Raw genomic sequence first — 72,089 nt, forward strand, 5'->3', positions numbered from 1 at the left:
GTTAATTGTGTTCCATTCAAAATACGTGACAATAATTTTGAAGATACTAAAAGTCTTGTGGAAAAATAAACTGGAATAACTAAAAATATTTGGAAAATTACTCATGATGCCTTATATTAAAATATAGAATTAAAAGAATGTGATGATGATGCAAAATAAACACTGTACACAAATCTGTTGCTTATTCTCTGTTGTGGCCGTCAGTTCATAGCCTATTTCGAGAAGCACCACATGCTGGGTGCTCACATGGTGATGGGTGCTGGGGAGGCTGCAGACAGCAACAACCCCAGGGATGGGCAGCTGTCATGCCAGACACCACCAAGTAAGAGCCCGCCCCAGCCTAGGAGGATGGAGGTCCGAGGGAGGGGGGCTTCCTGTGAGTGAGGGCACCTGTGCTGAGACTGTGGACTAGGACTGAGAATGAGGAAGAGAATCAAAGCAAGCATTTCAGAATGAGGGCTAGAAAAGAGGCTGGGAGGGCACAGTCTGGCAGGGATCTGCAGGATTCCCTTGTGGAGGGTCTCAGTGTGGGAAGTGCAGGCTGGAGGGGGCAGTGCCTCATGCCCAGCAGGGCCTTTGAGACACACTAGTGAGATTGAGGGTGGTTGCCCTATAGCAGAGAGGGCTCTCTTAAGCAGAGAGCAAAATATTGAAAGGAGTGTGTGAGAGACAGCACTGTCAATTGTGACAACATAGATAAACCTGGAGGACATTATGTTAAGCCAGACAGAGGAAGACAAACATTACATCATCTCATTTATATGTGGGATCTAAAATGCCAAACTTAAAGAAGCCGCGAGTAGAATGGTGATGACCGGGGGATGGAGCAGGGGGAAGGTTGAGGAGATGTTGGCCAGCACATCTGTATCTCTTGATATAGAAGAACATTATACTATATTAGATAGAAAAAAGATAAGGAATAATCTATGTGGCATTATCCTGATATATATATATAGAGAGAGAGACTAGAAAATGTTAACAATGGTTATTTCTGGATATAACGGGGGAAAAAAATAACTGACAGCCTCAAAGGCAAGGCTGTGGAGCAAGTGGAACTATTATACTTTGGCAGGAATGTAAGATGGTACAATCACTTTAGAAATGTTTGTTATAAACTGAAGTATACACTAACCCCATTGATTTTTGTGTGAATGCAAGAGCATTTGTTATACCTTTTCTGATTATAAAAAATTGAAACCAACAGTCTTAAAGGGAGCCAAGACTCAGGGTGCATTAGGACAGAGAAGTGGGAACTGTAGAAACACAGGGCTATTGAGCACAGTGGCTGGGAAAGGGCATGGGGTCTGGGAGCCACTAGAGACTTTTGGAATCTGAATTTGCCAACTGCGTATGAGAACTACGTGACAGAGCTTCCATCCTGGGTGCCTGGCTGCTGGTGAGCTTAGCACATGAGATAGAGAGTTCATTTGTGGAGGTTTTGAAGTTGATTTAAGCTTCCCAAAGAGCTGGAAATACAGATGTGAAATTAGAAGAAGTTGTGTCATATTTATGTATAATATATATTATATATAATTATATATTATGTATGTTTATATAATATATAAAATATTTTATACATACACATAAAGATATCTTTAAAAGACAGGAAAGCAAAATGCAAAAGACTCTGAGTTGTGGGGAAGGAAGAATAAAATTTTGGTGCACAAACAAGAAAATGTAGAAGAAATGGGCTGGGTGCAGTGGCTCACACCTATAATCCCAGCACTTCAGCAGGCTGAGGCAGGCAGATCATTTGAGGTCAGGAGTTTCAGACCAGCTGGCCAACATGGTGAAACCCCGTCTCTACTAAAAATACAAAAATTAGCTAGGCATGGTAGTGCATGCCTGTAATCCCAGCTACTTGGGAGGCTGAGTCAGGAGAATCATTTGGACCTGGGAGATGGAGGTTGCAGTGAGCTGAGATCATGCCAGTACACTCCACCCTGGGTGACAGAGTGAGACTTTGTCCCAAAAGAAAAAAAAAAAAAAAAGAAAATGGAGAAGAAATGGATAAATTCCTGGAAATATACATCCTCCCAGAATTGAACCAAAAAGAAATAGAAATCCTGAGCAGACCAATAATGAGTAGTAAAGTTGAATAAGTAATAAAAATTCCGAAGAAAATAAAGCCCGGAACCAAACAGGTTCACTGGCAAATTCTATGAGACGTACAAGAAGGAAGTGAAAGTGATTTTACTGAAATCATTCCAAAAAATCAAAAAGAAGGGAATCATCCCTAACATCCCACAAAGCCAGCATCACCCTGACACCAGAGCCAGGCAAGGACACAACAAAAATAGAAAACTACAGACCAATATCCCTGATGAACATAGATGCAAAATTCCTCAACTAAATAATAGCACAATAGTCCAGCAGCACATCAAAAAGATAATACACTTCAATCAAGTGGATTTGATTCAAGGGATGCAAGATTGTTTTAACATATGTAAGTCACTAAATATGATTCACCACATAAACAGACTTTAAAACTAAAATCATATGATCATATCAAAAGATACATAAAAAGTATTTGACAAAATACAGCATCTCTTCATGATAATTCTTACCAAACTAGGCATACAAGGTACATAGCTAAAAATAATAAAGGCCATATGTGAGAAACCCACAGCCAACATCATACTGATTGGGTTAAAGTTGAAAGTATTTCACCTAGGAACTGGAAGAGGACAAGGATGCCCACTGTCCACTCCTATTTAACAGAGTACCGGAAGTCCTAGCAAAGGCAATCATGTAGAAAAAAGAAATGAAGAGCAACCAAACTGTAAAAGAGAAAGTCTAACTTTCTCTGTTTGCCAATAATATGGTCTTATACCTAGAAACCCTTAAAGACTACTCCAAAAGACTCCTAGATTTCATAAATGACTTTACTAAAGTTTCAGGACTCAAAATCAAGGTATATAAATCAGTACTTCTATACACCAACGATAATGAAGCTTAGAGCCAAATTAAGAACTCAAGGCCATACATAATAGCTACAAAAAATAAAATACCAAAAAACATTTAATCAAGGAGGTAAAAGATTTCTCCAAGGAGAACTACAAAACACTGATGAAAAACATAGATGACCCAAACAAATGAAAAAACATCCCATGCTCACAGATTTGAATAATCAATATTGTTAAAATGGCCATACTGACAAAAGCTTTCTACAGATTCAGTGCACTTTCTATCAAATTATCAATATCATTCTTCATAGAATTAGAAAAAAAAATCCTAAAATTCAATCCTAAAATCCTAAAACCAAAGCAATCTTAAGCAAAAAGAATACAATTGGAAGTATCACATTATGCTACAAGGCTATAGTAAGCAAGACAGCAAGGGCCTGATATAAAAAACGACACACAGATCAATGGAACAAAATAGACACCTAGAAATAAAGAAACACACCTCAATCAACTTGTCTTTGACAAAGTTAAGAAAGCATACACTGGGGAAAGGATACCCTATTCAATAAATGGTGCTGAGACAACTGGAGAGCCACATGCAGAAACATGAAACTGGACCCTTGTCTCTCACCGTATACAAAAATTAACGCAAGATGATTAAAGACTGAAATGCAAGAACTGAAACAATAATATCACAGAAGAAAGCCTAGGAGAAACTCCTGGATATTGATCTAGGCAAAGAATTTATGACTAAGTCCTCAAAATGAAGTCCAACATCAACTACCTTTAGAAAAATGGGACTTAAACTGAAAAGCTTCTGCACAGAAAAGGAATAATCAACAGAGTCAACAGATAACCTATAGAATGAAAGAAAATATTTGCAGTGTATCTGATAAAAGACTAATATTGAGAATCCATAAGGAACTCAAATAACTCAATTAAAAATAATCCCATTAAAAAGTGGGCATGGTGCCAGGCATGGTGGCTCATGCCCATAATCCCAACACTTCGGGAGGCTGAGACAGGCGGATCACGAGGTCGAGAGTTTGACACCAGCCTGACCAACATGGTGAAACTCCATCTCTACTAAAAAAAAAAATACAAAAATTAGCTGGGCCTCGTATCCTGTGCCTGTAATCCCAGCTACTCGGGAGACTGAGGCAGGAGAATCACTTGAACCCAGGAGGTGGAGGTTGCAGTGAGCCAAGATCGTGCCATTGCACTCCAGCTTGGGCAACAGAGCTAGACTCTATCTCAAAAAAAGTGGACATAGAATAGTGCCAAGGAATATAACTTACAAGGGATGCGAAGGACCTCTTCAAGAAGAACTACAAACCACAAAACACTGCTCAAGGAAATACGGCAGGACAAACAAAGGAAAAAAATTCATACTCATGAATAGGAAGAATAAATATCATGAAAATGGCCATATTGCCCAAAGTAATTTATCGATTCAATGCTATTCCCATCAAGCTATCATTGATTTTCTTTGCAGAATTAGAACAAAAAAAACTACTTTAAATTTCATATGAAACCAAAAAAAGATCCCATATAGCCAAGCCAATACTAAGCAAAAAGAACAAAGCTGCAGACATCAGGCTACCTGTCTTCAAACTATACTACAAGGCTACAGTAACCGAAACAGCATGGTACTGGTACCGAAACAGAGATATAGACCAAGGGAACAGAACAGAGGCCTCAGAAATAATATCACACATCTGCAACCATCTGATCTTTGACAAATCTGACAAAAACAGGCAATGGGAAGGATTCCCTATTTAATAAATGGTGCTGGGAAAACTGGCGAGCCATATGCAGAAAACTGAAACTGGGCCCCTTCCTTATATCTTATACAAAAATTAACTCAAAATGGATTAAAGACTTAAATGTTAAACCTAAAACCATAAAAACCCTAGAAGAAAACCTAGGCAATACCATTCAGGACATAGGCATGGGCAAAAACTTCATGACTAAAACACCAAAAGCAACTGCAACAAACGTCAAAATTGACAAATGGGATCTAATTAAACTAAAGAGCTTCTGCACACCAGAAGAAACTATCATTGGAGTGAACAGGCAACCTAGAGAAAGGGAGAAAATTTTTGGAAGCTACCCATCTGACAAAGAGCTAATATCCAGAATCTACAAGGAACTACAAGGAACTGCAAGATAAAAGCAATTCCAGCAAAAAGTGGGCAAAGGATATGAAGAGACATGTCTCAAGACATTTATGCAACCAATAAACACACGAAAAAAAGCTCATCATCATTGATCATTAGAGAAATGCATATCAAAACCACAATGCAATACCATCTCATGCCAATTAGAATGTCAATCATTAATAAGTCAGGAAACAACAGATGCTGGCGAGGCTGTGGAGAAATAGGAAGGCTTTCACACTGTTGGTGGGAGTGTACATTAATTCAACCATTGTGGAAGATAGTATGGTGATTCCTCAAGGATCTAAAACCAGAAATACCATTTGACCCAGCAATCCCATTACTGGATATATCCAAGTGGTTATAAACTATTCTACTATAAAGACACATGCACAGGTATGTTTATTGCACCACTATTTACAATAGCAAAGACTTGGAACCCAAATGCCCATCAGTGATAGACTGGATAAAGAAAATGTGGCACACACACTATGCAGCCATAAAAGAGAATGTGTTCATGTCCTTTGCAGGGACATAGATGAAGCTGGAAACCATCATTCTCAGCAAACTAACACAGGAACAGAAAAACAAACACCATATGTTCTCACTTATTAAGTGGGAGTTGAACAATGAGAACACATGGACACAGGGAGGGGAACATCACACATCAGGGCCTGCTAGAGGGTGGGGGACAAGGGGAGGGAGAGCATTAAGACAAATACCGAATGCATGTGGGGCTTAAAACCTAGATGACAGGTTGATAGGCGCAGCAAACCACCATGGCACATGTACACCTACGTAACAAACCTGCACGTTCTACACATATATTCCAGAACTTAAAGTAAAATTTTTAAAAAAGTGGGCATAGAACATGAACAGATATTTTTCAAAAGAAGACATACAAGTGGCAAACAAATGTGAAAAAAATGCTCAACATCACTAAATATCTGAGAAATGCAAATTGAAACCACAATGAAATATCATTATACACCAGGGAGAAAGGGTGTTATTAAATGTCAAAAGACAGCAGAGTGCAGTGGTTCATGTCTATAATCACAGCACTTTGACAGGCCAAAATGGGAGGATTGCTTGGGGCCAGGAGTTCAAGACCAGCCTGGACAAAATAGTGAATAGAGACAAAATAGTCTCTACAAAAAATAAAAATGTCTTGCCATGGGCCTGTAGTCCTAGCTACTCAGGAGGCTGAGGCAGGTGGATCATTTGAGCCCAGGAGTTTGAGGCTGTAGTTAGGTATGATCGTGTCACTGCCTTTCAGCCTGGGTAAGAGTGTGAGACCCTGTCTCAAAAGAAAGTCAAAAAACAACAAACATTGGAGAAGATGTGGCGAAAAGAAAAAAATTATGCACTGTTGGTGGAAGTGTACGTTAGTACAACCTCTATAGAAAAAAACAGTATGATGATTTCTCAGACAACTGAAAGTAGAACTGCCCTGTGATCCAGCAATTCCACTAGTGGATAGGTACCCCCTAAAAAGGAATCATTATGCAAAAATGACACCTGCGCTTGTATGTTTCTTGAAGCACTTTTCACAATAGCAAAGTCATGGTATCAATGGACAGATGGACAGTTGGATAAAACAAGGTGGTGTGTGTGTGTGTGTCTGTGTATGAATACTACTCCATGTATATATATATATATACACACACACACATATGTATATGTCCAATACTACTCCATATATATATACAATATGTGTGTGTATATATATACATATGTGTATGTATATATCTCCAATACTATTTCATATATATAAATATATATATACACACATACATATATATATACACACACCCACACAGACACACACACACATATATATACACACACGCACACACCATGGAATACCACTCAGCCACAAAAATGAATGAAATTATGTGTTTTTTTTGCAGCAACATACATGGAACTGGGCCATTACCCTTATTGAAGTGATTCAAACTCAAAATCAAAAACTGCATGCTCTCACTTGTAAGTGGGAGCTAAACAATGGGTACTCACGGACATGCAGAGTGGAATGATAGACAATGGAGGCTCAAAGGGTGGCAGAGTGGGATGGTGGTGAATGTGAAATAGCACCTAGTGGGTATAATGTACATTATCTGGTAATGGGTACCCTAAAAGCTCAGATTTCACCTCTATGCAATATATCCACATAACGCAACTACATCTGTACCCCCAAATCCATAAAAATAAATAAATCCCCCAGGTTACACATATACAATTAGGCATTTTATTATATGTAAATTCTGCCTCATTCAAAGTAATTTTTAACAATCAGGTGAGATTTTCAAGTAGTGCACAGAGGACCAGCGCCGGCAGCATGGCTCCCTGATGAGAGGAGCAAGAGAAACCCGTGGGCTCCCACAGTCATCCCGCGGCTGCTGCTCCCTCTCCTGACACCCCCACCGCCTGCCAGAGGTCTCCCTGCACCTTCCACCCGGCCCTACCCACAGTTACCCTGAGACTCCAGGTCATTCCCTTCCCTGCTCTCACCCCCTCCAGGAGCTTCCTCTTCTTGGAGCAGGCATGCCCAACCCCGCCTCAGGGCGTTTGCACTGGCTGTTTCTGCTGCCTGGAGCTCTGTTTCCTGTCTAGGCAGGGCTTCTCACCTTTCCAGTCTCCCTGACCAGGGTCCAGAGGCTCCATCTGTCTCTACCTCATACTCTTTCACTCCCAACAGAGAGATATTAATTATTGATTATCGCTTTCTCATCCTCCATACCCTAAGAAGCAGAACCACTGCCACCAGCCACATGTGGCCATGGGTCACTTAAAATGAGGCCAGTCCAGAATGACATTTGGTCTAAGTGTAAAAAAAACACAGGGAATTTCAAAGACTTACACACATTCAAAAGAATGTAAACTATCTCATTAACAACTGTTCCCATGGGTTGAAATAATATTTTGGATACATTAGGTTAAACAAGAAATACTATTAAAATCACTCCCTCTGTTTCTTTTTCCTTTTTTAACGTGTCTTATAAAACTGAAAAGTGCTCATGGGTTTGTGTCACATCTCTGTCCATGGCTCGGTCACCCATGCTCCATCTCCAGGTCCTAGACCACCTGGTACCAGGAGGAGCTGGTGAAGGGTTTGTGTATTGAATATTGAGGACTTATGGAAAGAGAACCTAATGACCTTTCCAAAAACATTAATTCTCTTATATCTGGCAAAGAAATTCCCCAGAGCAGGATGTGGAATAAGTCTTCCAGGAGCTCCTGAAATCACCTCTCTGTTTCATGGATTCCCAGACTGTGACCAAGCTCTCACTGATGCCTCTCAACACTGAAGATCCCAGGAGGGCCCTGCACTTTTCCCTTTTCTGAGGAAACAGGAGGTCATATTACTTTCACAGGCCAGGGAGCAGTGTGCCCTCCCTGGGGACAAGTGTGAGCCAAGCTTGGGAGCAATGGAGAGGAGGGGCAGGGCTGGAAAAGGGGTGGGAGTGAGGACAGTAGTGAGGAGGAGGGGGAGATGGAGGAGCAGACGGGGATGCGAGGGGGAGGGGAGCTGGACCTGAGGGGCAGGGGGAATTTAGGCAGACTGGGAGGTTATGGGCGGTGCAGAGTTAGACCTCAGCCAGATAAGGACAGCAGTCATCCAGCAGAGTGGAGGAGGGGGTCAGATCCGGAGGGAGCTTCAGCAGGGCTACCAGGCCCAGCTTAACGTGCATCCCGTGGCAGAGCAGCGAACAGTGATACAGACCTTAGAGCTCCTCCAACTTCTCTTGGAAATTCAAAGGAGTCCAGACCAGCCTCGTTTCTCCTCCTGCAGCCATCAGCTGGTGCTCTCTGCCTGCACATGAGGTGCATTCTCTGGTGCCACAGTTCCTCCTGGCCTGCACGTCTCTCTGAAGTGTGACAGTAACTCAGAGTGAAGCAGTGGATGATGTGAATTATTGGGCCCAGGATCCTAATTTACAGATGGGTAGATTGATGCCCTACAGAACACACAACTTCCTCTTGGTTCTGCAGTCTGGTTCCCAGGGCTCCTTCTCCTGTGCTTCTCCCCAGTTCTGACAAGTTGCGTCTCCAGGATGCCCTGTGCAGGGAAAGCATTCAATTCTCTTCTGCAATAGCACGTTTAAGACATGTGGGTGTGTGATCCTAGAAATACTGGAGCCAAAAATCCACTCAGAATGGAGGCATTAGAGAGGAAGTCTCCTATTGGCCTAAAACATCCACTCAGAATGGAGGCATTAGAGAGGAAGTCTCCTATTGGCCTAAAACAACCACTCAGAATGGAGGTATTAGAGAGGAAGTCTCTTACTGGCCTAAAGCATCCATTTGTATGAAGACTCTCATCTCCTTCTGATAAATGAGGGAATAAACAAATCTGAGTTAAATGGAGGATACTCAATGGGCTGAATGCTAGAAACTGGAAGTTAGCTGAAATTTCATCATCAGATGATAGCCTTCCTAGAATAAATACAGTGTCCCTGCCCCTTGGGTCAGCAGAAGTCAGTTAATCCTTTGCACTGGCACAGAGAAAACAAGTTACCAGGGAGGCCTGGGGCATATCACCCCTGCCAGCTGGCAGGAGGTGACGGTGTGCCTTGCAGGTGGCAGTGTGGGCAGCTCATGAAGGCAGGAATGAAGCCCCAGGCAACTCCAGTGACTCAGTCACAGTGAAGTACCTGTGTGTGCATGAAACTGATGGAGAGCACTGTCCCTGCATCCTGCTCTTTCACGTGAGTAGGTCATGGCTGCGATGAACTAAATCTTTGATGTGGAGATGGGGCAAATCACATGTGCCAAGTCCCAGCCCAACTTGGACAACTGTTCCTTCCATGACCAGCGAAAACTTCAGGAGGTATGTGCCTGATGTGGGTCAGGGGACAGTTGCGCACTGCAGAGGGGTATGTGTGTGTGTGTGTGCGTGCTCCTTCACATGTTTTGAAGGGTATGTGTGTAAGCACATCGGTATGCCTAGAGCAGGGCATGCAGGCATGGGTACATGTATATGGAGAGATGCATGTGTGTTTGTGCACACACGGGCGGATGTGTATTGGGAGGGACATGGATATGTGTGCATATGAAGTTATATGTTTGTGCATGTACATGTGAGTAGGTGTGCAGGTGTGGTTTTGCACATGGAAAGGTGCATGTGTACACACACGTGCAAGTGTGCGGGGGAGGTGCATGGGAGTGTGTGTGTGCATGTGGCTGTGTGCGGGAAGTAGGGAGGTTTTTGCATAGATCCATGTAGGTGAGGGTTAGGGTGAGTTCATGTAGATGCCTATGTGTGTGCATGTGGGTGGGGTGGTGTGGAGAGGGGTGATGAATTTGATTTGCTAAGAGGGCTTTAGCTTGGGAATGGGGGTACTGGGAGCTCCGCCATGTGTGCTTTGGGTTGTTGCCTGCTGAACCATAGGAAACAGCTGCAGGGCTGGGTGCTGGACAGGGAGATGGGGCTCTGCTGTGCAAAAAAGCCTCCTGATGCCTTCTTTGCCTGTCCCCTGGTGCAGGCCTGCAGAGGAGACCTCCCCCAGGGCAGGAACCACCAATTCAAGGGTGGTCCCCTCCTCCTAGCCTCAGGCACGTGCCCACAGCTATAGCCACGCTGAGCAGATTAGGGGGACCTAGATGACTGTTAGCTGCAAAGCCCTGGACCTGCCCCACTCACCCAACACAAGCCTCTCCAAGGACCTGCTGGTTCTTATGAGGTCTCCACTCACAGAAGAGCCACACTTCCCTTGTCGCCCCCTCCCTATGACCCAGCTCTTGGAGGGGGGATTGCCCTGCCCTGGGTTCTTCCCTCTGACCCTTCTTAGTGAGCTGGGGGCAGTGAGCTGCCTCCGCCTGTCCTGCACGCTTGGGGCTCCCGAGACCTTGCACAGGCTTCTCGTCATAGGGCTGTGCTGGGGCAGGAACCCTGCAGGCTGGAAATGGGGGCAATGCCACCTAGTGACCTGGAGCCTTCCATCCCCACCTGGGAGGGGGAATGGAGTCATCACTGCACAGTTTAGTTCAGTGCTCTGGGACTCAGCAGGAGCAGGTGGGGGCACAGTGTCTCACCTCCATCCATACTTGCCCCCACTCTGATGTCTCATGCCTGGGCATACACCGCTTTAAGTGCAACCCACACTGATTGTCCCTCTCTCTTTCCTTTCACAGAAACAGTTCTGCTCTTTCCAGATCTGTGAAGTTCCTTGGGATCACAGAATGTCTTTGGTGAAATCCACGTGTCAGAATGTCCAGGAGTTTATACCAGGCCAAATGCACCAACCACCTCCTACTCCCATGCCACTGTACTGCTCTCACCCTTGAATTGGTGGCTCCTGGCCTGGGGGAGATCTCCTCTGTGGGCCTGCACCAGGAGACAGGCAGAGTGGAGAGCATCTACATCCATTTCATCTGCACTTGGACTTGATTTTACAGAGGTCTTTGGGATCTGGGAAGTGAAGCACCACCCAGGAGGCCATGACCTGGGGGGACTTGAGTCTGGGCCTCATCCTCTTGGGGGTGGGCAGATGTAGTCACTCAGGCTTCTACTGGGAGAGAGGGGTTGCATGCAGAGTAGGAGGTGCTCAGAGTGGTGACTGGGGTGAAGACATCCCTGCAGGGAGTTGCTCATGATTTTCTACCTGAATGGAAGCTCTTTGACACAAGCAACCACCATCAAGACACACAATGAAGAGAGGATTTTGTGTAAACTAAGCCACTCCTCAGACACAATTCTCTCTCCCTTGAGAAAGTTGGGAGTAAAGAGGGGGCTGTATACTGGGCTCCCCCCACCTTCTCCCTGTGTGTCTGCTCTTTTGGAGAGAAGAAGTGGATAGGGATGCTGAGGGTGAGCAGGTATATCTTCTGAGCCAAATGAATTGTCTGAACTGTGTCCTGAAGACACTAGGTCTTTGTAGGAGAGTAAGACAGGGTTTCGTTATACCGATCTGTGCCTACAAATATCAAAAATTACAAAACTGAAAATCACTCAATTCCCATTTTGGAAATTTCATGCCCTTTCTAAGACTTTCTTTCCCAAAAATGATGTCACAAATCAGTGGTAAAATATTGAAAATGAAGAGGTTAGAAACCCCTCATCCAGCATAGAGAAATCACTCTGGACAGAGGGGTGAGTGCATTTGGAGGCCCAGGAAATACAAGGCAGCACAGTCTTTCCTTGGGCAGGTGGACACTTGCCATAACAAGGACAGGAGGACCAAGGTGTGCAGGGCCTGAGGATCATACATAAGGGCTCTCTGTGAAAACAAAAAAAAAGCACAATGTCAGCAATACAAAACTAAGCACAAAAATTAATGTTTATTTAGGAAGAGAAAATAAATCACGGAAATTATATGCATGAAAATGCCGAAAAATACTGCGAACATCACAAAATTGGGAAAAATAACACATATCCTCTTGCAATCAGTCACCAACACCGATTCTGTAGTCAACAGATTCAGGTCTATTGGCTTGTTGAAATAAGGGAATAAATTCACACCAAGAAACTGGGATGATTCAAAAAAGAAAAGAGGTTATTAAAGAGCAGGGGAAAGGATTTTGAGGTGATATTGATGCACTCAGCACATGGGAGGCCTCTGTGTAAAGCAGTCAGTGTCAAGCCTGGTCTGCAAAGTGGACCTAGGTCCTGTGTCCTTAGAACCCACGAAGTCCAGCCAGAGGTGGAATGACCTTTCCATAAACCCCTTCTCTGAAGCTCTGTGCCTCTGTGTGAAGGTGGATATAGATCCTCCAGGCAGTGGGATGTTCTTCTTACTGATAAGCAAAGTTTCAGACAGCCCTGACTCTAGAGAATGAGGTCTTCCATTGAATCAGAAAGCAGCCTTGTGTTGACCTCCTATCTCATCCTGTGACTTAGAATGCCATAACCATCTGGGAATGCAGCACAGTAGTTCTCAGCCTCATTTTACCCAGCCCCTACTCAAGATGGTTGCTCTGGTTCAAACAACTCTGACATGAGCATGTAGATGGGCGGTGGGGGACAAATGTGATGAATTTGATTTGTTAAGAGGGATTTAACTTGGCAATGGGGGTACTGGGAGCTCCACCCTACATCCTTTGGGGTGTTGCCTGCTGGACTGGAGGAAGCAGCTGCAGGGCTGTGTGCTGGGCAGGGAGAAGGGGCTCTGTCTAATCTCAGCCTTAGGCACCTGCCCAGAGTCAGAAAGCAGTCTTCAGCCAACAAGAGGCTGTTTGACATTTCAAAGCTGCAGCTTGAGAGAAACATTCTGTCCTGCTCATGATGCCACTGGCCTTGTTAACATCAGTCCATCTATCCACTCTGCAGATGAAAGGGCAGATTTGCCCTTCTTAATCCACATGATTTTTACTTCCTCGCATGATATTTTTATTAATTAGGTACTGACACAACTCATAATTTCATTCGATGTTTTTATACTCAACTAATGAATCACTATTTGCCTCATTATAAGACATTTAATTTATCATAAGGTTTTGTCTAAGTTTAGCAGAAGAATAAACCAGTCTTTCCACTAAAAGGTTTGATCACTTGTAAAATTGATGGTCCATAACATCTTGATTCAAAACTCATAATTGGCCATATCATGCACATTTTTCTGATTGTTGTCCAATTTGGAAAGGCCTCTTTCATTTTCCTTTCATCTGCAAGCTCTAAGATTTTAATAACTCTAAATTTTCTTATTTTAAAATTGAGGACCTTATCAAATCTTTCTATTGAGAACACACGCAAACACAGCATTTTTAAACTGTCACTGTTGTAACTGAGCTTCAGAATTGTCTAAAAATGTCCTTATGTGCTATATCTATTAGCTCATTGAATGTGCAGGAGGAGTTTGTCCTGAAGCAAGTATTTATTTGAGCTGTCTTACTGCTGGTCACAATTTTATATCTGTGTTGTGTGGAGCTTCCAGACTTGGTTAGGACAAGAAGAGGTGGGAGGTCAGCCCCATCCCTCCATTCTGTGCCGCTTCACACACATATGTCCTTACTATGGGTAATTTCACCACACAGATCTGTGCCCTACAAATGTCAAAAATTGAGAAATTCTATCTCATTCAACTCCCATCAAAAATTAAAATAACTGCATGATGCACTAATTATGTTATATGGTATATTACCAAATACATTTCCAATAGAATATAACTTCTTTTTTTGACTAGGGTCAAAAAGAACCAAAACACTCACTTGAAATTTTCCATGTTTCTGCTGGGAATCATTATCCACACACGGGCTTCTGGCTCCACACATTGCAAACTTTCTTTCCTCTCTGCTAATCACAGGCTTCCAATGTGAGGTGCTGGGGACATTTTCTGATCAAGCTTCTACCTCTCCTCGCTGCTTTAGGTAAAAACCGAGAGGGTGGTAGGGACTTGTCTGGGGCCACTCCTATACCAGGATGGTTTGAGGCAACATAACTATACACAGGAGTAACTGAGAACCATGGGAATGTGTTCCCTTTACCCCAGGTTAAATGCATCCCAAATCAACTTCCTCTTAGCCAGATACCAAAATGCCTGTGTCCAACCTACACCATCCAGAGGGTGGTGAATGGGAAGAAGAAAGCCAGAGTAGAAAAAGCCAATGTTCTTAGCTGACTATGGTGAAAATACCACACACTTTTTATTGCACAAAACATCCAGCCAAGTAAAGCTGTTGCTCAGACCAGCTTGGAGCCTTTTGTGGGGTTTTTGAAAAGCTCTGTACTGAAGTCATTAGCATCATTGAAGATCTGGATTTTTATTAGAAGACTTTAATATTTTTGTAAGAGTGGATGGGCCCAGAGGAAATGGGAAGGAGGAAAACCCACCAGCCACAAAAGTAGGAAGAGACATGGAGAAGAAGTGAGGGAAGGAGAAACTCATGCAAAAGAAACCTGCATGGGCATTGGGAACTGGCAAAAGGCTTTCTGCTGCATGTAAAGAAAGGCCCCAGTTAAACATGGCTTGAATGCAAAGGGAATGCTCTACCTTTCATAATAAGAAGGCCCTAGGTGAGACAGTCTTTAGAAACAGAATTCCCAGCATCTAGCTCTGCTTCCCTGGGAGTCTCTCATCCTTACCTTTCTGTTCATGATGCTTCAGCCTCGAGCTGGTAGCAAGGTGGTTGATACAGCTCCAGACATCACATCATCAACACCAACATCCAGAGGCAGAAAGAAACTAGGGAGAAGCTTCTGTTCCACCCGTCCTTCCTGAATGTGAGTAAGCTTCTCCTATGCACTCCTTAGCTCACTTCTTCTGATGCCTCATAGGCCAGGTCTGGATCACAGGCCCATCCCCTACACCAATCATACACTTAATAGATGTTAATAAACCTACACTTAAAAGATGTTAAGAATCTATTAATACATCATTGACAGTGTCACCAACACCCAGTGAAACCTGTGGATGACCATGGCAATGTCCTGGTAATAGCGCAAACTTTAACATGATCAAAATGATGTCATCACTAGAGACTGCTCAAATAAATTATAGAGCACACACATGAGGGAAGAGTGGTTAAGAATTAGCAACATATGTGTTAAACTGGAAATAATTTTAATATATCGAATATATTATTTTATTGAAAGCAAGGTATATGTGGTGTGTTAATATAAATCTTATAAAAACAAAAGTAAACATGTATGTGTATGAGTGGCTATATAGACATTCAGACACATATTTACACATATGGATATACACATAAATGTCTAAAATATAGGAAAGGAGACAGGCAGTCAGTTATTTGTATTTATTAACAGCAGATATCACGGAAGAAAGGTGGTAGTGTGGGTAGGGAGATGGATAATTTGGCTTTTGCTTTTTTTATATTTAGAATCTTTCTTTTCCATTTGAGCACTACAAAAATGTGTGTGTGTTCTTTCTACATATTTTTTAGTGTCAGCTAGGAGTGTTTGGGTGATGAGATTATAGGTTATTTCCCCTTGGATCCTCCCTATGTCTCTATTTTTAAAACTAAAACTAACAAATGCTATGCCGATTAACTCATAGTTGATAAGCTGTGAGGCACATATGGGCATGTCAACCACACCAATAGGTCATTCAGCCATGATCACGCCATCGCACTGTAGCCTGGGCAAAAGAGTGAAACTCCTTCCGAAGGGGTAAAAAAATTGTTCTCACATGCTGCCAATTTATGAAAGCCACTTAGTATTTAATAAGTGTTTCCTTGTTTTTCATGGCACTGAATGTTTTCAGATATAACCTCTGCCAGCTATACTCTGAGCTCTTGGGGAAGAGAGGATATCTTAGGTCACATTCCCTACAAAGCCTTCACCACCAGAGAAATCATCACTGCTGTGGACTCAGTGACTGTGATTAGCAGATGGGCTCTGGCTTGGCTTTAGAGTGCTCCATTTCATCCTCTTTCATTCTCCTGTATTCTACTTTCATTGAATGTAAAGAGGAGATAGCCTGCTGCCCAGTTCAGTTGAAAGTAATGGACGTCTGAAGCTCAAGAGGTGAGTCTGCATTTAATTTCAGTGCAAGCTCACAGCATTGCATTTACAACTCAGCATCCATACTTCAACATTAGAATAGTGTAATAGTCACTGATCCCATTAGGAATCAGATGAGTATTGTAGAAATGGTGTGTATGTATGTGTATGCACTCTCCTGCACAAACACGCTTGTAACCTTCGGAGTACAATGGAGTTCCTACAGACTCTTTGTGGACTCCCACATTAAGAAACTTTGTTCTGAAACCTCACCAGCCATTCCCTACTCCCTTTCCATTACCCTGAGTGGAAAGTCTGAAAGCCCCAGGAAATAAACTTCCTGGCCTTTCTCACCCCAGAGGACATAGGACCCAAGTCCAGGCAATAACATGTAAGAAGACAGCCAGGTCATTACAAAACAAGAAAAAAGAAAAAGAAAAGAAAAGCCTGTACTGAATAGAAAAGACAGAGTCCTCAGTAAGAATCCTCTCTCTCTCTCTCTCTCTCACACACACACACACACCACACACTCTCACACTCACTCTCCACACCCTCTTCTCACCCCCTGTGACCTCATTCCGCTCCCGGTCCTCACCTTTCAGGCTGTAGTGTGGGACAGAATGTCTCCAACTATGGTGTCCGTCTTTCACTTATGAGCCATGTGCCCAAGAACAAGAGCCCAATGAATGATGGAGAAGACGGAAGGAAACCACCTGGGCCCCTGCTGAAGACGCTGCACCAACTCCGTGAACACCACTCCCATGGCCTTTGGTAAATGACCAGTGTCATCATGGGAGAGGTAGCCAGTGTTTCTCAGGACTCCTGCTCTCTGCAGCCAGGATACTTCTAGGAATGATGGAGCTGACACACCACTAAGTGCCAGTCCCAGAGCCAGGGTGGCAAATGAAGCTTAATGTGCAATGTGACAAAAATGTATCTGAAAATTACATGACCTGGCTTATTGTCCCCAAATTCCCTTCTACTTATTTCCACAAAATTACAAGGGGTTTATGTTACCTGCCTAGCCTTCCCCATCAGATGGATCCAAAGAAATTTGGTAAGTGAAATATTTCACCAAGTCCAATACAAATGGAAGCTTTGGTTTTCATTTTACTAAGGAGTAAAGAGAGAAAAATCGTCCTAGCTGAGTAAGAGATTTTCAAGAACAAGTAACTTTCCAGATAAAACATCATTTTTCCAAATAGGTCTCAGGTCTGAAAACATTTGGAGCATCCTATCCCTCGAATCCTGAGAAGAGAGACATCCAGTCTCATAGACAAGAATTGCCCCATCCTCCAAACATTTAGATCTAACACCCACTGTAGTTTAAAAGGCAGGATATTTGTGGTGTGTGTCCTGACTCCACCATCTCTTGGTTAGGGTTCCTGGAAATAGACTCAGATGGAGATTCATGGGCGAGAGGCTCACTGAGGCACGTGCTGCAGAGGCAGAGGCATGGGGTGGGGCAGAGGAAGAAGTCAGGCAGGGGTGCAGCTCAGCAGAGGGGCATGGGGTGGGGCAGAGGGAAAAGTCAGGAAGGGGTGCAGCTCAGCAGAGGCCACAGTCAGGCCCATGGAGAACTCTGCAATGGGGATGGCCTCAGAGTGGTAGCATATTAGGGCAAAAGAGTCAACATTTTGTACCCCCTTATAGACCTATTATTTAAAATAGGCAATTCCAGGAGAGACATGAACTTGGACAAAGCAGCTTCCTTTGTCTCAGATCAATGCCCACAGAAGGACTCAGCTGTGAGCCATCAGTGGCCACGCTCCCAATAGCCGAGAGAATGAAGTCTCACTGGTAAAGGGGAAACTGGTGAATGGAGCCCCTACTGAGAGAGCGAGGGATGTCATCTCTAGGAGACTCAGTTAACTCATCTGTACAATGGGAAGAATTATAACTACTACTACGTATGGTCATTTAAGAAATAAGTGAAATTTTGATCCTTTCATGAAGTTATAAGCTGGTTGCTTTGTAGTTTCTATTGCATAGTTGCTTTACAAGGTCTGTGGACTATGTACTTAAAAAAAAGTTTGTTTTTATGGTATAGCAGGGATCTTTTGCTTCCATGTGTAGTACTTCCTTAAGAATCTCATGTAAGCCTGGTCTAGTGGTAACAAATTTCCTTAGTGATTGTTTGCCTGAGAAAGATTTTATTTCTCTTTGCTTATAAAGCTTAGTTTAACAGGATATGAAATTCTTGGTTGAATTTTCTTGTCTTTAAAAATGCTGAAAATAGGTTCCCATCACTTCTGACTTGTACAGTTTCCACTGAGAACTTTGCAGTTAGCCTGATGAGGTTTCCTTTGTACATTATCTAACATTTTTCTCTAGATGCTTTTAGGATTTTTTATTTAATTGACCTTGAAAAGCCTGGTGACTATAGGCATTGATGTTCATTTTGCATAGTATCTTGCAGGTGTTCTCTGTATTTTTTGTGTCTGGATGTCTATGACACTAGCAAGATTAGGGAAATTTTCTTGGATTACCTCACATATGCTTTCCATGTTGTTTATGTTTTCTCCTTCTCTCTCAGGAATGCTAACAATTCAGAGGTTTGGTCATTTTATATAACATCATATTTCTCAAAGACTGTTCAATTTTTTTGTCTGACTGGATTAGTTCAAAGTACCACTCTTCAAGCTCTGAAGCGATTTGTTTTGTTTGGTCTAGTCTAATAATAAAGCTTTCAATTGTATTTTCAAATTTCTTCAGTGGAGTTTATTGATTCCACAAGCTCTGACTGATTTCTCTTAAAATGTGTATCTCTTTCTTCATCTCCTGGATTGCTTAAGAAATTTGTTTTTGTTAATTTTCAACCTTGTCTTGGATCTCATTGAGCTTTCTTGCAATGTATGCTTTGAATTCTTTATCTGTCACTTTTGAGTTTTCTTTTTGGTTAGCAACCGTTGCTGGAGAGATAGTGCGATCTTTTGATGGTGTCACAACATTCAGATGTTTCATGGTACCAGGATTCTTGTGCTGTTTTCTTCTCATCTGGACACATTGGCACTCCTAATTTTTGTAATTATTTTCATACAGACAGAATTTTTTTTCTTTCTTTCTCTACGTCATTATTTTTCTTTCCATTTCTACCCCTCTCTAGGGGGTGTGACTGTAGGGTTTTTGGCTTTGCTTCTATAACCCTATGCACTTCTGTCAGCATGTTTTATATTGGGCTATGCGGTTTGTCTACAGGCCAATAGATGGTGCTTGTCTGTAACAGTCGGCTGTGGCTAATGCAGATGGGTATATACTTGATTCTTGCTTACTGGGAGAAGATTTCTGTTGCCTCTGGCATTGGGCTGAGCCTGAAGTGCACCATGGTGTGAGCTCCCTGCTTATTCCTGGACGAGGGGACCAAGAAGGGCAGGCATAACTACAGGTGCTTCAATAGCAGGTATGAGCACCAGCATTGAGTGGGAGTCCAGTGGGCATCAATTGAGCACTCAGACATGTGCCTAGGCCTGGATGTGAGAAGCCTCCTTGGACTCAGCTTCTCTGCAGGAGGTAGAATGCCTAAATTCCTAATCCAGGGGAGTGGGTGCTCCAGATGCCCGGATATCCGCCTGGGCATGGAGTGCAGCAGGTGCTGCTACACCACAATCTCTGCACAGGAATGTTGGGGCAGCTCAGGGTATTGTTCCAAGTGAGCAGGTGCTCTAAATATCTGGAAGTCTGCCTGGGCATGGAGCAGAGAGGGCCCTGCTTCACCACTGTCACTGCACAGGAAGGGTAAGGCAGCAAAGGCTGCTGATTTAGGCACACAGGTGCTCTGAATGCCTGGGTATGGAGTACAGAGGGCCCTGCTGCACTACAGTCTATACATAGGAAGGGTGGGGCTATTTAGGCTGCTGATCCAAGCAAGCAGTTGCTCTGAATGCCAAGAGACCAGCCCAAGTGTGGGGCAGAGAGGATCCAGCCACTCCACGATCTCAGGGAAGAAGTCTGGTGCATCTAGCACTCATACACAGAGACCAGTTCCAGGCACCAAGATGACCTTGACTACAAGTTTCATCATCCAGAAGAAACCATGGCTGCAGCAGCCCTCCTCTGGCTCTAGACTTGCAACACAGGTGAGCACAATTCCAACACTTACTCCTAGGGCATTTTTCGCAGTCATTGCTCAGTTCTAACATGGAGGCCCCTACCCCATTCTAGCACAAGCACTCTGATATGGCCCAAGACTAAAATGACTTTGTGGGCAAGCTGCTGGGTCACCTAAGAATGACTGACTTATGAGCCCAGATTAAAAATAGCATACTGCTCTTAGTCCTAGGTCTAAGAAAATGGCAGCAGCTTTTTCCAGTGTCTTTCCCTCTCAGAGTGTCCAAGCATCTCCCCAAGTTTGCTCCAGGGCTTGGAAGAAACAAAGTGCTATCCCTTGGCCTGGTTCCATGGAATCCCCAGTGGAAAGGTACATCACAGAGGGAGACTCTCTGCCCCCTCACATTCTGGGACATCACTCACTTAGAAGGAACACACTGTCATAGGGGCTATTTGCCTACATTCTCCTCCCCAGAATCTGAGGTGTCCTTCAGGATTCCAGTGGATTCCCACTCTCATTTTTTAGTTAAAACTCACAGAGCTGATCACTAGGTACTATTTTGCTATTTCCAAGTGCTTGAGGCACACTGAAAGCTTCTAGTCTACCACTGGGGGAAAAAAATGCACAATGTTTATCAGAATCCCTGACCTCTGTCCACTAAATGCCAGTAGCACATCCTCCCAAGTAGCAACAACCAAAAATGTCCTAGACAGTACAAATGTGCCCTGAGAAGCAAAATTGCCCCAGGTGAATAACTGCTGACAGAGGCACCATGGCCTCCCTGTAGCAATGAATGAGCACAGGCACCACTCGGGATTGCTTTCTGAACTCACCAAAGATTTCAGCCAGTACTTCTAGAGTTGGATGAAGGAAAGTATAAAATAGATCTAGAACTTCTTGTTATTAATACATGAGAAGGTAAGGATAGGTTCCAATAATAATGGAAACTTGTCAAGAGAACAGAGGAAGCTGCTTAAAGGAGCTCTCGGTAGCCAACTGTGAGATAATCTACACATTGGGATAATAGCGGTAACAGATTATAACTTATTGAATAAAATAAGAAACCATGAGTTAGATCTATCGAGAGAGAGAAGCTAGGTAGGTGGATATATAGATAAATAGACAGATGAGAAAAGAAAGTTTTCCTTACAGTGGAATGAATGCCTTTAATAAATATAGAAGAAATGACGAAGTTAGAAAAAAATAGTCACAATAATCATAATAACAATTGATTCACGAAAGAATTATCATTATATGCTAATGGTAGAAAGTAAAAGTTTAATAGGAAGTAGAACATAAACCTGTTTTCCAAGTATTGCTCTTTGAAATACTTATTAATTATACAAACAAAAAAAAGTAACTTTAGAGTGGGGAAACCTGGAAGATACTATCTATATCTAGAGATTAAAGTTAACATGTATCAGCAATTGGACAATGGTATCATAGCCACCTGGAATGATGTACTGAGGGACACAATATCACTTCTATAATTTTCATCTGAAAAAAATGCATAACCTGAATCTAATTGATTGATGACCCCAATAGAAAACATTCTAAAAAATAGCCAGTTATCTTCAAAAATGACAGGATAACAAAGACAAGAAAGAAGGAAGAGCTTTTCCAGATTAAAGGAGACTCAGGAAGCTTGGCAAACAAACACCATTGATAAACTGTCTGAACAACAGACTAGAGAAAAAGGATGTATCCACGCAAGCATCGTGATTTTGCTCAATGCACTGAAGTTGTGTTAGAGAATGTCCTTGTCCGTAGGACACACATATGAAAGTATCTGAGGACAAAAGAGGTCATGTCTGCAATTTGCACTCAAGTGACTCAGAAAAACCTATAATAGCTTGTGCATATGGAAAGAGAAGGAAAAAGCACGAGACAAAATGTTAAGAGTGGGAGAATTTGAGTGTATACAGGAGGAGCTCTTTATATTACTCTTCCCACTTTTTGTAAGTTTGAAATCACTACAAAATAAAAGGTGCAAAAAATAAAAATTCAAAATACAGCAAAGTTCTGCATCTGGATCACCCGAGATACACAGGCCTGTGTTGTCAGCTAGTTGGGAAGTCATGGAAACACCTCCTAACTTCTCAGCCTAGCACAAATGTTTCAGGGAAATGTCTAAGCCATCACGTGATGAAGCTGCAGGCTGGCTGGGTACTAAGAACACGTTTCACCAGCATCCACACTCTGTACTATTCTTTAGAGCAGAGAGAGAGTGTGAGACGGAAGGGACTGGGGCACTGGAGAGGATGCAGGGACAGAGGCTGAGGAGGAAGTTCCCTCCATTTCCCCGAGATGTTGTCACCTCACAAGTGATGGCCACGTTCCCCACCTCATCCTACCTGCACCTCCCTTTGCAGTGCAGGGGGTCACTGTTGTTTCCCAGCCCCCTTATTCTATTTCCTCTTGAGTTTTCATCATAAAACCCCATCCTGCACATGCACACCTTCACAATTATTTGGCTATGATTCTGATACCACGTGAACCACACTGGGTGGGAGTAGAAGTGAATTCTCTATTAGGAAGAATTCAACAATTAATATATAACAAAATGTAGGCCAAAAAAGCCTCTACCAGGCCATACCCTTTGACCAGCCTGTTTTTATAGAGAATAAACACAGGCCTTTGGAAAGGAGCTTTCCTCATATGGAGGATCCCTTCTAGGGAGCCAGCACTTCCCAGATACCCCAGGTGGAACTCAGGAGACTGAAAAAATCACCCTTGTTAGCAAAAGTTTAGACAGCCACTGCCAGCATGAAAGCCACAGGCTCCCTGGAAGAGTGCGCCATGTCACAGCACAGAGAAGAGGGATTTTCCTAGATTCAAGGGGATGTGCCAGGATTGATGGACAGCTGTCTCCCTTGCTGGAAAAAAACTATACATGCATGCCCCCTCTGCCATGTGGCTAGCAGCAAATCTCTCCAGAAAATGTAGCAAAAACCCCCATTGCCTTTGTGCATGGTCATGGGTCTTGCTTGGGCCTTAACATATATAACAAGGACAGAAACCTTAACCCTGCAGATGTGAGAGGTGGGTCCTCCTGCTCCCCTCCTCACCATCATGAAGAAAACCTGATCCAAGCAGACACTGCCCCTTCAGCATGGGCCCCAGGATGAAGACACAAGGCAAGCCAGACCAGATCTGCTAAGCCCCAGCCCATCTACAGGCTCCAGAACGTGACAGGAAGTTTCTTGCTTTTAGTCCCTAAGATGTTAAGGGTTTTTCCTATGGAACAGCAACTGACTCATACATGGTTTATTCCATTTTCTGCTGTACTCCTTCTCCACTCTTTTCCCAAATGAACTCTTTACTGCCCCCATGACAACCTACATCCCATAAGTAATTAAGCTGCTGGTTGTAATGAAACAGAAGCTTTAAAAGTTTCCTTTTGGCAAATCCTAAAAGCAGCCCATGTATCAGAGATCCAGGACAGCACTTAACTCTTCCCACATATGAATAAACAATCCAGGAGGTCTGTGGGGGCACAGCATGCTGGTCCTCTGCACTGCCCAGGTCCTGGCTCCCGACTGTAAGTCAAGACAACACCTGAGTGAGAAAAGGGGAGGATCCCAGTTCACCCTGTCAAACAGCACCCTAACCCTAAAGTGACATGCTGAAGAGAGGCAAAGGAGAATGCAAACCACCACTGAATGGCTGTTCCTTTAGAGAGCAAAACAGAATAATCACAGAGGCTGGAATCCACTTTTAGCTTTTATGATCTGATGCACAAGACAAACAACACAAGTAGGACTGGGGACTCCTAGGTTGGCTGCCCTATTTCTGTTTGATTATTTCTCAGATATTTAGAACTTTCTCTCTCTTTTTTTAGACTTTAAGTTCTAGGGTACATGTGAACAACGTGCAGGTTTGTTACATATGTATACATGTGCCACGCAGGTTTGCTGCACCCATTAACTCATCATTTACATTAGGTATTTCTCCTAATGCTATCCCTCCTCCATAACCCCACCCCAGGACAGGCCCCAGTGTGTGATGTTCCCCGCCCTGTGTCCTAGTGTTCTCATTGTTCATTTGGCACTGTGTTGGTCTGTTATTGGTGTATAGAAATTCTTGTGATTTTTGCAAATGGATTTTGTATCTGAAACTTTGCTGAAGTTGCTTCTCACCTTAAGGAGATTTGGGGCTGAGACAATGGGGTTTTCTAAGTATATAATCATGCCATCTGCAAACAGGGACAATTTGACTTCCTCTTTTCCTAACTGAATACACTTTCCTTCTTTCTCTTGCCTGATTGCCCTAGCCAGAATTTCCAACACTGTTGAATAGGAGTGGTGAGAGAGGGCATCCCTGTCTTGTGCCAGTTTCCAAAGGGAATGCTTCCAGTTTTTGCCCATTCAGTATGATATTGGCTGTGGGTTTGTCATAAATAGCTCTTATTATTTTGAGATACATGCCATCAATACCTAGTTTATGAGAATTTTTAGCATGAAGCACTGTTGAATTTTGTCGAAGGCCTTTTCTGCATCTATTGCGATAATCATGTGGTTTTTGTCTTTTGTTCTGATTATGTGATGGATTACGTTTATTGACTGGTGTATGTTGAACCAGCCTTGCATCCCAGGGATGAAGCCAACTTGATCTTGGTGGATAAGCTTTTTGATGTGCTGCTGGATTTGGTTTGCCAGTATTTTATTGAGGATTTTTGCATTGATGTTCATCAGGGATATTGGTCTAAAATTCTCTTTTTTTTGTTGTGTCTCTGCCAGGTTTTGGTATCAGGATGATCCTGGCCTCATAAAATGAGTTAAGGAGGATTCCCTCTTTTTCTGTTGTTTGGAATAGTTTCAGAAGGCATGGTACCAGCTCCTCTTTGTACCACTGGTAGAATTCGGCTGTGAATCTGCCTGGTCCTGGATTTTTTTGGTTAGTAGGCTATTAATTATTGCCTCAATTTCAGAGCCTGTTATTGGTCTATTCAGTGATTCAACTTCTTCCTGGTTTAGTCTTGGGAGGGTGTATGCGTCCAGGAACATATCCATTTCTTCTAGATTTTCTAGTTTATTTGTGTAGAGCTGTTTCTAGTATTCTCTGATGGTAGTTTGTATTTCTATGGGATCGGTGGTGATACCCCTTTATCATTTTTTATTGGGTCTATTGATTCTTCTCTCTTTCCTTCTTTGTTAGTCTTGCTAGTGGTCTATCAATTTGTTGATTTTTTCAAAAAAAACCAGCTCCTGGATTCATTGACTTTTTGAAGGGTTTTTTGTGTCTCTGTCTCCTTCAGTTCTGCTCTGATCTTAGTTATTTCTTGCCTTCTGCTAGCTTTTGAATTCGTTTGCTCTTGCTTCTCTAGTTCTTTTAATTGTGATGTTAGGGTATTGATTTTAGGTCTTGCCTGCTTTCTCTTGTGAACATTTAGTGCTATAAATTTCTCTCTACACACTGCTTTAAATGTGTCCCAGAGATTCTGGTATGTTGTGTCTTTGTTCTCATTGGTTTCAAAGAACATCTTTATTTCTGCCTTCATTTTATTATTTACCCAGTAGTCATTTAGGAGCAGGTTGTTCAGTTTCCATGTAGTTTTGTGTGGGGAAAAGAAAGAGAAATCAGACTGTTACTGTGTCTATGTGGAAAGAAGTAGACATAAGAGACTCCATTTTGTTCTGTACAAAGAAAAATTCTTCTGCCTTGAGATGTTGTTAATCTGTAACCCTACCCCAACTCTGTGCTTGCAGAAACATGTGCTGTGTTGACTCAAGGTTTAATGGATTTAGGGCTATGCAGGATGTGCTTTGTTAAACAAATGCTTGAAGGCAGCATGCTTGTTAAGAGTCATCACCACTCCCTAATCTCAAGTACCCAGGGACACAAAACACTGAGGAAGGCCACAGGGACCTCTGCCTAGGAAAGCCAGGTATGGTCCAAAGTTTCTCCCCATGTGATAGTCTGAAATATGGCATCATGGGAAGGGAAAGACCTGACCATCCCCCAGTCCCACACCCATAAAGGGTCTGTGCTGAGGAGGATTAGTAAAAGAGGAAGGCCTCCTTGCAGTTGAGATAAGAGGAAAGCATCTGTCTCCTGCTGGTCTCTAGGCAATGGAATGTCTCCCTGTAAAACCCAATTGGATGGTCCATCTACTGAGATAGGAGAAAACTACCTTAAGCCTGGAGGTGACACACGCTGGTGGCAATACTGCTCTTTAATGCACCAGATATGTTTATGTATGTGCATATCACAGCACAGCACATTTTCTAACCTTGTTTATGACACAGAGACATTTGTTCACATGTTTTCCTGCTGACCCTCTCCCAACTATTACCCTAGTGTCCTGCCACATCCCTCTCTCTGAGATGGTAGAGATAATGATCAATAAATACTGAGGGAAGGGAGAGACCTGTGCCAGTGCAGGTCCCCCCTATGCTGAGCGCTGGTCCCCTGGGCCCAGTTTTCTTTCTCTGTACTTTGTTTCTGTGTCTCTTTCTTTTCTCAGTCTCTCACGCCACCTTATGAGAAATGCCCACAGGTGTGGAGGGGATGGCAACCCCTTCATCTGGTGCCCAACATGGGTGCTTTTCTCTAGGGTGAAGTTACACTCAAGCGTGGGCATTGAGGACAAGTCAATGAGAGATTCCTGAGAGATTCCCCAGTACGTCCACAGTCAGCCTTGCAGTAAGCTTGTGCGCTCAGAAGAAGCCAGGGTAACAATGGGGCAAACTAAAAGTAAATATGCCTCTTATCTCAGCTCTATTAAAATTTTTTTAAAAAGAGGGGGAGTTAGAGTCTCTACAAAAAATCTAATCATGCTATTTTGAAAAATAGAACAATTCTGCCCATGGTTTCTAGAACAGGGTACTTTAGATCTAAAAGACTGGGAAAAAATTAGCAAAGAATTAAAACAAGCAAGTAGGGAGGGTAAAATCATTCCACTTACAATATGGAATGATTGGGCCATTATTAAAGTAGCTTTAGAACCGTTTCAAACAGAATTACTAAGCAGAGACATCAAAGGTAGGAGTTTCTAGATAAACTGACCTAACAATATTGTTGCTAAAGGCAGGAGAAAGCCTTAGACATTAAAGTTAAGGAATGAAGAACTCGATCAGATGCTGAAGGTGATCAGATACCAAGGGTGAGGGGATTCTTTCTAAACTGACTTAGCAGGATTCTTTCCTAAACCTGGGCACTGCAACCCTCGCAAGAACAGGAGGTCCAGGGCTGGGGACTAGGGATGAGGACAGGGGAGAAGAAGGCTCAGAGGAGCTTAACTAAGGTTTGGTCAAGGTGAGTCTTGTAGCTGGATCCAGCTCCTCTGTGACAGGAGGAAAGGGCAGGCAGGGCCACAGGAGGGGCAGGGCTGTCCTGATGACCTCTGGCTCCAGCTCCAGCACTCAGTGATTGAGCTGAACAGGATTCCAACCAGGAAGAGGAACCACTCTCCAGAGTCACTGCACTTTGCTAAAGGAATTGATATTTAAGGTTACACAAACAGTGACAGGGAAGTCCCAGCAGTGGCCCAAACAGGATAAGAAAGTCTGACCACCCAGAGATGTCAAGGAGATTACTCACCTCTTCAGAGTTATCTGTTTTCCTCGTGGCCAGGCATCTGCAGGCTGCAGCCCAGGGAGTCAGATGGATCCCTGGCTGCAGCAGCCAACAGCCTGAGTTCCCGGAGGCCGCCCCTACTACTCTCCATTCATATGTGGTTCTGCAGTCACTGAATCTGCACTGATAAATGCTCTTTTTGAATAAATGAATGTTAACTTGCAGTCCAGAATCATGAATACCATTCACGTGCTGGTCCCTGAGAGAAAGGATTCTCTTTCTCTCCATGGAGTGCAAAACAATCAGACCTAAGACACTGGGCTCTGCCTTCTCTCACCTTTTCTAGCTGGGGCTACCAGCAGGCTTCTCCATGAGTATCACAGTTTCCTAATGATGTGGAAAAGCCAAATGTGTTACTAACATGGGCCCAGAGTTTAGAAGCATCCACATGTCCTAACAGAACCAAATGTGTTACCAGCATTGGCCCACAGTTTAGAAGCATCCATGTGTGCACCATGTTTGAGGAGAGGGAGAAAAGAAGGAGGGATAGAGTGTGAAAGAGATGAGCTTGACCCCAGAGAATTCCAGGCACTCCATAAAGGAGACTCCTGGCCTTCCCATTTGAGAAACCACCAAATCCTGTGGCTGCTCAGTCCCAGCTCTTACCATAGACCAAACTGTTAATTGCTCAAAACCCAGTTGTGCAGAATTTCATCTCTTGGCCAGCTTGTCCTCACACTTGCACCTTTAGGTGATGCTTTCTGCACTTGGCCATTTGTTTATTATAGTATATTTTAGTGTTCACTTATTATTGGTCATTTATTACAGAGAACTTCTGCCACTCACCTAATTTCTCATCCTACTAATTCAGATAATCGGATCAGTAGTCACCCACACATTCTAGGGGAACACAGCTTTCTCTTTTGTCACCTGGCAGAAGGAAAACATGCCCCCTCCTAGGCAGCTGGACTCCTCCAGGATATATGGGTGCTGGAGGTCCCAAGCTTGTTCCTCAGTCCATGGTTGCTATCTGGACCCCTCCTAGTGTGTCCTTAAAACTGTGGACTATAGAAATCAGGGAACAAAGTGTTCTGTCATTTTTTTTGAGATGGGGGTTTCACTGTGTTTCACAGGTTGAAATTGAACTTCTGGACTCAAGGAATCTTCCTGACTCACTCCCCAGTTAGCTAGGATTACAGGTGCACCACCACACCTGGCTACTCCAATATTTTCAAACATGTTGATACACCACTGCTGAAGTCCGCTCACCTCTGCTGGTCTGAAATCACAGACACTAGGCTTTAGGAAGTAGCTTCTTTCTCCAGATGCACAACAGACACAACATTTGCCTAAGGTCGTCACATATCTGGAGCAGCTGGCCAGCTACCCCAACCTACCACTTCCTATCACTCCATACTGCACATCGCACTTATACCTCCTCTTAAGAGAAACCTATACTGGTATCTTTCCTACTGGGATTAGAGAGGTTGCTGCATCAGGACAGCTGACCCTCCCTGCAGTGCATGCCAGCGTCCTGACACAAGATGACCACTGGTGGTGTCATCACATACAGGGCACAGGTCAGCACTCTGGCTTCCCTCCCTCACACTCCACCCACCAGCACATTCTTGCTATTTGGGTTACCTGCCTCTCCTTTCCAATGATAAAAAAAAAAAAAAAAGGGGATTGCTTGACCTTCAGTTTACCCTCTGCACAGCAGGTCTTTCTGAGTCTGGACTCCCAGCTGTCCCAGGAATGTGGGAGTCGTAGAGGAGAACCAACTCCTACCCTTTGGAGATGACCATTCTGCTCACAAACACCTGGTAAGGTACTTCCCTCTCTTTCCCTTCTCTGGGAATCTCTCCCTATTTCCAGTCTAATTAGGAGGCATATGTGCAGCTCTGTTTGAAGACCTTCCCTCCGTCACCCAGCAGTAAACACCATCGGAACACCTGCTATATCTGCCGGGCTGCATGGCTACTCTAGGGGTGATGGATTCACAGTGGGGTGAGATGGTCACCAGGCCTCAGGTAACAAGGTCCCCTGTCCTAATACTGAACATGAGCACCCATGAGTAATATGGTTCCTGCTGCCAGGTTCCTGTTGATCCAGCCCCAGCCATGTCTGAGCCCAGGATGACTCTTAGCCAGCTTGTCCTCCTCACTCGCACCTTTACGTGATGCTTTCTGCGTTTGGTCATTTGTTTATTATAGTATTGTTTAGTGGGCTGACGCTGGCCAACCCTCACCTCTACCACTCCCAGGAGAGTCCTCTGGGTGTCCTGTTAAGGTCCAGGGTTTCCTGGTGTTTCTGGCCAAGCCTGCCACCTCTCCATAAGGGCATTTGCCACAGGGTCACCTTCAGGCATGGAGGGTGGGGTTGAGAGAACAAAGGGAGCAGCTGTCTGTTCAGAGCCTCCTTTCAGCCTCCCAACTCCTGGAGTCACATTCCAACCCAGGCCCACAGCATCCCGAGCTGGGGGCTTTGTTAGCCCACAGGGCACCCACTGACCACATCCTCTCAGTGTGTGGAGAAGGAGAACTCACAGTCCTGGCAATGAAGCAACTCGGGTGCCGCTGGAAAGCCACACTGAGCAAAGGATGAAGACACACCAGGGCTCACTCTGCAGGACTCCATTCCTGGGAAGCTCAAGGACAGGCGACAAAAGAGTCCACAGGGCCGGATGTGGGCTGCCAGGGTGGGGCGGGCACGAGGGTGGCTGGAGAGGCAGGAGGATACCATCTGGGGCAAGGCAAATATCACAGGTCTGGACAAAGTGGTAGCACAAGTGTATGCATTTATGAAATCCCCCAGATTTGGCACATACTATTAGGCATTTTATTGTATGTAAATTCTACCTCATTTAAGGCAATTTTTAAAATGCCAGGTGAGTCTTCCAAGCAGTGCACAGAGGAAAGGAGCCCGAAGCATGGCTGCCTAGGACAGAAGCAAGAGAGGCCTGTGGATTCCCACATTCATCCCATGGCTGCTGCTCCCTCTCCTGACACCCCCACTGCCTGCCAGGGGTCTCCATGCACCTTCCACCAGGCCCCACCCACAGTTACTGTGAGACTCCAGGTCATTCCCTTCCCTGTTCACATCCCCTCCAGGAGCTTCCTCTTCCTGGATCAGGCATGCCCAACCCCACCTCAGGGCCTTTGCACTGGCTGTTCCCCACTGCCTGTGGCTTCTCAACATCTCCAGTTTCATAGAGACCTCCCTGACCAGGGTCCAGCGGTCTCTCTCTAGCCCCTGTTCTATTTCACTTCCAACAGAGTATAACTCCCTGGTCTTAATTGTTGATCATAACCTACCATCCCCTACACACACTGTGTAGGAATTTACTGTGCAGTTCCATAGCCACCAGCCACACGTGCCATGGGACACTTGAAATGGGGCCAGTCCAAAATGATTCCTGGGCCAAGTGTAAAAAATACAAAGGGAATTTCAAACATTTACAAAACCAAAAAAAAAAAACACACATAAACAATCTCATTAATAATTGTTCCCATTAGCTGAAATCATATTGTGGCTATATTAGGTTAAATAAATGTTTTAAACATTACTTTCAACCATTTATTCTCATCTTTTAAAATGCGTCTACTAGAAATTTTCAATTGCTCATGGGTTCGTGTCACATCTCTGTTGGGCAGCAGCTCTGCAATGTCCCCTCTATGGCTCATCAACTAGGTTCTGTCTTCAAGCCCTAGACCTCCTGGCACAGGGAGTAGCTGGTGATAGGTTTGTTTATTGAATAATGAGTTATGAAAACAGAAGCCAGTGACCTTTTCCAAAAAGGTTAATTCCCTTAAATTTGGCAAAGAAATTCTCCATAGTAGGGTGTGGACAGGGTCTTCTGGAACCTCCTGAAATAACCTCTCTGCTCCAGAGATTCAGAGACTGGGACCCAGTGCTCCTGGATGCCCCTGATATCTGAAGACCCTGGGAGGCCAAACCCTGTATTTTTCCCTTTTCTGAGCAAACAGGAAGTCACATTGCTTTCACAGTCAAAGGTCCTGTGTCACCTCTGTGGAGACCTGGGTGACTCAAGCTTGGGAGCACTGGGGAAGAGAGGCATGGCTCGGAGAGGCTGAAGTGAGGACAGGAGTGGGGAGGAGGGGGAGATGGAGGAGGCCTAGGAGGGGCAGGGGAACTTAAGCAGGGAGGGAACTTGTAGTGGTGGGGGAGTGAAAAGAGAGATGGAGAAAGAGGGGATGGGCAGAAAGAGGAGGAGGAGTCAGGGGCATGGCATGGAGTGGGGTGGGGCTGGGCTGCCAAAGCAGGATAAATGCACAGCTGCCTGCTGGTCTGGGCTCCCCACCTCAGGCTCTCACCCTCTTCTCCTGCAGGTCCTGGTCTGTGCTCTGCCTCTGAGGACACCATGGCCCAGCCCCTCTGCACCCTTCTGCTCCTGCTGGCCACCCTGGCTGGGGCCCTGGCCTGGAGCCCCGAGGAGGAGGATAGGATAATCGGGGGAGGCATCTATGATGCAGACCTGGATGATGAGTGGGTACAGCGTGCCCTTCACTTCGCCATCAGCGAGTACAACAAGGCCACCGAAGATGAGTATTACAGACGCCCACTGCGAGTGCTGAAAGCCAGGGAGCAGGTGGGTGCTGCCTCTACCGGAGAGGTCCTGAGTCCCAGCCTGGTTTGTCGCCCAACTCCCAAGAGCATTCCCAGCAAATCAGCACTGACACATTCAAGATCTAAGGCTCAGACTCATTCAGCTTTCCCTGACTCTCTCCTGATGGCCTTCATACCTAAGGATGCCCCTGGGCCATGCACTGCAGCCACTGTCTGTCCCCTCAGCCTCCTTTAACCTGCAGCAGCGGCTGTGTCTGTACCATGACCGTGGCATTTCCCAGGGTCCAGCAGGTGTGGAGGGAGACTGTGTTGACTCTGGGTGGGCTTGATGCTGTTCAGGATGAGATCTGGGCCATGAGGCTCATCCTCCTCCCTGAGTCCTCTCCTCAGGGGCCACAAGGGAACCTGGCTCCCTGTTCTGCAGAGCCCTGCTTCCCTCCCCAGGTCATGTCCCTGGGCACAGCTCCTTAGGGCTAGCGACCTTCACCCTCAGGCGGGCTTACCACCCCCTACAGCCCAGGGCAGCTGAGACCATGCTAGGGTGGAGCACGCCTGACCCTTCCTCTACCAGCTGATGCAGAGTTAGACCTCAGCCAGATGAGGACAGCAGTCACCCAGCAGAGCGGAGGAGGGGGTCAGGTCAGAAGGGAGCTTCAGCAGGGCTACTGGGCCCAGCTTGACCTGCATCCCATGGCAGAGCAGCAAATAGTGACACAGCATTTAGAGCTCCTCCTCCTTCTCTTGGAAATTCAAAGGAATCCAGACCAGCCCCGTTTCTCCTCCTGCAGCTGTCAGCTGGGGCCCTCACCCTGCACATGAGGCACACTCCCTGGTGCCGTGGTCCCCGCTGGCCTCCACTTCCCTTTCAAGCATGACAATAACTTGGAGTGAAGCACAGGGCATTGCAGATCATCAGGCCCAGAAGCCTATTTTATACATGGGTAAACTGATACTCGAGGGATCTCAGCAGTTCTCCTGTTTCCAATGGGCAACGTCTAGCACCTGGTCTGAGAGTCCCTCATCCCAGGTTTCTCCACAGCTCTGCCACGTTGTGTCTGGGAGAGGCCCTATGCAGGGAAAGGGTTCAATTCTAGTCTGCAATTGTAAGACACGCAGGTGTGCTGCTGACTTTAGAAATGTAGCTCGAATCTCACACTTGAAATGGTGGCATCCAGGAGGCAGTGTTTATTGGCCCAAAATATCTACTTGTGTGAAGAACATCATTTCCTACTCTTAAATGCAGGAATACATCTAGGTTAAATGGAGGGAATGAGATTTTTGGGAGTCAGCTGAAATTTTGTCATCAGATGACAGTCTTCGTAGAAAAGAGACAGTGTTCCTTCGCCCCTGAGCCACAGGTAGCAAAATTCAATGAATCCTTTTACCCAGCACAGAGAAAACAATGTTTAAGAGGGGGCATGAGGCCCAGCACCCTGCCAGCTGACAGGAAGAGGGGGCTTGTGTGCCTTGTGGTGACATGTGGGCAGCTCACGAAGCCCCCAAGCAAGTCCTGTGACTCAGCCACAGGGAAATGCCTGTGAGTGCGTGAAACTGATGGGGAGCTGGCCATGCATCCTGTTTTCTCATGTGTGCAGACCGTGGCCGGGACAAATTACTTCTTTGACATAGAAGTGGGCCGAACCGTATGTACTAAGTCCCAGCCCAACTTGGACACTTGTGCCTTCCACGAACAGCCAGAACTGCAGAAGGTACGTTCCTGATGCGGGTCCCAGGCCAGTCATGCACTGCAGAGGGGTGCGTATGTGTCAGCCTCTGCCCTACACATCTTTGGAGGGTGTGTGTGTGCAGATAGGTATGTGGGGAGCCACATATGCATGGATATATAGGTGTTCATGTACTTGTGGAGGGGTGTGCATGTAGGTGGGCATGTGGAAAGGTGCACGTGTGTACACACATGTGCCAGTGTGTGCAGGGAGGTGTATGGGAGCATGTGTGCCTGTGCGTGGCTGTGTGGGGGCACTATGGGGGTTTGTTCATAGATCTATGGGGATGAGAGGTCCAAGTGAGTTTACGTAGTTGCCTATGTGTGTGCAGATGGGGTGGTGAGGGAGGGGGTTGATGTATTTGATTTGCTAGGAAGGCTTTAGCTTGGGAATGGTTACTGGGAGGTCAACTCTGCCTGCTTTGGGGTGTTGCCTGTTGGACAGGAAGAAGTAGCTGCTGGGCTGGGTGCTGGGCAGGGAGAAGGGGCTCTGTCTAATCCCAGGCTCAGGCACCTGCATGTAGCCACAGCCACAATGATCAGATTAGTGGGACCTAGAGGCCTGTTAACTGGGAAGCCCTGGACCTGCCCCACTCACCCAACACCAGCCTCTCCAAGGACCTGCTGGTTCTTGTGAGGTCTCCCATCAGGGGAAAGCCTTACTCCCCTTGTCGCCCTTGCCCCATGCCCCAGCTCTTTGAGGGGGATTTGCCCTGCCCTGGACTCTTCCCTCTGGCCCCTCTTAGTGCTGGCCTGAGTGCTGGAGGTGGAAGGAGCTGGGGGAAGTGAGCTGCCTCCCCCTGTCCTACACACTTGGAACTCCTGAGGCCTTGCACAGGCTGCTCCTCACAGGACTGTGCTGGAACAGGAACCCTGCAGGCTTCGGTGGAGGCCCAATGCTACCTGGTGACTTGGAGCCTTGGGAGGGGCAATGGAAGAGTCACTATTCATTCTAGTTCAGTGCTCTGGGGTTCAGCAGGGGTGGGTGAGGGCCCAGTGTCTCGCCTCCATCCTCCTCACCCAGGCTGTGACATCTCATGCCTGGGCATCTTCCCCTTTAACTGTAACCCACACTGACTGGCCCTTTCTCTTCCCTTTCACAGAAACAGTTGTGCTCTTTCCAGATCTATGAAGTTCCCTGGGAGAACAGAAGGTCCCTGGTGAAATCCAGGTGTCAAGAAAACTAGAGATCTGTGCCAGGCCGGTCACACTGACCACCTCCCACTCCCACCCCCTGCAGTGTTCCCACCCCTGAACTGGTGGCCCCCACCCTGGGGGAGGTTTCCCCACGTGCCTGCGCCAGGAGAAGACAGAAAAGGCAGCAGGAGGCCTTTGTTGCTCAGCGGGAAGCTCTGTCCTCCCTCCTTCCTTCTTGCTTCTCATAGCCCTGGTACATGGTACACACACCCCCACCTCCTGCAATTAAACAGTAGCATCGCCTCCCTTTGAGTTCTTGCCTGTCTGGGGATATGCACACAGGCAGGGTTTCTGCATTTCCTTTATGAAGCCTCCTTGTTCTGCTGGTGTGGAGATCAGAGGAGTACCTGGGAGCTGACATGGCCACAGCAAGGCCGTCAGGGGAGCTGCTGCCACTTTCGGAGACCTGAGCTTCAGAACAGGGAGAGAGCAGCCAGGGGCTGGGAACCCAGGCCTTCAGCTGCAGCAGACCCTGGTGAGGGGACCAGGGAGAAGAGGGGGCCCAGGACGTTGGCCCGGGAAGCTGGGCTGCTGGTTTGGTCTGAGCCGCTGGTCAGACCAGGAGGAGGGGGCTGACTGTGTCCACAGGCAGGGGCCAGGCCTGGGTGGAACTCACCAGGCCATAGATTCCATCTGTGCTTGCAGAGTTGAGCAGACCCCAGGGAGCTGCTCTCATCAAGTCCCCTAGACACCAGATAGATAGCAATCGACATGTGTCTCTTTCCACAGGAGACTTTAGGCCCCTACATGGAAACAAAGTCCAAAAGTTTATGTGTGTGTATGTGTGTGTGGTGTGTGTGTGTGTATGTGTGTGTGGTGTGTGTGTGTTTGCGTGTGTGTGTGTGTGTATATAACTGATTGGGAAAACTGCCACCCAGACCAAAGACGGGCAAGATCACCCAGAGAAAGCAGCTCCTGCTGTCATCCTTCCTGGAAGGGGGTGCCCCAGGCTGGGAGGTTGTCTCCTATGCTAGGAAGCTGTGCCCTAGAAGAGTTTTACACATTCGCATCCAGTTGCCCTTTCTCTGTACTTGGATTTAATACAAGTACTCAGGTCAGGCTTCTTGGTAGGGATGGAGAAGCTAAAACACAAATGAAAGTGTCATGCAGTGGACACTCATTTTTTTCACAAAGGATGTTTTAATTAATAAATAACATCACCTTAGTGTCAAAACCATTCAGTAGAATAGTGGGTGGTTGCGCTCCAAAGAAGAGGCTACAGTCCTAAGACCTAGCCCACCCAGCAGGCTCCTTCCCTTTGCTATTTCAGGGCTGAGGGGTGCAGCCCTCAGGGCAGGTGCCTCTGGGAAGGACTCTCAACTATCTTCCACACCTAGAGCTGCATTGACCAAGGGTGGCTGCCATAAACACCGAGGGGGAAATGACAAAGGGGAAACTGCCCAAACAGCCCCGAGGCCAGCACCCCATATGCCACACATAGAAAGCCAGGTGGAGAATGGTCTGGCAGGGAGAGTGGGGAGCATCTGCTTTATTTCCTCTTTACCCCCACGGGATTTAACCAAGGTTTTGGGTTGAAGAAAGTGAAGCAGTGCCCAGGAGGCCATGAGCTGAGGAGATCTGAGTCTGGGCCTCACTCAGTGTCAGGGGGTCAGGGGGTGCACACACTGATTCAGGCTTCTGTTGGAAGAGAGGGGCTGAGAGCAGAGCAGCATGTGCCCAGGAATGGTGGTCAGGGGCGAAGTCTTCCCTGCATGGAGATCCCCATGGTTCTCTACCTGGTGCAGGGTCTGTCTTGACATAAGCAACCACCATCCAAGGACACAAGGAACAGGTGATTTTGTGTAAACCAGTAACTTTTCTGACATCTCTCTTCCTTGGGGAAGTGGAGGGGGAAGTCTGCCTATGTAGAGGGCTCCCTCCACCATCTCCCTGTTTGTCTGTTGCCTAGGAGGGGAGCAGGGGGCAGGGAGGCTTGAAGGTGAGCATGTGGATCTTCGTCTTCTGGACCAAGCTGAGGGTTTGGGCTCTGTCCGGAAGCTACCGGGTTTTGGGAGTAAAGGAGGCTCCTGAGGGTCATGTTCTGGAAATATTGCACCCCTTCTAAGAGTTCCTTTAGCAATAATAATGTCACACATTCTTGGTAAAAGGCTAAAACCACTGAGGTTAGAAACTCCACCTTCAGCCTAGATTAATCACTCTGGAAGGAGGGATAAGTCCATTGGAGGCCTGGGAAGCAGGAACCAGTGCGCTCATTCCTTGGGCAGGTGGATTCTCAGCACTATGACCACAGGCAACCCAGGTTCCGTGAGGTCTGAGGCTTACATAATTCAGAGGGTTATCTTCATGAAAAGTAGCATAATATAACCAATTAGAAACTAAACACAAAAGTTAGTGTTTATTTAAGAAAAGGAAATAAGTCACAACAAATTACTCATTTTGAAGTCCGGATAAATACCACAATCATCCCAAATTCCAGAAAAATAGTATACATCCTAGTGCATAAGTCACCAAAACTGATTTTGCAGTCAACGGACTCAGGATTATTGGCTTGTAACAAAAAGGGAATAAATTCACATCAAGAAACCTGAGATGACTCAAAAAACAAAGCAAAGAGGTTATTATAAAACTGTGGGGAGGGATTTTTGAGGCTGCAGTGATGGACTCAGATCATGGCAGGTCTTAGTGTAAAAGCAGCCAGTGTCAAGTCTGGTCTGCAAAGTGGACCTAGGTCCTGTGTCTTTAGAACCCATAAAGTCCAGCCAGATGTGGAATGTTCCATCCAGAAACCCCTTCTCTGTAGCTCTGTGCTTCTGTGTAACCATGGAGCTAGATCCTCCAGGCAGTGGGATGTTCTTCTTATTGATAAACAAAGTTTCAGAGAGCCCCTGACACTAGAGAACAAGGTCTTCCATTGAGTCCCAAAGCAGTTGTCAGCCAAGGAAGAAGCTGTTTGACATTTCAAACCTGCAGCTTGAGAGAAACATTGTTTCCTGTTATGATGCCACTGGCTTTGTCCTCATCAGTCCATCCAACCACCCTGCAGATGAAAGGGCAGATTTGCCCTTCCTTAATTTGTGTTCTTTTTACTTATTAACATGTTTTTATTAATTAACTACATGACACAACAGTGTAGTAAGTTATTTCTATGTTTTCAAACTCAACTGTTGAGTCACTATTTGCTTCATCACATAACATTAATTTTATAATAGAATTTTCTATAAATATAGCAGAAAGATAAACTGGTCTTTCCACTCAGTTTGATCACTTTAAAATTCTGATAAATACTACAATCATCCAAAATTATGAAATACTACAGTCAATCCTACTTGTGAAAATCATGGTTTATAACATTTTCTTTCTGCTTCAAAACTCATGTAGGTAATATTATGCAAATTTGTCTGATTGTTGTCTAATTTGGAAAAGCTTCCAGTTTTCTTTCATGTGAGCGCTAAGATTTTAGTACTTTCTAAGCTTTCTTGACTTAAGATTGATGATCTTAAAGACTCTATTGACAATGCTCACTAAACACAGCATTTTAAAACTCTCACTGTTGTAGTGGGCTTCAAAATTGTGCAAATGTATAGCTATATACTATATTGATTACCTCATGGAATGCACAGAAAGAGTTTGTCCTGAAAGAAGCATTTTTTCAAGCCATCTTTCTGTTGGTCAAAGTTTTACATCTGTGTTGTCTGGAGCTGTGAGATTTCATCAGGATAAGAGGAGGATGGAGGCCAAGTCTGATCCATCGGGTTTGTGTCACCTCACAGGCATACATCCTTGCTGTGAGTAGTTCACTATAGAGGTTTGCACCCTACAAATGTGAAAATCAAGAAATTCTATCTCATTAAATTCCCATAAAAAAATAAAACAACTTGGGTCTCACTTGTGTAAAATGAAAAACAAAATAACATAAAATAAAAACAAACTGCATGGTGCACTATTGTCATACCATATTAGTGAGTATATTTTCATGAGGATAACCTATTTTCAGCATTCTTAAAGACAATAGATTCCAACCAAGAATGTCCTATCCCATCAACCTCAGCTTCATAAGCAAAGAAGAAAAAAAAATTTTTTTCCAGACAAGCAGTTACTGAGAAAATTTGTTACCACTAGAACAGTCTTAAGAGATGCTTAAGGGAGTTCTAAGCATGGAAATAAGAGAACAATACCTTCTGTTGCAAAACTACAGTTAAATATAGCTCAGAGATGCTGTACAGCAACCAAACAGTACATACTACAACGAAACCAGGTGCCAACTTCATGATAGGATCAAAAACTCACATATAAATATTAACCTTGGGTCAGGCACGGTGGCTCAAGTCTGTAATCCCAGCACTTTGAGAGGCTGAGGCAGACGGATCATGAAGTCAGGAGTTCGAGACCAGTCTGGACAGCATGGTGAAGCCCCATCTCTATTAAAAATATAAAAAAATAGCTGGATATGGTGGTGTGCACCTGTAATCCCAGCTGCTAGGGAGGCTGAGGCAGAAGAATCACTTGAACCCAGGAGGCAGAGTTTGCAGTGAGCCGAGATTGTGCCACTGCACTCCATTCTGGGTGATAAAGTGAGACTGTCTCAAACAAACAAACAAACAAACAAAAATTAACCTTGACTACAAACAGCCTAAATACCCCACTTAAAAGGCACAGATTACAAGTTGTATTTAAAAACCCAGACCCATCCACCTGCTGTCTTCAAAATATCCATCTCACATGCAATGACACCCATGGTCTCAACATAAAGGGTTGGAGGGAGATCTATCACACGAATAGAAAACAAAAAAGGGAGAGAGTTGCTATTTTTACATCAGATGAAACAGACCTTAAACCCAGAACAGCAACTTAAAGAGGACAAAGAAGGGCATTACATGATGTCAAAGGGTTCAATTAAATGAGAAAACTTAATTATTCTTAAACATATATGCACCCAACATTGCAGCCAACAGATTCATAAACAAGTATGTCCAGGCCTACAAAAAGAATTAACCACAGAATAATAATGGGGTACTTCAACATCCCGCTGGAAGTATTAGATAGATCATCAAGGTAGAAAACTAACAAACAAATTCTGGATTTAAACTTGATACTTGACCAATTGGACCTAGGAGACATCTACAGAATACTCCACCCATCAACCACAGAACATACATTCTTCTCATGAGCCCACAGAGCATACTCTAAGACAGACCACATGCTCAGCCATAAAGCAGGTCTCAATAAATTAAAAAAAATAAATAAAACCATACTAACTGTACTCTCAGACCACAGTGGAATAAAAATAGAAATCAATACCAAGAAGACAAAATAGAAATCCATACCGAAGAGAGTAGCTGAAGCCACAATTTTTCCTGTGTGATAGGAACTACGGCCAGGAACAGCTTTACAGACTTGGACTTGTCTGTGGGTGGCATTTCTGGGTGCCTCAGCCTGCCCCCTTTGTCAGTTGGGAGGTGTGTCCCACTAGTTTTGAGCTGCTGGTCTGAACTGGGAGTGTGGGCCACAGCTCCCTTATCTTGCAAATAACTTGGCAAAGCAACAACCCCCCTCAGGTCCAAGCCTGGGCATATTTCCCAACATTCAACACTTGTTGAAAGACCTTGTTGCAACGGCCATTTCTCCACTCTGCAGCAAATTTTTTTGCTCCGGCCCATCTGCTCACCTAGATTAAGATCCTGGGTCACCCCTCCATTGCTGTGCAGACATCATGGTGCAGAAGCACCCTCTTCACTCCACAACCAGGCATAATTTCAGAAATTCAGTGAACCCGTCACCTGGATTAGGAGCATAAGTTGCCTTTCCCTTCTAATGCAGAGATCTTGGTGCATCTGTACTTTTCTACTCCTCTCCAGGGCATAGTTCCAAGCATTCAGCGCACCTGCTCTACTGGACTGGAATCCTGAGTCACTTCTCTTGTCCTATGCAGAAATCTTGGTACAGCAGTGCCCTCTCTGTCATGCATGGGGATATTTCCAGGTATGTTGAGTATCCACTTACCTGGAATAGGAACCTGAGCTGTCCCTCCCTTCTCATGCAGAGATCTTGGTGTAGCAGCAGCCTCTCCACTCCATGCTGGGCACATCCCCAGCCATTTGGAGAACCTTCTCACCCGGATTAGGAGCCTTAGCCACCCCTCCCTTCAGGTGCATAGGTCTTGAATGAGCAGCACCCACTGTACTCCATGCCTGGACATATCTTCAGGCATGTGTAGTACTCACTTTTGTAGATTAGGAGGGTAGGTTACCACTCCCTTCCCAGGCAGAGGACACTGGGCAGCAGAGGATTATCCCCTCCATACCCAGGCAGATCTCTGGATGTTTTGCAGCTGCCTCTTTATTTGCCCTCAGAGATAGTGCTTGCACCTACCACTGGTGGACATGTAGGCACGTCTGCATTCTCTGGCCCAAGCCAGCTTGGTCCCTCAGTCCAGGACTGTACCGGGAGCTCACACCACTGTGCATTCCACAACATAGCCCATTGCCTGAGGCAACAGAAAGCATCTCACCATAAACAAAGATCAAGTATATGCCCCATCTGCATCAGCCTTAGCTGGTTCTTATCCATAAGCACTATCCACTGGCTTGGAAAATAAATGGCACAATCTAATAGAAAATCTGCAGACAAATGCATAGCACTGGAGAATGAGATACGCTTCCTGAGATCTCAGCCATACTGGACTTGTAGGAGACAGTGAGCCCACTCGTTTGTCCCTCCACCACTACTACAACCAACATCTAAGAAAGCCACCATACAAAGACTATCTATAAACAAGGAACATACACAGAACCTTTGACAATGAAAGCACCCAGAACCAAAGTTGAACCTCAGCACACATTATACACATTCTCAAGGGAGAAAAGGAAAAAACAATAACATCTCTTCCAAATGAAAGTAAAGTTAAAAATTAGAAACAGAGATAGCTTTTGCAGATGAGAAGGAACGAGAGAAAAAATTCCAAAAGTATGGAAAAGCAGAGTGTAACTGCACCTCAAAAGGACCAGACTAACTCACCACCAATGGGTCTTCAGGAAAATAATTTTTTTGAAATGCGTGATAAAGAATTTAAAATACTGATTTTTAAAAAGCACAATATAATACAAGAGAAAATTGAAAACCAGCATAAATCAGAAATACAATTCAAGATATGAAAAAAGAGATAGATTTTTAAAAACCCACGTGACTACTAGAAGTAAAAAATGTTTCGGTGAAATTTAAAAATCCAGTTAAAAGCATCAATAGTAGGCTTGACCAAAGCAGAATAAATTATTTTAGAGACGGAAAGAAGGTCTTTCAAATTAACCCAGTCAGACAAAAATAAAGGAAAACAATTTTAATAATTAAAGATTTTAAGAAATATGGGACCATATAAAAAGCATGTAAAACTAGGAGTGACAGGTATTCCAGAGAGAGAAGAAAAAGTAAAAAATATAGAAAAATCTATAAATGAGACAAAGAAGGTAATTATATAATGATAAAAGAAAGTTATTTGAGAAGATCTAACAATTCCAAATACCAATTTGCACCAAATTTGCACCAAACATTGAAACACCTAGATTCATAAAACAAATACTACTACACCTAAAAAAGAGATAGATACCAATACAGTATAAGAAGGGGACATCAATAGCCCATTGACGGAACTAGACAGTTCGTTGAGGTAGGAAATCAACAAAAATAAATTCTGGAATTAAGTTGAACTCTAGAGCAAATGGACCGAACAGATATTTACAGAATATTCTACCCTACAACCTCAGGATATACAGTCTTCTCATGTATGCATGAAACATTCTCAAAAATTTGTCATATGCTAGGCCACAAGGAAAATCTCAAGAAATGTAAAAAAATTGAAATCATATCAAGTATCTTCTTGAACCACAGTGAAATAAAAATACAGATCAACACTAAGAGGAATACTCAAAACTATATGAATACATGAAAATTAAATGATCTGCTTCTGAATGACTGTTGGGTCAATGATGAAATTAAGACCGACATCAAAAAAATTGTAAATGAATAAAAATAAAGATATAGGTTGCAAAAATGTCTGAAAAACAACCAAATCAGTGCTAAGAGGGAAGTTTATAACATTAACTGCCTACATGAAAAAGATAGAAGATCTCAAATAAGCAACTTAAGGTTATACCTCAAGAAACTTGAGAAAAAAGAACAAACCACACCCAAGGCTAGTGAAAGAAAAAAAGTAATGATCAGAAAAGGACTAATTGAAATTGATACCAAAAAAACAGAATCAATGAAATGAAGTTGGTTGTTTGAAAAGATCAGCAAAATCAATAGACCACTAGCTAGATTAACCAACAAAAAAAGAGGGAAGATTCAAACAAGTGCAAGCAGAAGAGATAAAGGTGTCATTACAACTGATACAACAGGAATACAAAAGATTATCAAAGACTACTCGGAGCATCTCTATGCGATCAAATGAGAAAATTCAGAAGAAATAGATGTATTTCTGGATATATACAACCCCCTAGGGTTCAACCGGGAAGAAATAGAAATTTTGAACAGACCAATAATGAGTAATAAAATTGAATTAGTAAGAAAAAAAAAGCTCCCCAAAAAAAAAAAAAAAAAGCCTAGGACCAGAAGAGTTCACAGCCAAATTCTATCAGATGTACAAGACAAAACTGATGTCAATCTTACTGAAACTGTTCCAAAAAGGGAGTCTTCTCTAAATTATTCTATGAAGCCAGCAATGCACAGATACCAAAGATAGACAAGGACACAACCAAAAACAACAACAACAAAAAACTACAAACCAAAATCTCTAACAAACATAGAAGTAAAAATCCTCAACAAAATGCTACCACACAAAATCCAACAGCATAGAAAAGACATAATACACCAAGATTGAGTGGGTTTTATTCCAGAGATGCAAGATTGATTCAACATACACAAATCAAAAAAAAAGATTCACCACATAAACAGAATTAAAAACAAAACCCATGTGATCATATCAAAAGATTCAGAAAAAGGCATTCAACAAAATCCAGCATCTCTTCATAATAAAGACCCTTAACAAACTAGGCTTATAAGGAACATACCTCAAAACAATAAATGCCATATATGACAAACCCAAAGCCAACATTATTCTGAATGAAGAAAAGTTGAAAGCATTTTCCCTAAGAATAGGAACAAGGCAAGGATACCCACTACAACTACTCCTATTCAACATACTATTGGAAGTGCTAGCTAAAGCAATCAGGCAGAAGAAAGAAAGAAATACATCCAAGTTGTAAAAGAGGGAGTCAAATTTTCTGGGTTTTTTTAATGATATGATCTCATACCTAGAAAACCCTAAGGATTCCCCCAAAAGACTCTTCGATTTGATAAATTTCTTCCTGAAAGTTTCAGGGTACAAAATTAATGTACAAAAATCAGTAGCATTTCTACATAACAATAATGACCAAGCTGAGAACCAAATCAGAACTCAATCCAATTCATAATAGCTACAAAAAGTAATAAAATACCTAGAAATACATTTAACCTAGGAAGTGAAAAATCTCCACAAAGAGAACTACAAAACACTGAAGAAAGAAATAATAGATGGCACAAATAAATTTTAAAACCCCATGCTTATAGATTGGGAGAATCAGTATCATTAAAATGACCATACTGCCCAAGCTATCTACAGATTCAATTAAATTACTATCAAACTACCAATGTCATTCTTCATAGAATTAGAAAAAAAAGTCCTAAAATTCACATGGAACCAATAAAAGATCCTGAATACCCAAAGTACTGCTAAGCAAAGAGAATAAAATTGGAGAGATCACATTATATTGCAAGGCTGTAGTAACCAAAACAGCATGGTCATGTAATAGAAAGAGACACATACCGAAAAATAAAGCCATGTAGCTACAATCAACTGATCTCTGACAAAGTTGACAAAATTATACAAAGGGAAATCACATTCTGTTCAATAAATGGTGCTGGAATAATTGGTGAGCCATATGTAGATTAATGAAACTGGCCTCTTACCTTCCATCACATACAAAAATTAACTCAAGGTGGATTAAAGACTTAAATGTAAGAACTGAAACTAAAAAATCTTTAGAAGACAACATAGGAAAAACTCTTCTAACTATTGGTCTAGGCAAAGAATTTATGATGAAGTCCTCAAAATAAAATACAACAAAAGCAAAAACAGAGAAATGGGACTTAATAAAACTAAAAACCTTCTGTACAGCAAAAGAAATAATTCTCAGTAAACAAACAACCTGCAGAATGGGAGAAAAGTTTTGCCAACAGCATATCTGACAAAGAGCTGATATCCAGACTCTACAAGGAACTCAAACAACTCAACAAGAAAAACAAGAATAACCCCATTAAAAAGTGGGCATAGGGTATGAACAGCCAGTTTTTAATAAAAGACATACAAATGGCAAACATATGAAAATGCTTAACATAATTAAATATCAGAGAAATGACAATTAAAGCCACAATGCCATACCTTCTTATACTAGTCACAATGGCTGTTATTAAACAGTCAAAAAATGGCCAAGTGCAGTGGTTCATGCCTGTCATCACAGTATTTTGAGAAGCTGAGGTGGGTGGATCACTTGAGCCCAGGCATTCAAGATAAGCCTGGGCAACATAGTGAGACCTTGTTTTAACAAACAAGAAAAAAACAAAAATATCCAGGTGTGGTGGTGTGGGCCTGTAGTCCTTGCTACTCAGGAGGCAGAGCCAGGAGGACGCCTTGAGCCCAAGAGTTTGGGGCTGCAGTGACCTATGATCATGCCACTGCACTTCAGCCTGGGCAACAGAGGGAAACCCTGTCTCATAAAAGGTCAAAAAGCAAGATGTTGGAAAAGATGTATTGGTCGGTGTGTAATTAGTATCACCACTATGGAAAACAGTATCATAATTTCTAGGAAACTAAAAATAGAACTACTCTTCAATTCAGCAATTCCACTAATGCCTATGAACCCCCCAAAAAGAAAGAAATCATTATATAAAAAAGCCTTCTGCATTCATATGTTTATTGTAGCACAATTCAGAATAGCAAAGTTGTGAAATCAACCTAAGTGTCCATCAACACATCATTGAATAAAACAATCTGGTAGATATATGCCACGGAATACTATTCAGCCATAGAAGTGGATGAAATTATGACTTTTGCAGCAATGTGTATGGAACTGGAGGCCATTACCCTTAGTGAAATGACTCAGAAACAGAAAATCAAGAACTGCATGTTCCCACTTATACATAGGCGCTAAACCATGGACATGGACATACTGAGTGGAATGATAGACATTGGAGGCTCCAAATGGTGGGAGGATAGAATGAGGGTGAAAGTGAAATGCTGCCTATCGGGTACAATGTATATTATTTGGGTAATGTTACACTAAAAGCCCAGATATCACCTCTACACAATATATCCATGTAACACAACTGAACCTGTACCCCAAAATCCATGAAAAATCTAAAAAAAAATAGTTTTAAATAAATACATTTTTAAATGCCATGCATCCTATAATTCAACAATGTATAGCCGATTATTAGCCACTGTTATTTCTGTAAACCAATGAGAATTACTGATCAACAATTTTGTAATCATGCCTTCTCTTCATTTGTACTTTTTTTCCTTAAAATCTTGAGTTTCTTTTTTGTTCTACAGAGCAGTCCCCAAGGCAACTTGAAAGTGTGTCCTGTACTCTACTCTGCTTGATCTCTGCATTTAAGTAAACTCTCTTTCAACTGGAAAAAAATTAGAGAAATGAATGAATGAACACAAAAATAATTTCAAAACAAACTGTACAGTGTACACAGAAGCCTAAAGCAAGACTCTTAGTGCTTATCTTATAATTAGTTATTAAAGTCTCTTCTTGGTTGTTTTCTTTTTCTGACTATAGGAGATCAAAGTGAAACCAATAGGTATACGGAAAATACTTGGCTATAAATCTATGAACTGAATGTTGACAAATTATACCTTTTTAAATGAGGAGCATCATGCAGAACAAAAGTCAATGTATAGCCTATAGTAGACGGGCAATAAATATTTGTATTTCGTGGAAAATGAATAAAACTCTGTTTTATAAAAAGCATGAGATGTCCTACAAAATTAATAGAAGATCCCCCTTCCTTTTTTAAAATAAAACAAAGTTTTAAAAGGGAAGAAAATTCCAAGAAATTATGAAGATTACATGTGCTTGGTTCCTAGTTTATTGCTTTTCCTCCTTACATATCTTCTTCCTCTCTGTTTAATTCTCTTTCTCCTTCACCTGCTTTTAGCAAACAATCAAACATTTCTGCCCTCATTTTGTCTATATCTTAATTGTCAAAATCAGAACACATACCTATAAGGCAAGCACAACACGGGTAGGAACACAATGTCCAATCATGGGAAAATATCTTAATTTTTCTCAGTCTCATTCATTTCTCTTATCTCGAAATGGTGGCATCAGTCAAGATGAGCTGGGTTATGCTGTGGTAACGAAAAAAGTATCAGGGACTTAAGAAAGCAACACGCCATTCCATTATTGTGACTGCTATTTGTACTGCATGTGTGTCGGGGGGTGCTGAACTATGTTGTGCTCACTCTGGACCCCAAGATGATGGAGAAGACACCCTCACAACAGTATCAGGGGCCAAGGCAATGACACCAGCTTTCCCCAAGTGCAACTGCAAGTAACAGATGCCACTTATTCTTCTATTACATTGACCAAAGCAGGTCATGACTACAACAAACTCAAAAGAAGGGGAAGGACAATCCTGTCTTGTACCCATAAGAAACAGAAGCACTCAAGGGACAGCCCTAATGACTAGCACAAATGCCCACCCAATCACACCAGGCAGATGTCTGGGCTTCTGCCCACAGCACCAGGGTACCAGGCAAGCAATAGCACAGCTCAGATCCCACTTTGTCCCTGCTCACCACCTCCGCTTCCCCAGACATTTTGGACATAGTGAACCTGAAACCAAATAATAGAAGTATAATAAAATACAGTCACCTCACAGGGGGGATGGCTCACGCCTATAATCCCAGCACTTTGGGAGGTCAAGGCAGGTGAATCACTTGATGTCAGGAGTTCCAGACCAGCCTGGCCAACATAGTGAAACCCTGTCTCTACTAAAAATACAAAAATTAGCCGGGCATGGTAGCGCATACCTGCGGTCCCAGCTACTTGGGGGGCTGAGGCAGGAGAATCGCTTGAATCTAGGATTCCGCCTGATTGTAGTTAGCTGAGATCGTGCCACTGCACTGCAGCTTGGATGACAGAGTGAGACTCCATCACTCTCTCTCTCTCTCTCTCTCTATCTCTCTCTCTCTCTCTCTCTCTCTCTCTATATATATATATATATATATATATATATATATATATATAATCACCTGGGCAGAGTACCTTGATGATCATTTGTGTTTTCACCCAACAAGTTCACCAAGATGCTAAGATTATTTTGCCCTGAACCCACTTGGAACTGCCTGGGTGCTGGCATGTGGCTTCGGGTTGCCTCTCTTACCGATTCCTTGTTTCAGGGAATGGAATGAGCTTCATAGCACCTGTGATTCATTTTCACCTTTACCTTATTTTACTTTTGGGCCTCCAAGCTAATGATTACAATTTTCCTTGTCTCTCATTTCCTTTATAGACATTTTAACTTTTCTGTGTGATCTTTTTTAAATGATATAAAGCTATTTGCTTTCTGTTCCTGCAACTTTTATAAAATGTTTCTCTTTTAATTATTCAAGAAAAATTGTCCATAAATTAAAGTTGCTAAATAATGATTTATGGAAAATTTTCAGGCTTGTCATAAAATGGGCCTAATCGTGTCCTCTTCCTGTATTCTTGAGCATGTGCTGTGTGGTAGATGTTCAATTAGGTGCTGGAGAAATCAAGGAGGAAGATCTGAGTCTTCCACCCTCAATGGTTGTCAGGTCGGCTACACAGGGAAGTGGAAATCAGAAGAAAGAATAGGGCACTGGAGAGCCCAGAGAAGGGAACCAAACCCACAGAGAGGCTGGGGGAGGAGGACAAGCTGCCCACATTCCTGGGTCCTGTCTACCTCAGCACCTATCAGCCCACCTTCCAATTGCCAGTATCTCTACCCATTTACTTGTACAAATAGCCCAAGTAAGTGCAAGGTAACTAATATCCTGGCACATTCTCCAACAAGGACTTTCACCAGCTGACATGTCAAACACAATCTCCCAGAAGTTCCCAGCAGAAATGAGCTGCATAGCAGTAGCCTGACAGCTCACACTCATACTATTGACCACCTTCTCATCCCTGTTTCATTTCCTCACTGTCCTAGGAGTGTACCCTGGGACTGCCTTCCAGATAAGCCACTTGCAATTGAATTCTGGTTACAAGGTCTCCCTCTGGGTGGCCCAATCTTGACAGTTATCGTTATGGAGAATGTAATTTCTGTGGAATCACAAAAGTTGAAGAGGAATCAATGGGGTGACATAGGGGAAGGGAATTCCAAAATAGAGAGTCTGGGCCAAAACACATTGGTATGAATAAGTGTCAAGTACCATATGAGGAGGGATGACCCTGGAGTTTCGGAGGTTTCAAGCACTGAGCTCCAGCTCAAAAGCTGTCAAACTGGGCCCACGATAGAATTTGCCAAGTATCCAAAGGTATTGAGGACTGGGGACTGCTGGGACATCTAACCTCATGCCAAAAGCATGAAACCAGACTACATGGGTTAAAAAGCCTGGTTCTTCCACTTGTAAGCTGTGCAGCTTTGTAATACTTACCTCTCTGTGGTTCAATTTCTTTATCTGTAAAATGGAGACAGTAATAGTAACTACTAAGTAGTTATGTGATGCTATAATAAATCATTGAATGTTAAGTTCATTGTAAGGTGACATTATGATTATTTGCTAGTTTTTGTTTGTGATTATCTCGGTGATCCCTGAAAGGCAAACCACATGGGGAAGAAACTCAGTCCTTGCTCTCCAGGACCTCTTGGACTGGTGGGGGACAGAAATATACACACAAGTAAGAAAGACCATGCGAGGAGGATGATAAATGCCTATAGTGAACATAAAAGTGCTGTAGGAGACCAAGATCAAAAGGTTCACACCTGGTTACATGGACCAGAGAAGGATTTATAGAAAAGTTTCATGTAGACCTGAACTTGAGAAGCATGTTATATTTGAAGAGGCAAAGATCTATGGTGGATGGGGAGCTACAGGTGCACTTTCCTGAAGGGCAAATTCATATAAGCTTGGACAGGATGTGTCTGAGAACATCAAGGAAGTCCAGCTTCTTTAGAGGCCAAGCTGGGCGATGGGCAAACGCTGGAGGGAAGCCACAGAGGGCAAGTTTCCAGGGCTTCATGTGGCAGGGGATGTGGCTTTCAGAACATTTGAGAACCAGAGAAACAGAATCTAAGGGTGGAGACCAGTGGACCAGTGAGGACTTCACTGTGGATGTCCAGACCAGACCTATCTACACAGGATCCAGCAATGTGGGAGATGAGAAATAAAATAAGTCTTCTCTTTTATTGATTTCAAAATAGTTCTAAGAATAGAAGGCAGTTATAATTTTACAAAGCCAATTACCACCTTCTTTTGCTGTATAAAATATAGAATAAGAGTGACTGTAAAATCACACGAGGTCTATGAAGTGCATACCACAATGTCCAATGCAAAGTAACTGCTGACACTTGGCAGTGACAGTGACAATGATGATGGTGATGATGATGGTATTGTGGAGATGGAGATGGTGATGGTGGTGAAGATGCTAATGATGATGCTATAGCAGCGGTGGTGATTGTGGTGATGATAGTAATGGTGGTGATAGTGACGGTGATGATGGGGATTGTAGTGGTCATGTTGGTGATAATGGTCATAGCATGGTGATGGTAGTGATGATGGTGGTGATAATGTTGGTGATGGTGGTGGCAGTGGTTATGATGTGGCAAAAGGGTGAATGGTGATGGCGGTGGCAGTAATGGTGATGGCAATGATGATAATGGAGAAGATGGTGCTGATGGTAGTGATGATGGTGGTGACAGTGGCTGTGATTATGGTGACGATGATGGTAATGAAGATAGTGATGTGGTGATGATGGTGGTTATGGTGGTCATGTTGATACTGGTAATGGTAATCATGATGATGATGGTGTTACTGATGAGGATTACCATGGTGATTGTTGTGGTGATGGTGATGGCAATGGTGGTGGTGATGGTAGTGATGATGGTAATGGTGGTGGCCGTGGTGATAGTGGTGATGGTGATGTTAGTAGTAATAATGATGGCAGTGGCAATGGTGTTGATACTGATGGTGATGGTGGTGATGGTGATGGGGGCTGACAGTGATGGTAATAGTGGTAATGGGGGTGTTGATGATAATGGGGATAATGGTGCTGATGGTACTGAGGATGATGATGGTGATGGTGGAGATAGTGATGGTGACACTAATGATGATGGTTACAGCAGTGGTGATAACGGTGATGGTGATGAGACAGTGGTGATTTTGGCGATGATAATGGTGATTACTTGGATGGAGATGGTGGTGATATTATGTTTTATGGGAGAGGATGAAGCTGTTTGGAGCAGAATGTAAGCACCAGGCCTGAGCAGGTACCAGTAAGAGAGTTCTACTGTCTAGAGATTTATCAGGTTGGGACTCAGGTGAATCTTCTCCTCAGACACCTCATCGTGGATAGAAAACTGTGTCTGTCACAAAAGGATCACGTGTTCCTGTTAACCACAGGAACAAAAGTAGATTTTTCCTGGCATTCACGCCTCTGACCTCCAGAAAGGACCATGAATAAGAAGGAGTTGGGAGATGGGTAGCTTTAGTAAAGGGGGAGGGGAGGAAGAGAGTGAACAGGGAGATCAGCGGAAGGGGGAAGAGTGAAAGAGAGGAAAGAAACCAGACTTGTCCACAGAGGTGTCACATGTTCATCACCCAGCCTGAGAGAGTCCCTGTCTTCTGAGAGGGTCGATTCTGGGCTTGTCCAGCAGGGGCCGTGGGGAGAGCTGCAGGAACAGGAGGCTGTGCCATCCACTGGCCATTGCTCTGAACAATATAACCCTGCACACCCAGGTAGCCCAGAGCAGCAAGGACAGAGCCAAGCAGAGGGGCCTCCGCAGAACCCGTACAGCGCTAGGGAGTATTTAGTCTGTAGAGTTTCTTCCTTCAAGGCCCTATGTCGAACCCAGGGCCTATGTCACACCAGGGCCACCTTCAGAGCCTGCTCTCCAGGGTGAAGCTGGAGTAGAAGGCGCCTGAGGGGACTGTCATCCGTGGGTGAATGCTGCCCTCTGGTGTTCAAGGTGGTGAAGTGGAGGATGCAGGCCCCAGCTTACAGAGGTTCTCTTTAAACTCATGAACCCAGCAGGATTTACAGGGCAGGTGGCTGCGGGCACAGGAATTCCCCTGTAGCTTTTGGTTTATCTGCGACCTTGGAGGAGTCTCTTCATGATGTCTTCATCCTCATGTGTCACATTTCAACATATTGTCCTTTTCTTTCTCGTGGGGTTGGATGATTGCCACTCTGCGAGACTCTTCCCACCTTAGTTCCTGTCATATGCCCTCCATCTCTCAGAAATCAGCCACTCACCCTGCCTGCCAACTCTGACACAGCCCAGGATCCCTTTCAGACACCTTCCAAGCCATGGGTTATAGACTCTGGGTTCCTGTAGTTCATGCTTTTTTAGATTAAGAATTGCTAATGATGATTTTCCAAATATGGTTGGCAAAGATTAAAATTGACTACCACTAATTCATAATGGAAAGCCATGTGCCAAATGAAGGCCATGATCAAAATTGAGAGGTGTCCTCCCCTGCACTCTCGTAAAGCCTGAACCTCTAGGCTGGATCCAGGGAGTAGCATTTGAGATCCACATTCCTACATGCATAATGTCCCAACACTCTGTGAGGACAACTCTGGATTCCTCTCCAAAGCCCCAGCCCTGACAATCTGCTCATCCTCACCTCTGCCTTGGCTGAGTAACCATCCTGTGACTTACTCAGGCCTGGGCTGGAGTTCCGTTCTTTCCTCCCCACTGCACCCTCACTCCAGCCCTCAGCAAGTCCTGCCCCGCCGCCTCTCACAGGCATCCTGAGTCTCCTGTGCTCCACCTCCCGACCACTGCACAGGCCCAGGTCACTGTCCTCTCTTTCCTGAGCAACTGCAATGTCCTCCTGACTCTTCTCCACCCTCCCATTCTCACTGACTAAAAGCCTGTTCCTTCCCTGTGGCCATGGCAGCCTTCTAATCATATAAAAGGTGTCTGGTCATGTCCTAACATTTCAAAGGCTTCTCACTTCATTTGGAGTAAAATAGAAATCCTTCAGCAGGGTGTGCAAGGTCTGGCAGGAATTGATGTCTGCTCATCCGCCAAACCCAGTCTGCTTACCTCTCCTGCCGGCCAGTCCCTCACTCAATTCACGAGCTTCCACAGGTTGGGATCATTTCCAGCTAGGGGTCGGTTTATGATTCTTTTGCATTAAACACCCTCTTGTTGGCTTTCTGCAGCTGGCTCTTTCTCCTCCTTAAAAGTCTGGCTCACATGTTATTTCCTCAAATCAATCCTTCCTGATCATTCTCTGCAGTTAGAATTTGACTTGGCCAGGAGTTCCTTTAAGGCAATATTGTACCCATTTCATTCTCTGTAATGTGTCTGTGCTTCTCAGAATCCTTGGAATGTGGAGGACACTCAGTGTGCAGACTGGATGAACATGCCTTTATGAGGTGTCAGAGACTTTCCCAGTGTGGATAAGATGATTCCATGTGGATAGCTTGCTGGCAGCCCCCATGTGGTGATGATGACTAATTGTTAGAACTGCCGTTTCAATGGCTAGTGTTTTAATTACTTTTGGATCTTTTGAAAAATAGTGAAATCTTAGAAGGAAATATCAAAGTGCAACTGGGGAAGGATAAGAAATGGCCCTGGGGAGGGTGGCAGGAAGCACAGGGTGTCCCAGAAGAGGAGTGCTGGAACCCAGCCAGCAGAGCCCCCACCAGCAACATTGTCACCCTTTCTCCAGGGCTTCTCTGTGCTGAGCAGATTGTCAAACACCTCTTACACATCATCGTTTTGTTCTTCACATATTCCCAAAATATAGAGAGATTCTTTTGCTGATGAGAAGATAGTTCCTGGCATACAACAGGCACACCATAACCTTATTTTCATGGAATGCATGAAGGCATCCCACGCCCACTCTTAAGGAGAGGAGATGGCTGGAGAGTTCCAAGATTCCAGGCAGAGCTGAGCAGTGATGAGATCACAGTGTGGGGTCCGACACTTTCTGTTGCAGGTTCCTTGTCCGAAAGATGTGGAAAATACATTTTATAAAGATTATTGGAGAATCCATTGATTCACTCAACTAATTCCTTACTGAGTCCTGTGCTAGGGCTGAGACCACAGCATTGAGCAAGTAGACGGTGTGCCATGTGCATGGAACAAAGGAAGCAGAGAGGCACAGGCACCGCAGCTGATAGACACCCCCTTCTTTCCTTCTCAGCCTGTGAGTCTCACGAGAAGAGGGTGCCTTGGAGTAGGCTGTGCCCACTGGTAGGAAGCACAGGAGGTAAAGTGAGGCATCTCCAATGTGATGCTAGCCTAGGAAAATGCCACGGTGCTGCTGAACTCCAACAGTCATAACAAATGCTGCAGTGGGAACCCAAAGACCTCAGAGAACAGCAATGAGGGCTTCCGGGGGAACACAAGAGCTGCTGAATGGAGTGAGCCATCAGGGGACCCGTAGTGGGCAGCTCTCAGGCTCCTGATGGACTGATGCCTTTTTCAGGGTCATGCACACACACACAGTGTCAAACACACATACACAGTCTCATGCAATAATGTACCAGTATATAAAAAGCCTGCTGTATAAATATTTCCTGGTAATTAATTTCCTGAAAAACATGAAACTCTTTATGTTCATGCAAAAATCTAGAAAAACTCCTTGCAGGGTGCAAAAAATCTAAAACAGTATTTGCAAAGTGTTGCACACAGCACAAATGTGGCTATGAGTTAATACATGCTCCTAATTCCATTTTCAAAGATTCCTCAAAAAATACATTGAAATTATTCTGTGTAAAAAAGCATCCATTCAGAGATACCAATGCACATTAGAATATTCATTAAAACATAAAATACTTACAACAAGAATCTGATTAATTCTCTTCCAACCTTCCTAGTTGATTCTGTTCCTCATACCATTTGTGTTTTGCGGGGAAAGGCTAACACGTATCAGCAACCATGAGAAAGAGTGTCCTGTGAAGATAAATTGGGAAACACTGATCTAAAAGAATGTTTCGCTTTCTGTGAGTTCTAGTAAACAGAAAGCAAGTAAATATATTGATGATAATGGAATGAAGGTTTATAATTGTCCAAGAAAGGAGTCACAACTATAGAAAGGAGGGGACTGGAAAGAATCTCACTGCTTTGGGGTTTGGTGTCAATATTAAATCAGAGTTTTAATACCTAAATAGGTAATAGAACAATAGCTATCTACACGTGGGTATGTTTTTGTGTGTATTTTGTAGCACTGACCAACAGACAAGGCCCAGAGCAAGGTTCCTCACCTTCTGCACTGTGGCCATTTGAGACCTAGGAATTCTTTTTCTGGAAATGTCCTGTGCATTGCAGAATGTTGATCAGCATCCCTGCCCTCTCTCCCTAAATGCCAGTAGCACCTGCCTTACAAATTGGAACAACCAAAAACATCCCTAGACGTTACCAAATGTGCCCTGGGAAGCAAAACTGTCCCAGGTTGAGAACCACTGACTGAGGCCTTACGGGATTCCAGGCGCGGTGAGTACAGGCACCACGCGGGAATTGCTTTCTGCATTCACTGCAGATTCCAACCACTGATTCTCAGCTTGGATCAGAGAAAGTAAAACATAAATCTGGGACTTCTTGTTATATCAGAAAGTAAGGACAGGCTCAAATAATGATGGAAATATATCAAGAGGACACAGGATGCAGCTTAAAGGGGCTCCCACTAAACTACTCTGAGGTAATTTTCACATTCTAATAAACAAGACCAATAGATTCTAATTCACTGAATAAAATAAGAAACCATGAGTCGGATAGATCTATAGAAAGATAGATGACTAACAGATAGTTGGATAGGTAGGTAAAAGAGAAAAGTGTTTTCTTGCAGTCAAATGAATGCCATTTTTAAAAAATGAAATTGGGAATACAATTTGAAAGCAATCATAATAACAATTGATTCCAACAAGAATTATTATTGTATGCTAAAGCTAGAAAGCAAAAGTGAAAGCTTGATAAGTGAGACATAAATATATATTTCAAAGTATTGATCCATGAAACACTTACTAACTATAAAGGAGAGAAAAGTAAGCTGTACTGTGGAGAGACCTGTCAGATACCATCTGAACCTAGAGATCAAAGTTAGTGTCTATCAGCCGGGGGACAGCGAGGTTATGGCCTCCTGGTAGGAGGTACTGAGGGACACAAGATCACGTCTACAATTCTCCTCTGAAAATCTGCATAGCCTGAATCTCATCCATTGACAAAGCCCGGCTGAGGACATTCTATGAAATCGCCAGTTATCTTCAAAAATGACAAGATCACAAAGATAGGAAAGACTGAGAAATGGTTTCAGATGAGAGGAGACTGAGGCCGCCTGACAACGACACACGGTTGATGAATTGCATGGACGACAGATTAGACGACACTGTGGACCCATGCTAGTGCCGTGATTCTGCTCACTGCACTGAGGCTGTGCTGGAGAATGTCCTTGGCCTTAGGGGACACACATGAGAATGTCTAAGGGCAAAAGGAGTCACGCCTGCAACTTCCTCTGAAATGGCTGAGGAAACGCTGTAACAGTGCGTACACATATAGAAAGAGGGAAAAGCAGGCGAGACAGAATGTGAGGAGTGGGAGGGTCTGGGTGTGTACAGGAGCTCTTTATATTACTCTTGCTGCTTTTTGTAAGTTTGAAGTCACTTCAAAGCTACAGTTAAGAAGTTTATTATTACTTCTTTTCTAATAAATATAGAAAAATAAAATGGCTTCATTTTTTCTATATTTATTAATGGCATTCTTTTTACTCCAAGGAAGTATTTTCCTCCTTTATCTGTTTCTATCTTTCCATCTCTCTACTTGTTAATCATCTATTTATCCATAGATGTAGATGACTCATGGTTTCTTATTATACTCAATGAGTTGTAATCTGTTACTATCATTTATTTGAATGTTTAAATCATCTCAGAGATAATTAGTGAGAGCCCCTTTAAGCTGCTTCCTATGTCCTTACATATTTCCATCATCTTTTATCTTTTACAAAAAACTAAAAATTAAAATACAACAAAGTGCTGCCTCAGCCCTGAGACCCAGCCCCACCCAGAACACGCAGGCCTGTGGGCTCAGCTTGTTGGAAGGTCCTGGCTCATGCTTCCCAGCCTAGCATGGACTTCCCAGCCAAGCCACAGCACCATGAAGCTACAGGCCAGCTGGTTACTAAAGATGTGCTTCACCAGCATCCACACCCTGTACTGTTCCTTGGAGCAGAGAAATGGGGTGTGAGATGGCAGGGACTGGGGCATTGGAGAGAATGTATGGGCAGAGGCTGAGGAAGAAGCACCCTCTGCTTCCACCAGACGTGTTGCCTCACAAGGGGACAGCGACGTTCCCCACCCCTTACTCTACCTGCATCTCCTTCTCCAGCACAGAGGGGTCAGTACTCTTTGCCAGGCCCCTTCTTCTGTTTCCTCCTGTGTTTTCACCATAAGTCCCCTCTCCAACATGCACAGCCCCACCAGGATGGGCCTGTGAATCTGGTACCACATTGCCAGCAATGGGTAGAGGTGGGAATGGAAGTAGAAGGGGGTGAATTCTTCATCCGGAGTAACAGAGTAATCGATGGATCACAGACTATAGGCCAAAAAAGGACTCTCTGAAGCCATGAACTTTGACCTGCTCATCTTTATAGAGAAGAAAGAGAGGTCCTGAAAATGGAGCTGTCTGCACTTGGAGGACTCCTTAGAAGCCAACACTTCCCAGACATCCCAGGATGGAAGAGAGGAGACAGAGAAAGTCAGCCTCGATAGCAGGAGTTCAGCCAACCACTGCCAGCATGAAACCCACCAGCTTCCTGGGTGCATATGTGCCATGTCACAGCAGTGTTTTTCCAAGATTCAGGGGGGTGTGGCAGGATGAATGGACAGCTGGCTCCCTCGCTGGAACTAAAGTATACATCCCTGCCCTGTGCCACGCAGCTAGCAGCGCCTCTCTCCAGAAAATGCAGAGTAGACCCCCATTGCCGTTGTGCATGGTCATGGGTCTTGCTTGGCCCAAAGGATGTTAACGCATAGGACAAGCACAAAGACCTTGACCCTGCATATGTGAGAGACTGGTCCTGCTCTCCTCTGAGCCTCCATGAGAAGAACCTGGGCCAAACAGGCACCACCCCTTTAGCCTGGGCCTCAGCATGAAGACACAAATCAGGCCAGCACCAGACCCGCTGACCCCCAGCCCATGTGCAGGCGGCAGAGCATGACAGGAATAGCTTGTTGCTGTCAGCCTCTGAGCAGCCCTTGAATCCCAGATCTTCCCTCTGACACAGTTTACCCAAATGAGAAGGAAACAGAAAAACACTTCTGGTAATATGACAAAGTAAGGTTATTTAACACCCCTAAAAGATTACATCAGCTCACCAGCCATGGATCCAAACCAAGATGAAATCTTTGAATTGCCAGAAAAGGAATTCAGAAGGTCAATTATTAAACCAATGAAGGAGGCACCAGAGAAAGGTGAAGTCCAACTTAAAGAAATTAAAAAAAAGATGCAGCATATGAATACAAAAATCTCTAGTGAAAATAGATGGAAAAAACAAAATACAATCACAACTTTTGGAAATCAAGGACACACTTAGAGAAATGCAAAATCCACTGGAAAATCTCAGCAATAGACTCAAATGAGTAGAAGAACTTCTGAGCTCAAAGACTAAGTTTTCAAATTAACTCAGTCCAATAAGGACAAAGAAAATAGAATTTAAAAATGAACGAAGCCTCCAACAAGTTTGGGATTACATTAAATGACCAAACCTAAGAATAATTGATGTTCCTGAGGAAGAAGAGAAATCTAAAAGTTTGAAAAACATATTTGAGGGAATGATCAAGGAAAACTTCTTTGGCCTTGCTAGAGATCTAGACATACAAATACAAGAAACTGACAGAACACTTGGGAAATTTATTGCAAAAAGATCATCACCTAGGCACATAGTTATCAGGTTAAGTAAAATGAAGATGAAGAAAAGAATCTTAAGAGCTGTGAAGCAAATCATCAAGTCACCTATAAAGGAAAACCTATCAGATTAACAGCAGATTTCTCAGCAGAAATCTTACAAACTAGAAGGGATTAGGGTCTTATCTTTAGCCTCTTTAAACAACAACAACAAAAATCAGCCAAGAATTTTGTATCCAGTGAAACTAAGCTTTATAAATGAAGGAAAGATACAGTCTTTTTCATACAAATGTTGAGAGAATTTGCCACTACCAGGCCAGCACTATGAGAACTGCTAAAAGGAGCTCTACATCTTGAAACAAATCCTCAAAATACACAAAATAGAATCCCCTTAAAGCATAAATCTCATTGGACCTATAAAACAATACCACAATAATAAAAAAAAGCACATGGTTTTGAGGCAAGAACTAGCATGATGACTAGACATCTCACTTCTTTGTGACCACAGCAAGTCATGACCATACCAAACTCAAAGGAAGAAGAAGGACAATCCTGTCTTGCACTCAAGAGAGGAAACTGAAATACTCAGAAGACGGCCCGAATAATGACCACAGATGCCCACCTAACAGCACCAGGTAGATGTTTGTGCTTCTTCAGGTAGCACTAGGTTACCAGACAGGCATAAGCAGAACTCAGACCCCACTTTGTACCTGCTCACCAGTTCCTCTTTTCTGGACATCTTGGACATTGGGGTCCTGAAACCACATAAAAGAAGTATAATGAAATGCAGGATCTTAACAATTCCTTAAAGTACAGAGAAAAACATTTTATCCATCTTTAGACAGTCAAGTATTCCTGGACAGGGTACCTGGGTTATCACTCACACTTTTCATCCATTCACTTATCAAGTTCACCAAAGTACCAAGAGGATCATTTTGACTTGAACCCACTTGGAACTGCTCGGGTGCCAGCACATGGCTTCTGGTAAGCATTTCTTACCCAATTTTTTGTTCAGTGGAAGAGAATGAGCTTTGTAGCACCTGTGATTTGTTTTCATTTCTACCTTATTTTACTTTTGGGGCTCTAAGATGATGATTAAATTTTCTCTCTCTCTCACTTCCTTTTTATGCATTTTATATTTGGGGATGATTTTTCAAATTACACAAAGCAATTTTCTTTTTGTTCCTGGCAACTACTATAAAATATTTTTCTTTTAATTATTCAAGAGAATTTCTCCATAAATTAATGTTTCTAAATAAAGATTTATGAAAGTTTATCAGACTTTTCCAAAAATGGGCTTAATTTCATCACTCCTACTGTCTTTGTTGAGTATACTTTTTATGCTAGAAACAAAATCTAGTGCTGGAGAAAAGAAAGTGAAAGAGCCAAGTCCTCTGTCCTCAATGAATGTTCAGTATAGAATTCTGGGTTGTAGACAGGCAAGTGGAAATCAGAGGAGAGAATATGGCATTGGAGAGCACAGAGAAGGGCACCAAAAGCACAGAGAGGGCTAAGGGAGGCGGACAAGCTGCCCACATCCCTTGATTGGTCCTCACTGCCTTACCTCATTGCACTTACCAGCCCACATTCCAGTTGCCACCAACCCCACCAATTTACCTGTGCACACAGCACAAGCAGGTGTGAGAGAACTAGTAGCCCCGTACATTCTTCATCCAAGGAATGACACCAGCAGACATGTTCTATGCAATCTCCCAGAAGTTCCCAGCAGAATTGAGCCCTAGGTGCCCATAGCAGTAGCCTGAAAGTTCACACTCACTGTATTGAGCACTTTCTCTTCCCTGTATCATTTCCTCAATGCCCCAGGACTACCACCCAAATAAATCACTTTCATTTGCATCCTGTTGTCAGGGTTTCCTTCTGTCAATTTAGACAGTCACCTTTATGGAATATGTGATATCTACAGAATCACAAATGATGAAGAGAAATCAAATAGGTGACATAGGAGATGGGAATTCCAAAAAAGGAGAGTCTGGGCCAAGACACATGGGTGTGAATCATTGTCAAGTTCCATATGAGGTGGTGATGACCTTGGCATTTTAAATGACCCCATCTTCTGAGCTCCAGTTCAAAAGCAGCATAACTGTGGCTCAACATGAAATTTCTCAAATGTACAAAGTTTCAGTGACAGCAGACTGCTGAGGCATCTCACATCATGGCAATGACATGGAGTCAGACTACACGGGTTAAAATCCTGATTCTTCCATTTACAAGCTGTGTAAATTTTACATATTTCCTTAAACTCTCTGTGGCTCAGTTATTTCATCTGAAAAATGAAGACAGTAATAGCACCTACTAAGTAGTTATTATGATGTTATAACACATTACTGAGTGTTATGTTCATTATTAGTGTTAGCTTGTTTTTGTTTGTGATTATCTCAGTGATGTCTGAGAGGCAAATCACATGGGGAAGGAGACTCAGTCTTTATCCTCTAGGACCTCATGGCCTGGTGGGTGACAGAAATAGACACACAAGTAAGAGCGACCCCAAGAGGAGGATAGAAAATTCCTCTTGTGCACACAAAAGTGCGATAAGACCCCAAAATCAAAAGGGTCACACCTGGCTGGCTACATGGATGAGAGAGGGATTCATAGACAAGGTTTGTGTAGACCTAAACCTGAGAAGCAGGTAGCATTTGTGGAGGCAAAGATCTAGGGTGGAGTGGACATCTATAGGTAAACATTTGAGAAAGAATTATGTGAGTCTGGACAGTTCTGTGTCCGGAGAACATCAAAGAGTCCAGTTTCTCTAGAGGCCAGGCTATGTGATGGGCAAAAGCAAGAGTGCAGCCACAGACAGCAAGATGCCAATGCTTCTATCATGTTACAAAGCCAATTACCACCTTCTTTTTTTCTATAAATTATAGAATCAGCATGACTATGTAATCACATGAGGTTTATAAAGGGCATGGCACAATGTCCAATACAGAACACCTACTGACAGATACCTGGCAGTGGCGCTGAAGATGATGAAGGCGATGAGAATGGTATGCTGGAGATGAAAATGGTGATGGTGATGATGGTTTTGAAGGTGATGATGATGGTATGGTGGTAATGCTGGTAATGGTAATGATGCTGATGGCGTTGATGATGATAGTGGTGGTCATGATGAGTATAATGACGGTGAGTATACTGATGATGATGGTGGTAGTGGAGATGGTGATGACAGCAGTAATATTGGTATTGATAATGGTGATGGTGATTGTGATAATAGTGATGATGGTGTTGGTGGTGGTGGTGGTTATAATGGTGGTGATGATGGTAGCTCTTGTAATAATAATAGTGGTGATGGTAATAATGGCGAAGTTGGTGATGGGGATGGTAGTAGTAGTGGTGGTGGTGATGGTGATGATGGCAGAGATGGTGGTATTGATAATGATGATGGTGGTGGTGATGATAGTGATAATGATGGTGATAATGGTGATGGTGGTAAAGATGGTAGTTATGGTGCAGATTATGGTGGTACTGGTGTTGATGGTGATGGTCTTGGTGGTGGCAGTAATGGTGACAGTGATGATAATAGTGATGGAGATGGTAGTGATGATTATGGTGATGGTGGTGATGATGGTGATGACCATGATGTTGAGGTTATGGTGATGGTGATCATGGTGGTGATGGTGATGGTGATGATGCTGGTGATGATGATGGTGATCATGGGGGTGGTAGCAATGGTGAGAGTGACAAAGATAATGGTGATGGTGGCAGTGATGATTGTAGGGATGGTGGTGCTGATGCTGGTGATAGTGATGGTGGTTATGGAAGTGGAAATATTTGCGAAGATTATGGTGATATTGATGATGTAGTGGCGATGGTGGTGACATGAAGTTTAATGGGAAAAGAGAAAGCTCTTTGGTGCAGAATATAAGCACGAAGGCAGAGCAGGTATCATTAAGAGTTTTCCTCTGTTTGCAGGCTCATCAGATCTGGGCTCAGGTGAATCTTGTCTTCAGACACCTCGACTTAGATGGGAAACTGTTTTTCAATAATGGATCATGTGTTCTTAACTACAGCAGCAAACGTGGTTTTTCCCTGGTATTCATGCCTCCAACTGACCAAGATGACCATGAAAAAGGAGATGGGTAGTTTGAGAAAGGGGCAGGAAGCAAGAGAGAGAGCACCAGGAAAGGGGTGAGAAGGCAGAGAGTGGAAGAGAGGATAGAAACCAGACTTGTCCACAGGGGTGTCCACACATTCATTGTCACCCACCTTGAGAAGGTCCCTGTCTTCCAGGAGAGTCAGTTCTGGGCCTGTCTCTCGTCCCTGGAAAGATCCAGCAGGGGCCCTGGGGAGAGCTGCAGGAACAGGAGGTTGTGCCATCTACTGGCCATTTCTCTGATCAATAAAACCCCACATGCTCTGTTCTGTTCCATTGGTCTATATCTCTGTTTTGGTACCAGTACCATGCTGTTTTGGTTACTGTCCTTGTAGTATAGTTTGAAGTCAGAGAATGTGATGCCTCCAGCTTTGTTCTTTTGGCTTAGGATTGACTTGGCAATGAGGGCTCATTTTGGTTCCATATGAACTTTAAAGTAGTTTTTTCCAATTCTGTGAAGAAAGTCATTGGTAGCTTGCTGGGGATGGCATTGAATCTATAATTTACCTTGGGCAGTAAGGCCATTTTCATGATGTTGATTCTTCCTACCCATGAGCATGGAACGTTCTTCCATTTGTTTGTATCCTCTTTTATTTCATTGAGCAGTGGTTTGTAGTTCTCCTAGAAGAGGCCCATCACGTGCCTTGTAAATTGGATTCCTAGGTATTTTATTCTCTTTGAAGCAATTGTGAGTGGGAGTTCACTCATGATTTGGCTCTCTGTTTGTCTGTTATTGGTGTATAACAATGCTTGTGATTTTTGTACATTGATTTTGTATCCTGAGACTCAGCTGAAGTTGCCTATCTGCTTAAGGATATTTTGAGCTGAGTTGATGGGGTTTTCTAGATATACAATCATGTCATCTGCAAACAGGGACAATTTCGCTTCCTCTTTTCCTAGTTGAATACCATTTTTTTCCTTCTCCTGCCTGATTGCCCTGGCCAGAACTTCCAACACTATGTTGAATAGGAGTGGTGAGAGAGGGCATCCCTGTCTTGTGCCAGTTTTCAAAGGGAATGCTTCCAGTTTTTGCCCATTCAGTATGATATTGGCTGTGGGTTTGTCATAGATAGCTCTTATTATTTTGAGGTATGTCCCATCAATACCTAACTTATTGAGAGATTTTAGCATGAGGAGTTGTTGAATTTTGTCAAAGGCCTTTTCTGCATCTATTGAGACAATCATGTGGTTTTTGTCATTGGTTCTGTTTATATGCTGGATTACATTTATTGAGCTGTGTATGTTGAACCAGGCTTGCATCCCAGGGATGAAGCCCACTTGATCATGGTGGATAAGCTTTTTGATGTGCTGCTGGATTCGGTTTGCCAGTATTTTATTGAGGATTTTTGCATCAATGTTCATCATGAATATTAGTCTAAAATTCTCTTTTTTTGTTGTGTTTCTGCCAGGCTTTAGTATCAGGATAATGCTGGCCTCATAGAATGAGTTAGGGAGAATTCCCTTTTTCTGTTGATTGTAATAGTTTCAGAAGGAATGGTACCAGCTCCTCTTTGTACCTCTGACAGAATTCGGCTGTGAATCCATCTGGTCCTGGACTTTTTTGGTTGGTAAGCTATTAATTATCACCTCAATTTCAGAGCCTGTTATTGATCTATTCAGAGATTCACCTTCTTCCTGATTTAGTTTTGGGAGGGTATATGTGTTGAGGAATTTGTCCATTTATTCTAGATTTTCTAGTTTATTTGTGTAGAGATGTTTATACTACTCTCTGATGGTAGTTTGTATTTCTGAGGAATGGGTGGTGATATTCCCTTTATCATTTTTTATTGCATATATTTGATTCTTCTCTCATTTCTTCTTTATCTGATCTTTGACAAACCTGACAAAAACATGAAATGGGGAAAGGATTCTCTATTTAATAAATGGTACTGGGAAAACTGGCTAGCCACACGTAGAAAGCTGAAACTGGATCCCTTCCTTACACTTTATACAAAAATTAATTCAAGATGGATTAAAGACTTAAATGTTAGACCTAAAACCATAAAAACCCTAGAAGAAAACCTAGGCAATACTATTCAGGGCATAGGCATGGGCAAGGACTTCATGTCTAAAACACCAAAAGCAATGGCAACAAAAGCCAAAATTGACAAATGGGATCTAATTAAACTAAAGAGCTTCTGCACAGCAAAAGAAATCACCAACAGAGTGAACAGGAAACCTACAGAATGGGAGAATATTTTTGCAATCTACTCATCTGACAAAGGGCTAATATCCAGAATCTACAATGAACTCAAACAAATTTACAAGAAAAAAACAAACAACCCCATCAAAAAGTGGGCAAAGGATATGAGCAGACACTTCTGAAAAGAAGACATTTATGCAGCCAACAGACACATGAAAAACTGCTCATCATCACTGGCCATCAGAGAAATGCAAATCAAAACCACAGTGAGATACCATCTTACACCATTAGAATGGCGATCATTAAAAAGTCAGGAAACAATAGGTGATGGAAAGGATATGGGGAAATTGGAACACTTTTACACTGTTGGTGGCACTGTAAACTAGTTCAACCATTGTGGAAGTCAGTGTGGCAATTCCTTAGGGATCTAGAACTAGAAATACCATTTGACCCAGCAATCCTGTTACGGGGTATATAACCAAAGAATTATAAAACATCCTGCTATAAATACACATGCACACGTATGTTTACTGCGGCACTATTCACAATAGCAGAGACTTGGAACCAACCCAAATGTCCAACAATGATAGACTGGATTAAGAAAATGTGGCACATATACACCAAGGAATACTATGCATCCATAAAAAATGATGAGTTCATGTCCTTTGTAGGGACATGGATGAAGCTGGGAACCATCATTCTCAGCAAACTATCACAAGGACAAAAATCCAAACACCACATGTTCTCACTCATAGGTGGGAATTGAACAATGAGAACACATGGACACAGGAAGGGGAACATCACACACCGGGGCCTGTTGTGGGGTGGGGGGAAGGGGGAGGGATGGCATTAGAAGATATACCTAAAGTTAAATGAAGAGTTAATGGGTGCAGCACACCAACATGGCACATGTATACATAGGTAACAAACCTGCATGTTGTGCACATGTACCCTAAAACTTAAATTATAATAATAATAAAAAAGACCGCATGCCCAGGTAGCCCAGGGCAGCGAGGACAGAGCCAAGCAGATGGGCCTCTGCAGAACCCGTACGGCAATCAGGGAGTGCTTAGTTTGCAAAATCCCTTTCTCCAAGGCAGATTCTATGACAACCCCAGGGTTACCTTCAGAGCCTGCTCCCCAGGGTGAGGCTCAAGTTGAGGCACCCGAAGGGCTGATCATCCATGGGTGAATGCTTTCCTCTCGTGGTCACTGTGGTGAAGTGGAGCATGCAGAACCTAGAGGTTCTCTGCAAACTCATGAACTGAGCAGGATTTACAGGGCAGGTGGCTGCGGGCACAGGAATTGCCCTGTAGCTTTGTGGTTTATCTGCCGCATTTGAGCATTCCCTTTGCGATGTGTTCATCTTCACATGTGATGTTTCAGCATATCGTCAACTCCTATATCATAGGGTGAGGAGGTTGCCAACTCTGCAAGCCTCTTCTCACTTAGTTCCCCTCAGACACACTCCATCTCTCAGGGCCCAAAAGCCCACCATTCCTGCCAACTCTGACACAGCTCAGGCATCCTTCTCAGACACCCTCAATGCCATGCACACTTGTGTGTAAACACATTCATAAACTTCAGAGTGCAATGGAGTTTCTACAAGCTCTCAATGAACTCTCATATTAAGGGACTTTGTTCTGGAGACGTGACCAGCCGTTGTCAATTCCCTTCCTCTTGCCTGCCCCTGAGTACAAAGCCTGAAAGTATCAGGCAATGGACTTCCAAGCCTTACTCACCCCTGGGGAAATAGAGCTCAGGTCCAGCCAACAACTGCTAAGCACATGGCCAGGTTACTACTAAGAGTATCTGCTGGATAAACAGAGAAAAGCCCCCTGAGGAGAGTTCTCTCTCTCTCTCTCTCTCTCTCTCTCTCATCTCCTCCTGCTCCTACTCCTCACCTTTCAGGCTGTAATGTGACACAGGATGTCTAGAGCTATGGTGTCCACATTTCAAAACTCATGAGCCGTGTGCCCAAGAACAAAAGCCCAAGGAACAATGGAGAAGGTGGAAGTAAACCACCTGGGCCCCTGCTGATGACGCTGCTCCAACTCTGAACACCACCCCCACGGCCTTTGGTAAATAACCAGTGTCATCATGGGAGAGGTGGCCAGTGTTTCTCAGGACTCCTGCTACCTGAGGCCAGGACGCTCCTAGGAGCAATGGAGCTGACACATTACTTAGTGTCAATCCCAGAGCCAGGGAGGCAAATGAAGCTTACTGTGTGACAAGAACATAATTAAGCTGAAAATTCCAAGACCTGACACCTTACCCTCAACCTACCTCCTACTTATTTACTTACGAGTACAAGGGGTTTCTGGTACCTGCCCAACCTTCCTCATCAAGTGGATCAAAGAAAATTATATGAGTGAAAATATTTCACCAAGTGCAATACAGATGGACGCTTTCATTTGCATTTCACTAAGGATGAAGAGGGGAAAAAAAGACCCAGCTGAGTAAGAGATTTTTGGGAACAAATAACTTTCCAGATGAAGCATTGGTTTTCTTCAGCAGGTCTCAGAAGTGAGAACATTAGGATCATCTGTTGAAGGGAGATATCCAATCTCCTAAACAAAAATGTTCCAAGCGTTCACAGATCTAACACCCATTGTAGTTTAAAAGGCAGGATATTTGTGGTGTGGGTCCTGACTCCACCATCTCTTGGTTAGGGTTCCTGGAAACAGACTCAGATGGAGATTCACAGGCAAGAGGCTCACTGAGGCATATGCTGGGAAGGCAGGGGCATGGGGCAGGGCAGAGGGAGAAGTCAGGCAGGGGTGCAGCTCAGCAGAGGCCACAGCCAGGCCCATGGAGACCTCTGCAATGGGGATGGCCTCAGAGTGGTGGCATATCAGGGCAAAAAAATCAGGCCTTTGTATCCCCATAGAAGCCATTTATCTGAAATAGGAAATTCCAGGAAGGGCATGAATTTGGACAAAGCAGATTCCTTTGACTCAGATCAATACCCACAGAGGGACTCAGCTGTGAACCATCAGTGGCCACACTCCCAGCAGCTGAGAGAATGAAGTCTCACTGGTAAAGGGGAAACTGTGGGGGGAGACCCACTGAGAGAGCAAGGGATGTAATCTCTAGGAGACTCAGTTAATTTATCTGGACAATGGGAAGAATTATTACCATTACTGCACATTGTAACTTAAGAAATAAATAAAAGAGTATATTTGAAAAGTGACACTGAGCCCTGTATTATGTTATGTAATCATTGGTTAGTAAGAGATGCATATCAGCAAAAGGGGTAAGATGGGTGACACCTGGCAGCATTTCAGATGCCCCCCAGAGAGACCTGCAGGTCTCCCTGAAGTGTGACAGTAACTCAGAGTGAAGCAGTGGAGGATGTGAATTATTGGGCCCAGGATCCTAATTTACAGATGGGTAGACTGATGCCCTAGAGCACACACAACTTCCTCTTGGTTCCGCAGCCTGGTTCCCAGGGCTCCTTCTCCTGTGCATCTCCCCAGTTCTGACAAGTTGCGTCTCCAGGATGCCCTGTGAAGGGAAAGCATTCAATTCTCTTCTGCAATAGCACATTTAAGACAAGTGGGTGTGTGATCCTAGAAATACTGGAGCCAAAAACCCACTCAGAATGGAGGCATTAGAGAGGAAGTCTCCTGTTGGCCTAAAACATCCACTCAGAATGGAGGCATTAGAGAGGAAGTCTCCTGTTGGCCTAAAACATCTATTCAGAATGAAGGCATTAGAGAGGAAGTCGCCTGTTGGCCTAAAACATCCACTCAGAATGGAGGCATTAGAGAGGAAGTCTCTTACTGGCCTAAAACATCCATTTGTGTGAAGCCTCTCATCTCCCTACTGATAAATGAGGGAATAAACAAATCTGAGTTAAATGGAAGAAATAAGATGCTCAAAGGGCTGAAGGCTAGAAACTGGAAGTTAGCTGAAATTTCATCATCAGATGACAGCCTTCCTAGAAGAAATACGGTGTCCCTCCCCCTTGGGCCAGCAGAATTCAGTTAATCGTTTGCACTGGCACAGAGAAAACAAGTTACCAGGGAGGCCTTGGGCATATCACCCCTGCCAGCCAGCAGGAGGTGACTGTGTGCCTTGCAGGTGGTAGTGTGGGCAGCTCATGAAGGCAGGAATGAAGCCCCAGGCAACTCCAGTGACTCAGTCACAGTGAAGTGCTTGTGTGTGCATGAAGCTGATGGAGAGCACTGTCCCTGCATCCGGCTCTTTCACGTGTGTAGGTTGTGGCTGGGATGAACTACTTCTTTGATGTGGAGATGGGGCAAAACACATGTGCCAAGTCCCAGCCTAACTTAGACAACTGTTCCTTCCATGACCAGCCAAAACTTCAGGAGGTATGTGCCTGATGTGGGTCAGGGGACAATTGCGCACTGCAGATGTGTGTGTGTGTGCTCCTTCACATGTTTTGAAGGGTATGTGTGTAAGCACATCGGTATACCTAGAACAGGGTATGCAGGCATGGATACGTCTATATACATCGGTATACCTAGAACAGGGTATGCAGGCATGGATACGTCTATATGGGGAGATGCATGTGTGTTTGTGCACACACAGGCAGATGTGTGTCGGGAGGGACATGGATGTGTGTGCATATGAAGTTATATGTCTGTGCATGTACATGTGAGTAGGTGTGCCGGTGTTGTTTTGCACATGGAAAGGTGCATGTGTACACACACGTGTGCAAGTGTGTGGGGGCGGTGCATGGGAGTGTGTGTGTGCATGTGGTTGTGTGGGGGAAATAATATGGACGTTTTTGCATAGATCCATGTAGGTGAGGGTTGGGGTGAGTTCATGTAGATGCCTATGTGTGTGCATGTGGGTGGGGTGGTGTGGAGAGGGGTGATGAATTTGATTTGCTAAGAGGGCTTCAGCTTGGGAATGGGGGTACTGGGAGCTCCACCTTGTGTGCTTAGTGTTGTTGCCTGCTGAACCATAGGAAGCAGCTGCAGGGCTGGGTGCTGGGCAGGGAGATGAGGCTCTGTCTAATACCAGCGTCAGGCACCTGCCCACAGCCACAGCCACGCTGAGTAGATGAGAGGGACCTAGAGGCCTGTTAGCTGCAAAGCCCTGGACCTGCCCCGCTCACCCAATACCAGCCTCTCCAAGGACCTGCTTGTTCTTGTGAAGTCTCCAATCAGGGAAGACCCACACTCCCCTTCTTGCCTGCTCCCTAAGCCCCAGATCTTTGAAGGGGAGCTGCCCTGCCCTGGCATCTTCCCGCTGGCCCCTCTTAGTGCTGGCCTAGGCACAGAAGGTGGAAGGAGCTGGGGGGCAGTGATCTGTCTCCCCATGTCCTCCACCCTTAGGGCTCCCGAGACCTTGCACAGGCTGCTTCTCACAGGGCTGTTATGGGGCAGGAACCCTGCAGGCTGGAAATGGGGGTAATGCCACCTGGTGACCTGGAGCCTTCCATCCCCACCTGGGAGGAGGAATGGAGTCATCACTGCACAGTTTGGTTCAGTGCTCCGGGACTCAGAAGGAGCAGGTGGGGGCACAGTGTCTCACCTCCATCCATCCTTTTCCCCACTCTGATGTCTCATGCCTGAGTGTCTCCCACTTTAACTGCAGCCACACTGATTGTCCCTCTCTCTTTCCTTTCACAGAAACAATTCTGCTGTTTCCAGATCTGTGAAGTTCCCTGGGATCACAGAATGTCCTTGGTGAAATCCACGTGTCAGAATGTCTAGGGGTTTGTACCAGGCCAACTGCACCAACCACCTCCAGCTCCCATGCCCCTGTAGTGCTCTCACCCTTGAATTTGTGGCTCCTGCCCTGGGGGAGCTCTCCTCTGTGGACCTGCACCAGGAGACAGGCAGAGAAGACATCAGGAGGCTTTTCTTCACAGCAGGGGTTTCTGCCCTGGCTCCTTGCTTCTTACAGCCCTGGTGCATGTTGCACATGCCCCCTTCTCCTGCAACTAAACAGTAGCATCGGCTCCCTCTGAGTTCTTGGCTGTCCGGGGCTGTGCAAACAGGAAGGGTTTTGGCAGACACTTTATGAAGTTCACCTTGTCCACCAGCCCCCTCCTCCAACTCTGACCTCTTCCAAAGGGAGCAGCCCAGGTTCTAATGTGAGAGTAGTGCCTCTTTTGACCAGTTCCATGAGGGTGTGCCCTACGCAGGGAGGTCATACCCTATGCTGGACAGGGAGATTGTGCCCTACACTGGGAGGTAGTGCCCTGTGCTGGGAGG

General features: G+C 44.1%; 1 protein-coding gene across 1 annotated transcript; it reads left to right on the plus strand.

Annotated features, from left to right (window-relative positions):
- The first annotated feature begins 32,345 nt into the window (after positions 1-32,345).
- LOC100601570 (cystatin-SN) lies at positions 32,346-35,788 on the plus strand. The gene is made up of 3 exons (XM_003278497.4): positions 32,346-32,638; positions 34,212-34,325; positions 35,443-35,788. Exons 1-3 carry the CDS (start codon positions 32,411-32,413, stop codon positions 35,524-35,526), a joined length of 426 nt encoding a protein of 141 aa, XP_003278545.1. The 5' UTR covers positions 32,346-32,410; the 3' UTR covers positions 35,527-35,788.
- The last annotated feature ends 36,301 nt before the right edge of the window (positions 35,789-72,089 follow it).

The sequence above is a fragment of the Nomascus leucogenys genome, chromosome 13 (assembly GCF_006542625.1).
Source record: "Nomascus leucogenys isolate Asia chromosome 13, Asia_NLE_v1, whole genome shotgun sequence".
Taxonomy (NCBI): domain Eukaryota; kingdom Metazoa; phylum Chordata; class Mammalia; order Primates; family Hylobatidae; genus Nomascus; species Nomascus leucogenys.

Bases quoted from the DNA above. Each gene is read 5' to 3' on its own strand.
- LOC100601570 (XM_003278497.4), top strand. From the start codon at position 32,411: ATGGCCCAGCCCCTCTGCACCCTTCTGCTCCTGCTGGCCACCCTGGCT. The intron at 32,639-34,211 runs GTGGGTGCTGCC...TCATGTGTGCAG, and splicing joins TGCTGAAAGCCAGGGAGCAG to ACCGTGGCCGGGACAAATTA. The intron at 34,326-35,442 runs GTACGTTCCTGA...TCCCTTTCACAG, and splicing joins AACAGCCAGAACTGCAGAAG to AAACAGTTGTGCTCTTTCCA.